The sequence below is a fragment of the Aulonocara stuartgranti genome (genome assembly GCF_965226115.1).
Source record: "Aulonocara stuartgranti genome assembly, chromosome: 17".
NCBI lineage: Eukaryota > Metazoa > Chordata > Actinopteri > Cichliformes > Cichlidae > Aulonocara > Aulonocara stuartgranti.
The window spans coordinates 10,961,933-11,034,021 of record NC_138953.1 but is presented as its reverse complement, the minus strand read 5'-3'; the positions used below and the strand labels follow the sequence as shown (position 1 = coordinate 11,034,021).

The following is a 72,089-nucleotide window of genomic DNA, read 5'->3' as shown; positions in this document are numbered from 1 at the left end:
TACTGGCCAAAAAAGCCCATCTCCCACATATGTCAGGACTACAAAGGAGGAAAGTGAATTTGTAAAATGTTGGTTTTGAAGAAAATGACAGGCATTAAATTTGGCTTTGGGTTGCCATATGAAAAAGAGCCAGTACACAGTTTGTTTCTGCCTGATTGCCTGCATTTGAATTTTGCGCTTCTCATTGAAATGCTTGTTTGGCTAAATCAAAGTGGGGGAGAAAAAAAAGGCGTTTGCTCACACAATGCTAATTACATTGCTCTTGTTTAATGTGGGATAACTCCAGATTTGTAAAGCCTGTCATGGAGCACAAAAAATGGTAATAATTAAGAGCAGAGCATCAGTCTTGCACTTTGACTCTTTGGTAATTAAGAAAAACATTTGCCTCGTCTCCGTCTCTGTTATCTCTTTTCACTCTCTTTCTCTTCTTTTCACTGCCACAGTGACTTTGATCAGGACATCTTGCTCCAGTTGTTGAAAAGTAACATCTATTGGGGAAGGGAAGCAGCTGCTGCTGGTGGGTAGGGAGTGCTCCTGCTCCCTGGTAATAGCTTTGGACACAGCTGTGCGCATGGCTGACTCCTCAGCACTGTTGGCCTTATCTCTAGAAAGGAGATTAGGTTTCTGGGGGGTTCCTGCCGTACATCTATAGACGACGAGAGGCTTGTGAGCTGGTCCACTGTGCAGTAGCCTCAGATAAAATGTTCAAGGCATTATTCCAATTCCCTATTTTTTTTTTTTGTTTGTTTTTGTTTACTTTGGCTGTGTTGATTTCTGCCAGCCCAGAAAGTGTTCGTTTTAGCTGATAAGAGTTTTCAGACTTCACTCTGTTCCACTCTCCTTATTAGCCTCATTCTGTTCTCTCTGCACTGCTGCTGCTTTCATTTTCTTTTTCTTTTGGTGAGACAAGCATCTGAAGCAATGAAGCATCTGAAACAACTCCAAATGGTGGGTTGTCTACTTAACACAGCTCAGAGTGGTGTAAATATAGAATTGAATGGCTTGTTTCACGTTTACTCTAAACTCAATGCCCCCCCCCCCTCTACTCCGAGCACATCCTTCCACCACATCACTGGGGTCTTCGTGCTTTTTGAATCTGTGAGAACAAAAGCAGCACAAGGCAGGCTCTTGACAGCCTGACGGAAATGATGGAGTAAATGGCTGCAACAACTTGGAACTTAAGAAGCTGAAACTCTCCTCTCTCTCCCGTATTCCTCTCCCTGCGCTTTCTGAGGTTTTCAGTTTCTGGATCAAGAGGAATATTTCCGCTTCCTCAAGAATTCTAAATTGAGCTCGGTCTCTTAAGAGGATGATTTCTTTCTTTTTGACCCACTTCCAATCTCCATCATCTCTCCAGGACTGGCAGCCCCTGGATCCAAAGGATGCTGCCAGTTGTCTGTTACCTCCCTCAGTCAGATGTGAGCCAAGTCTTTTTCTCCTTTTTTGTTTTTCGTTCCCCGCACCATGCATTTCACTTGATGCCGTGTTTCTTCCAAATGTAACTCTAAATAAATAAGAAACACAGGGCTGTAAGTGCGCATTAGGAGCTCATCTTTCTTGGCAGTGTGTGATTGCTTTCATGACGCTTTCATGCTGTGTCCTCATAACATTCATTCAAAGCCCTTGACGAATTGGATAAACAAGCAATTTAGTTACCGGTACACTTTTAGGCTTGTTGTCACAACACAGATGCTTGAGGAAAAGTTTTGAAACCAAAGAAGGGAAAAAAAAGTGAAAGGTGACTAAATATTGTTTACATACTGCCTTGATGAAGCTGAACCGACTCAGTCACAGTGTTTGTTGTTGCTGTGTGACAGTGATGCCTGCAACTAGGCACTCGGGGAGTATTTGTGTGCAGAGGATAAACGAAAGCAAAAGGAGAGTGTTGGTAGAAACGTCGCACTGGACCTGAATCATATGAACACTTTATGACCGCTAAACCACTGTGGACTTTAACTTCCCACAATAATTAGTTAACACAATAAAACACACCTTTGAGTTATCTTCTCTTTTGAAATTGGGTTTTTTAGACACCTGGAATGTAAATTTGCCTGTCTCTACAGCACTATAGGTCAGATTCTGTTGTCAACACAAAAAGATTAGTCTATTCCAGGGGTGTCCAACTCCAATTCTCGAGAGCTACTGTCCTGCAGCTTTTAGATGCATCCTTGTTCCGACACACCTGAATCAAATGAATGGCTTGTTACCAGGCCTTTGCCAGACTCGATGGCATTCTGAAGAGGTAATCCAATCATTTCATTCAGCTGTGTTGGAGTAGGGATGCATCTAAAAGCTGCAGGACAGTAGCTCTCGGCAACTGGACTTGGGCAGCTCTGGTCTATTCAGACATAATACATAGTTCATGTTTGAGGTATATTTTGTCATTTTGATGAAAATTATGTATTTAACACAATTCTGTGTGCTAAATATATTATTTGAATATCTGAATAGTTCAGTAATCAATTTGCTAAAATAAAAAATATGATAACCCATAAAACAGCTGATGCTGATGCTGAAGATCCAACATCACCCATGGATCATTACTCTCACTATACTTTCATACTAAAGTCAACCCCTGCCCATTGGTGGATTTTTCTTTGGAAAGTAATGTAGCTCTGGATTTGTCTTTTTTGTCTTAGGATAATAGTTTAATGTATATTTGATGTTTTAACTATTAAAATAGGAAGTTATAAGTTAGCCTTTTCTGCAGCTATAGGGCATATATGGTATCACTCTTGGCTGGAAGCAGTGCTTAATCAATGGAAAAAACACCAATTTTGTCTAAAAACCTCTCATAATAGCTGTTTCCCACTTTTTCTTTGCTCATTTTAGCCTTTTTGGCCAGGGTGAAGGGAGTATCTGCCATCAAACAAGAAAACAGCCGCATGAAACTACGACGGTGTTTGCTAGTTCACCTTACGTGCATTAATGTAATAACGTGGTTAGCCTACTCAACGTAAATTACATACGAACAACATTAAGCTACTCACGCAGAGAAGAACGGCTGCTGCTGCCATCATCATCCGTCATCATTCTGCTACACTGGCAGGACTAGGGGCCAGGACTCTCCTCTTTGGGTTTTTGGGGGATGTTGCTAACTCCGGGTCCGATAACAGGCAACCCACCCGCAATAGATGCGCTCGGTGTGAGGTCTCGCAGCAAGCTATCAAATACGGTGCATTTCTCGGCTTTTAACAAAATTCCATAAGTCGCCAGGTGTTTCATCAGATTCGAGGTGTTACCTCCTTTGCACAGTGTCACCTTAAAGCGCTTGCTGCCGGCTGCTGAGTTTGCATCTTTTGCTGTGAAGTACAGCCAGACTTTTGACCGCTTCGCCTTGGGCATTTTTAATCTGTCGCTCTGCTCTAAAAGAACGTACGTACCTGGGCCCGCCTACTATCCTTGGAAAGGTAAAATGATTGGCTAGAATTCAAAGTGTATGACATCTCAGGGAAAAAAAGCACCGAAATAAAGCACTGAAATGTGCGCTGCTTTTCGGTCTGGTTACTACCATTTATGTCAGAACCGGTGCCATTACCAGTACCCATCCCTACCCACGAGTACCCTGGGTCGACTGTATATGAGCTGCCTGGATTCTTTACTGCTCTGAAAAGACTGTGACAATTGTTCCAGTCTTTGTGTTGAGGGGTCTGGGTCAGTCTGAGAGATTCACTTCATCCTGTCTTCATTTCTTTTGCTGCTTCTTCGATGACGGTCTTTTTCTTTCACCATCATATAAGTTGATGTTGTTTCCACAGTAGAAAACATCCTTCCAGAACAGATCACTGTTTGCAGTGTTTTCATTTACAACGGTAAAGTACTTCTATAACTTCTGTGGGATGCTATGCACTCACTCACCGCAGGAAACTAAACACAACGCAACACAGAGAAGAGGCTTACACAGACATGTCTCCTTTGAATACAACGTGCTGAAAAGAAACAATCCAGTACCAGTATTCATATTAATACTACGATGAATATTTGACTTGACCTGCCCACCGCTACTGAATTATGTTTGTTATTTATAATGAACAGAAAAGTAGTTAGTAGCTGTCACACACGGTGGTGGAGGGGTGATGATTTGGGTTTAGTTTGTGACAGTCATTGAATCGACTAGAGATGGCACGATACCACTTTTTTATGTCCGATACCGATATCATAAATTTGGATATCTGCCGATACCGATATGAATCCGATATAATGTTTTTTAATCAACAAAACAGTTTTTTTAAATATCTTGCTGCATTTTGTATAAGTTCATACTCAAGTTTAAAACAACAACTACACTAAAGCTATTCTGTTATACCTGTATGCAAAAAAAAAATTTCATAGTTCAGCAATACTGATCAATCTAATAAACTTAAACCTACACCATCCTCCCTATTCTGGTATTTTAAAGAGTACTTAGCGTAAATATTAAGCAACCTAACTAATAGGGTTCCAACTCCCAGCAACAACAAAAATAAATAAATAAAAAATAGGGAACCACCCCTCACGCTCCACCTCATGATGCTTAATCGACGTAACCAACCTTAATTTGATGCAGTGTGAAAAAAAATGCACAGAAATCAATTATTTTTCAAGAAATATTAAATAGATTCAACATCTTTCTTCAACAAAATTGCAGACTGCACAGATGGTACCTTCCCAAAGGAAAAAGTACTATAGCTTACTAGGGTATATTAGACTTAATAGTTACTATATACAGTAATTGACTTCTATTCATTTTACATCAAATTAAAACTTTGGGTGTAAGATTCGGATAATTATTTATTAAAAGCTAGACATTTTAAATGAGAATAAGAAAGAAAAGTATGTCTTTGTGCCCCCTTTTCCCTGTTAATGCCCTATCGGCCCCCCTGGCTAAACTTTGCTAGATCCCCCCCTGCACAGTTACCAGCCGTCAGCTACGTAGAAAAAGATCCTTGAGTAGAAAGTAATAATAAATAAATTCTAACAACAGCTGATCAAGCTTAAACGTGCTGCTGTTGTTCAGCCGATGGTTTCCTCTTTCTGGTGCAAAATGGGCCAAAAACAAACCAGAGAGATGGACTCGCGACAGAAAAGCCGATCAGCTGATCATTAAGCAGTTTCATGATTGAAGTAGCAGCCAGAAGAGGCAGTCGCTCCATATATCGTTTGGTAAGCTTAACGCAGGAATGCTTTACAAACATTCAGAGATGGACTCGGGGATAACTTTGTCGGAGATGAAATGCCGGGTTGCTAGCGAAGCTCCACATGCTATCCAGACCACCGACAGGTCCCGCATGCCACAGCCGCTCTATCACGTGATGCATACTGCTCCGACGTGCTAACGTTCTGAGGTGAGTTACGGCGTGTTGTAAGTTTTGTGAGGTGCTTTCGTGATATTTAATGGATCGGATTACATTTTTTATTTTTCTCCGATATCCGATCCAGTAATTTAGGTCAGTATTGGACCGATACCGATACGTAATATCGGATCGGTCCATCTCTAGAATCGACCATAAACTCCTCCATATACCGAATTTCTATATTCTCAAATCAAATGTGAGGCCATCTGCCCAGTAGGTAAAGCTTGGCCAAAACGTGGTTCATGCAGCAGGACAGTGATACCAAGCGCAGCAGCAAATCTACAGCAGAATGGCTGAAAAAGAGAAGATTCAAGGTTTTGCAATCACCCAGGCAAAGTCCAGAACTCAAACTGGTCCTGTGGAGGGACCTTAAGGTAGTTGTGCATAAATGAGTGATTGCAAACTTCAGTGAAATGAAGCAATGTTGCAAAGAAGAGTCGGCCAAAATTCTCCACGAAGGTGATGAAGTCGTACGAAAAAAAAGTCATCTGAAGTTACCGATCCTAAATAGTTTGGAGAGTTTCTTCAAACTGTTGAGTCATGGGGTGTATGTAGTTTTTCCACAAACAGCATGGTTTTGGTTTAACTTCTTTAATGCTTCCTTTTCTGTCAGCAAAGATCAGGTGGAATTCATGATGCAGAAATGTTTGTGTAGCAAACTTTGATACTCTCTCCACTCAAGTTAATCCAGAGGTGACTAATTTGTTTGAAGCTTCCACCTCTCTATATACATACTTTTGAAGACCTGAAAGCGCTCAAAAGACTGCAGGAACAGCCCAGTCACCGTGAAGACACCTCTCATCAAAATATCTCACCTCTTATAGAATCCAACCTGGGCGAGAGGAAAAAGAGAGCAGCAGGGTGATGCCAGTGAGAGCAAACCAGAGAAGCAGCTTAGGTTAAACACAGAGATGGTTCTGAAAGGCAAACTGAACTCTCGCTCCACTGGGAGATCACGGGAAGATGAAATGTTCATAGTTGTCAGCGAGCGGCAGCTGTCTTATGTTCAGAGTTGCACCAAGGAAGAAAAGAAGACCCAAAGAAAGACAAAACAAAAGCAGTCATGTAGTTTTTTGGCAAGCATGCGGTTGACTTTAGCATATTTTTGACAGTTTTTGCTCTGAAAGAAGGAAGTTTTTCTGCAGCCGGATTTATTTTATGTATTTTTTTTAAGTGATTTCAAACTGCTGTCGTCTCATATGGAAGCACGATCATTAGTGAGAGTGCATCGGGGGCATGGTCAGGACAGCATAAAGTTATGTTTATTATGAACCAGATATTTTTAGAAGTTTCTCCTCTCTGACTGTTTGGGGAACAGATTTACATTTTGCATCTGTTTCATCTCATTTCTCCGCCTTGAGACGTGACAAGAAAGCAGCCAGGAAGCACAGTTTACCTCCAAACTTTATGCATATTCATTTAACAGAGTGCATACAGATAATAGCAGGAGTTACCATTAAGTGGAGCTGATTTTTTTTTTCTACTTGGATTTACTAGATTCTTCTGCAGGGGTCATCTCTCCAATGCTAAAAAGCAGGTGTAGATTTGCATAGGTATGTTGAAAACAGGCTGTGGTGAGTGATGTCATTTAATACATATATATGAATTTTGGAAGCACTTTTTTGTTTAGTTTTTTTGGCTGATTTTCTTTTTAACTAAATTATTGCTCACTAATCCCACCACTGATCTGTACCTTATGAGGGCAGCCCCAGTCAGCATAATTAGCTGCAGCATTAGTAAATCAGATGCTCATTTAAACAAATTCCAGGAGTAAATTGAATGAAAAGAGCAATGTAAATTTGCCAGGTGCCTACCTATGTGTTAATTTGTGCAATCTTCAGCCTTGTGTTAGTTCTAGCTTAGGATATATTTAGATTCTCGATCACTGCAGCAGCCAACTGTCCTGGCACTATTTCCTGCTGATAATGGTTTTGGTTTTTGTGATTTTAAAGGGAAAGTTTCATATTTTAGGAGATGTATCTTCATGTTTCTGCTGACATCTAGATCAGATAAAGAATTTTTTTGAATTTAATTAAAGTTTTATTAGACATCATAGATTTTTAGATGTTGTGTTAGGATTAGGACTGGGTGGTGTTTTATTGAGGGATGAAACGCGTCTGTTTTTTTCTTACTGTAAAGTTACATTAAACACATTATATACTGTATGTAACTGGGCTTGAGTTCTTCAGCCACTTAGTGTTTGTGATGTCATAGCAGAAAGTCCTGCTGCCTATGTGGGAATATTTAAAAAAGAAAAAAAGCCTGTGCTGTCTCACACAACCTAAACTACAACTTAAGACCATAAAGACAGTTACACTTACCAGTTAGTTAACGTTAATAAGTATGCCCTAGGCCAGTGAGTGAAACTTAAATGCACAGTAAGATTAAGCATAGAGATGGAAATGTTCTAATAAGTGAAGGGAGTGTGTTGAGAAGATTGGAATGAGTACTTTGAGGAAGTGATGAATGTAGAAAATGGGAGCACATGAAGGTAGGATGAAGGGCAGATAGTAAGTCAGGAAGTGCAGAGAATTAGGGAAGAGGAAGTGAGGGCAGTTATGAAGAGGATACAGAGTTGAAAGGCAGTTGGTCCAGATGGCATATGTGGGAAGGGATGGAGACATCTTTGAGAGAGGGCAGTGGATTTAACTGTTTAACAAGAGTGAAAGGAAGCCTGAGGAATGGAGAAAATGTGTACTGGTAACAATTTTCAAGAACAAGGGTGACGTACAGAGCTGTAGTTACTACAGAGGGACATATTTGATGAGTTGTAAAGCTATTGGAAAGAGTTTTTGAAGGTAGGTTAAGAAGAGAGGTGACAATCAATGAGCACCAGCATGTTGAGACAGAGCATTACAGATGTGACGTTTGCTTTGAGAGTGTTGATGGAGATATCTTGGGAAGGTTACAAGTTGCATTGTGTCTTGATAGGGTGCCAAGAAAAAAACTGAGGTGCTGCATGGGGAAGTCAGAAGTATCTAAGAACTATGTGAGACAGTTGCAGGGCATTAATCAGGACAACAAGACAGTAGTGAGGTGTGTGGTAGGAGTCACAGATGGTTTCAAGGCGGGAGTGGAATTACCTCAGGGATCAGTCTGAAGACGGTGGCATTGACAAAACGACAGGAGACTGATCTAGGGGTGGCAGAGCAAACGATTTTTAAAATTGTCATTTGGAGTGACCCAGAAGGAAAAGATTAGAAGTGAGAGGGAACTCTAAAGATGACAGGTTTGGGGACAAAGTTACAGAGGCAAGGCAGAGATGTTTGGACATGTGTAAAAGAGGAAAATAGGATATATTGGACAAAGGATTTTGAGGATGGAACTGCCAAGCAGGCTTAGAAGAGGAAGACCTCAGTGAAGCTTTATGGGTGTAGCGAAAAAGGACATGCAGAGGATTGGTGTGATGGAGGATGCTAGAGACAGGGTGATATAGAAGCAGAAGATCGGCAACCCCAAAACCCCACAGATTGCCTGATCCCCCTGCTGTGGGAGCAGGCAAAGAAGAAGCAGCATCTTACATAAGAGAGCTAGCCAGTTTACTACATGCTAAAACAAACATTTGGCCAAAATGTGAAAATCAGGAATCAGAAATACAGAGATTCAGCTTCTTATAATAAGCTGAATTTTTTTTTGTACTTATAAGAAATGCAGTATATCTGTTTTTAGTTAGCGTCTTCATGTTAAACTAAGCTAACTATATTGCTGACTTACATTTAGATTGCAAAATCTCCAACTTCTGGGGGTTTCTATTCAAATCAAATGTATCGTAAAATGTTCTTTAGGTCACCATCAATGTGTGAAGTCATATTGATGATGTAGCTTTTATCCTACTAAAGTTAAACATAAACTTTGTTTTAAACAGTGTTCCTAGCATAACAAACACAAGGCCATTGCTGTGTGAAATGACAGTAAACTTTGCAAATTACATGTAGTAACTCAGACTTTCACTTTTCACTTCCCCTGTGCACTTGTCTCATAGCTGGTTATACAGAGATACCACTGCTATTTGTCCAGCTTGGATGGTTTTAATGAATAATTTAAAGACTTAAGTGTATGGCTCAAATTCATTTTCATGTGTCTTTAAAGTCTGTGTGTTTGCAGTAACAAACAAGAGTTTCCAAAGAGAAGGAGCAAAATGGGAGGCTAAGAGATTTGGAACAAAATAGTTTTGACCACACATTACATGAAAATACACCAGCAAGGTGTCAGTCTTATAAAGCAGGCACGTAAATAAACACATTTGAAAAAAGTCAAACTGTTTCTTCAAAGCTAGCTTAAAAATGCTACACAGCAAACTTGCAACTGATCTTTGTCACCACAAATTCTGTCATTATTACATTATTTCTTTGCTTGTCGACTGCACCGCATTTCCCTTTCTCTCTTTTTTCTCTAGAAGATGTGTAATGCATACAGCACAAAGTATTAGCCACACAGGAATATCAATTTTTGGAGCAAAATAGAAAGAGGAAAAGCACAGCTAATCATGCTAATAGTTGGGATAAAGTTGTCATGAAAAGAATGAAACGGTAATGAGTCTGTTTGAATTTTATCTTTTGGCTGCAGGTTTGCTTTGCATTCATCTGCAGTTATTGCATCTGTTTCATTTGAGCCGAGCGTGTCTCAAATATATCCTGCTTAAAGCCAACAAGACAGAGGATCTTTCCTGTGTAGTCGGCTGCTGTCAGCTGTCACCAGTTAAAGTCCTCTCCCGAGCAAGTGAATGTGTTCATTTGTGCTTCAGCCATAATCTGCTTGTAGCGTGCTTGAAAGAAAGACAGCCTCAAAGGGTGATGGTGGCCTGCTTCCAGTCAGAACACCAGTGTCAGAGTCGGGCTTTGAATCGGCAAGGGGTCCATCATTAGGAGTAGTGAGCGAGGATGATTCCCAGGCAGGAAGCAGTATGTAATGGAATTGAGTGGTGACTGCGGCCCTGTGGGAGACTATGCCACAGTCTGTCTGTAATGAGCAGCGTAATGGCACGATTACGGCAGCACTTAATGACTCAGAAATGGCCACCACTACAGTGTGTGGACACCCTGCACTGTATATTCCTTCTTTCACCTCATTAGACTGAACCTTGCGCAATTACTGCACAATTTATAGGCAGTCCCATTCACACAAACCAATAGCTATTTTATAATGCTACTTTAGTTTTTTTGTCTGCGTAAAAGAACAGACACACCAGGACTTTAGATAATTTTGGAGTGACATCAGACGATGGCGGCATGGTTGATGAGACTAAATAAATAAAAATGCTTGGCTTTTGCAAAAAGTCCATTTTTAGACTTTTTTTACACATAATTCTTGCCATTTACAAACAGCATGACATTAGAAGAACCTACCTTTTAAGAAAAAATACAAAAAAAAGAACTGTGTCACAGCTTTTATGTTCTTCCATGGCCACTCTGCAGGAACAAACTAAAATACACAGCAGAGACAAGGTAAGGCGTGCAATTATCTTTGCACTCCAGATGAATTACTGTCAAGTTAGTGACTACGCTTTTCTTTGCAAGGAGGTCCAGAGAGCAAGACTCTTCCTTTTTGGAGGAACTTCTAGTAGTAATTTAATTATATTTATTATAACTAGATATTAGTAGTAATTATTATTTATAGGCTTCAGCCTCCACAACCCTAAATTGGATAAGTGGAAGAAAATGAATGGATAATAATGGATTGCATTTATATAGCGCTTTTCTAGGCACCCAAAGTGCTTTACAATTCCACTATTCATTCACTCTCACATTCACACACTGGTGGAGGCAAGCTACAGTGGATGGATTATTGTTGTATTATGAAAACAATACAAGAAAATTGACAGATTTCAGTCAGAAAAGGCAACACAGATTCACTGCATGTCGTTACCCCCTAAAGGCATAATCTGGTCCAGGAAAAACCCTGAGAATGATGATGGGGTATCACCCTTCATGATGATCAGGACTTGGGCTTTCCTGTCTTTACTCCCTGAAAGATATAGGCTATGCTACAGATTAAGTGAACAGGAAATGCTAAAACTGAAAATGAAAGAAAAAATGTTGCCAATATCCAATTTTACAGCAATAAAAAAAGCACAAACTATATTTACAACTTCAATAAAAAACAGTTTTGGCCTGTATAGATAGTCACCCTCTAATAACTTAAAAATCTGGAAAAAATAATGGTGTTACTAGAGTGCTTTAAATCTTAGTGCCTTTTGGACCATTTTCAGGGGAATTATCCGAGTCCTGTTTTTATTCTTTGTGTGGTACAGAAAGTCCTCAAAGGTTTTGTTTCATCTTTGGTGTAAAATTCTTGTGTTTTATTTGTATAGCCAATAGCTTATTGCTGTGCCTGTGCATTGTAAAGATGCAGTTTATGGATGGAGCATGTGAGCAAAATTTGCTAGCTGATAACTCAAGACTCCACCTTTTTATCACAATATTGTAACTACTGGTTCCGAAAAACTACCATTGTGGTGGCCCAAATGCTAATGGTGAGGTTTGAAAAGTTCCACTATTTGCTACGTCAAATTGTCCCATAATTTAGGCCATTTTTAATTTGTGGGCGTAATAAATGTCACCAGACATCTGGACGGTACTAAGAAATGAGATGCCCACTGAATGCTGAATTATGCAGAGAATAATTTTGTTTATTTGATGTCAACATGTATATTGACAAGGACAGAAAGGGGCATAAAATAGGGGCTGCGGCCCAACACCACTGGCAGATAAACACAGTCGCTGGCAGGGTTGTCTGAATATTCTAATTTTAGCTAACAGGCCAATGTAGCAGCATCAACACGATTTAGAAGCATCAGGAGAATGTTTCATGTGGGATATATTTCTTTTGAAAATAACACAATATGTTAATTGCAATGTCTTTTTCATCATGCAAGTAGGTGTTATGCTACTGAAAACCCACTAATCATCATCATTATTATAGGTATACGGGGAGGGTTTGGTCAAGTCCACTTTAGCTTTTGTTGGAGTACACCGCTTTGTTTAATTTTTTGTTTTTCAGTAAATAATCTTCAGTTTTGATTATTAGCTCCACTTAAATTTCGATCATTACTGGAGATCATAGGTGTTGCTTTTGTAGTAGTGCAAATACAGGTGCAGTTATGACAAGTAAGATTAGGTGCACTTGCCGTGTAAATGTGGCAGCAACTCTCCGGGGAAATCCACTTGACACTGCCTAAGGATTGTGCTCGGCGCAGCTAACACGATCGGATGTTATGTCGAGCAAAGGTACAATTTTCATTAACCTCCACAGGAGTCGTGATTTGAATGTGCCAGCCCAGCAATTAGTTGACTGTGGCTGATTGACAAAGCCGGTGCTTCTCGGCTCTGATGAAAGATTGGATTCAGAGAGGGAAATGCACTGTTGACAACTGTGTTCAAACATTCGCACACGTCCCTTGAACCTCCTGTGGTCTGATCTCCTGTGCTGTAGAGTTCACTGTTCACTTAAGCTTTCTGGAAGCTGTAGAAAGTAAAGACAGCATTACTATGAGCCAACTGCATAAAAGTCTTGAATTTCAGGGGTAAAACAGTCTAAAAACAACAGTGGCAAAATAGAACTTTGACGCAGGAAGACACACTGCCCTTGGTGTAAATAGCAACTTAGCTATTTGTAAGAAGGTAGTGCCTCTCTATTCAGTAGTATGGATAATCCTAATTATTGTTTTTTAAATTTGTTGTAGTCAATATAGCTATTCAAAAAACTAGGAAGACTCACTGGTTCTGTCAGGCTTTTTCCCCTACTTAATGAGTATATCACATTTTAGAAACAATAATTGACATTATTTATCCTACTGAACAGAGAAATGCTACATTCCTACAAATGAGGTCATGGAGTGAAGTGCTGTCAGTATCATGTTATAATAAAGAAGCTATGAGTTGATATTTTGCTCCACCAGTTAATAATTTCAGTTATTTCTAGTTCTGTCAGTGTTGTGTTTGCGATATTAATATTATGTGTCAGTTTCAGTGAGAATTGAATCCATTATTAAAGCTATATAACTGCATCAGCTGAGTTGCATAACATAAAACTTACATGCAGGACTACGTGCAATAAATATTAGCTACCTCCATTTCCTTTATAACAGTTTTTGAACAATTTTCAGGTGGTTGTTGTCTGAAAAAAACAAAGAAACCAGCAAAAGAGAAAAAAACAATATAGCTGTTATTATAATCTATATTTGTGAAGTCTATCAATCATATGAACCAATGTAGGCGCAATGGTTTCTTCACAAAGGTTGGAAATGGAAATTGGAGCTTCTTGACATATTTGCTGTTGTAATTAATTATGTTTTAAATTTTTAACTCAAAATCAGCTGCTTTTGCTGTCTTCTTACAATTACTGTTGTCACTTGAGCTTAGTACTCTGAGGTCTAATAACTAAGCCAAAGCTACCCTAACTTTAACCCTAGCCCAGAGGTCAGTAACTTGCCGCTCGCACTATGGGTTAAAACTAGGGTTAACTGTAACCCTACTAATGAATATACTATATGCATTCATTTATCCTGTCCTAATTACTATAATTAATGTCCTGTCACCTGTGTTTGTTGCTCTTTGTCTCACATTGTTTTAATGTTGAAGGCTCCCAACACCTGTCCTAACCAATCAGATAGGAAAGCTTTTTCTTTGAATCACATTGTTTTTCCAAGTCTAGTCGTTTGAACTACATAGCACTGGATATGGCATATTGTCAAGGGCATTCTGGACAGCTCATTTGTAGTATCTGGACCTAGCATGGCAATTTTTAAGGCAAGAATACTTCACTACTTTCATCAGACACTTTCACACAATCCATCTATTCAAGTAAGCTAAGTTTCTATCAAAACAATGGCTAATGGTGACATGCTGTCAAGTCAGTTATTGAGACCCTTAGAAAACCAATCAACTTCTTCCAACAGCTGACGTATTTGGACTGAGGGCTTGTTCACATCCCTGGTCCAGCTGAAGCCATAAGACATATAGCCTCTGCTATACTGTCTAAAGCTTTATGTTCTGATGAATTTATGATTAGACCAGGGACCAAAGTTTTTCAGGAAAAATGATTGAATACAATACATTGTATAGATACAATAAGTTTACAATGCATTTGTAACTTTTTGTTACAAATGCATCAATACTGCAATATTATATTGCAATATTAATGTGTGGTTGTCACAAAAATCCCATTTCACATCTTGTCATCCAAAAGTATTTTGGAGCACACTGGAATATAAAATAAGGCTCTGGTGACATGGCGAAAATAACCCGTTCTCCAATTTCACAAATATTGGGGAGGAAAAGGGCTAATGACTGGTCTGAAAGTGCCTACAAGAAGATATTTATCATGCTGATAAAATTCATCAATGGACTGAAATGTGGCGTGAAGTAGCTCATCAGATGAACCTGTTTGAGCTCTCCCTGGGCGGTCACTCTCCTCTCACTAAACTCAGCAGTCTGAGGGAATTGAGTGTTTGCATCACATGCAGCTTCAAGAGATGCAGGGATTTGCATACACAGTTGCACAAGACATTTTCTTTTTCTTTTTTATAGTTAGAGTCTGTTTTGAAATAGAGCAAGTATCTTCCATATTGAAATTAAAGGAGCTGCTCTAAATCTCCGGTCCATTTTGATTGTCAGTAATACTCGCAGAGCTGTTCGGCGATGCAAAAGGTTGTAAAAGCATCCAGGTTGACATTTGAATACATCGCCTGTTTCTCAATTCTGTAGCCTCCTTTTCTATGGCATTTCAGCAGACTTTATATTGAGCTCATGCACCTTGCACCTGATCGATATGTTATTGCAGCATTGTCAGGGACATATCTGCCATTTAGATTCCAGCCAGGCAGCTTGGCATTCATCCCTCCTCACCACAACTGGGGTCAGGGATTTTGTTTTGTTTTCTTGTTTTTTTTCCCCCAAATTGGAAATCTTTGAAGGTGACATCACAGTTGTATTAATAAAGCTGAAGCATCATGTGTTTAAAGGTTATCGCCAAAATCACCTAGATGCCGACTTGCTGGAGAGGCAGAAAGGTGCAATGGCGTCTGCCCTCCCTGGGAATGAGAGTGAACGCAGCATTAAAAATCCTTTAATTTGTTAATTGCAGCAAACGATTTCCCCAGCCAATTATCCAAATGCCACGCTGAAACATTGCAAGACTTTGCTGAAAGTGCTTAATATCGTGCCTTATGCATTGGTAATAGCAAAGTAGGGAGTGCAAATTGCCCCCCCCCCCCCCCCCCCACCCTTCTTCCCTCTCAGTATATTTAAATTGTTCAAGCTGATTTCCCATTTATCTTTTATGCCCACTGATCTCTTATTGTGTGAAAAATATCACTCTTCAACAACCATAGATCTATCTGTGTGAGCATAACACAATGACATGCTGTGACAAATTGCACAATGATGTAAAATTCAGTTATGCTGTTATTGCGAGATGCCGTAACAGTAAACATGCCACATTTCTTATTCTTCACTGAGACTTTTTCATGTAATACACTGCATGTGCTTTGCAGCTGACCACATTAATACGATAACACCGGTCCTTTCTTTGCACAGGGTTTAATTTGAAAATCTGGGGGAAACGATTGTGTTACTAAAGTGCTATAAATGTTCAAAAATCTCTTTTTACATAGCCAAGAAAGGCATTTTGATCTGTTTCCTTGTTTTGAGAGAAATTGTTTGAGGCTTTCCAGGTTGGAAAAGAAAATGCTTCTAAATCTGCAATAAGACGATGTGCACTGTTGCCACATGCAGGCAGCTTTGCACGGTAAGATTGACAGTTCTTAGATTGGGGAAAGCATGTCTCATTTTGATTGGCATCATGACAAAACATTTAAAAGCTTGTTTCCTCCTGCTTCTTCCTCTGAAAGCTCTTTATATACACTGTGAGGGCTCCCCCCCTCTCTGCTGCAGGTCAAACTAATTCTGCATTTGTTATATTTGAGGAAATTGCTGGCAGATTGGAAGTAAAGTGCTTGTAGCAGGAGATCAGGAAGGTGATCCTAGGGGTTGAGGATTGAATGTGAATACAAAGGAGATCGCAGCGTGGGCTTGCCTCAGATTTGAGGTTTTACTGTTGGTCACATTAATCCCTGACACTGATAACCTGTGATCTGAGCCAACTTCAGTCTCCTTATCAATTTATGTGTAGATATAAATCTTTACAGTGCCTGTTGGTGTTATTGTCATACCTGGGAGAGTGACAGGATATGTTAAAGTAAACCCTTTGAAAGGTTGAAAAATAGTTTCCTTTGTTAAAATGTTTGCCTACACTGCATTTTACAATGCCATATACGTTTCAAGGTGTTGTCTCAGTTAGAGGAACAGTTACTACTGAAGGGTGGTTTGATTATCCATCAGGTGTTTTCTTTTTGTGTCATTTATTTTCATTCTTGAAAATGGAGCTGAAGCTGGAGCTTGTTCACCAGTTAGGGGAAAGAGGAGTGGGGTTGGTGCAGCGTACTGTACTGGTCTGTTGTGGTGAGAAGAGAGATACATTTAAAAGCAAAGCTGACAATTTACTGGTCAATCTTCATCCCTTTCCTCAAATGTGGTCATGAACTTTGGAGAAAAGCCATTTGTCATTTGCCACTTCACTCTTTAGGCTATTACCCAAAGGGTGGCTGCACTCAGCATTTTAAGCATAGGATAAAACGTTTAGTCATTCAGGAGGGACTTAGAGTACAGTCACTACTCCTCCACATTGAAAGAAGACAGTTAAAGTCACCTGGGTATCTAATTAGGATTCCTCCTGGGAGAAGTTTTCTGGGCATGTTCTACCAGGAGGAGACACTGAGAAAGATCCATAACATGCTGGAGAGATGATATCTCTTGGCTGGTACAGGAACAACTGTGTATTTGAGCTGGCTGGGGAGAAGGACGTGTGGGCTTCTCTGCATATGCTGCCACCCCCATGACCCAAAAAGCAGTAGAAAGAATGGATGGATGAGTGACATCCCATCACTAGGGTGGAGACAGGATGAAGAGCTCAGTCATTTGGGTATTGGAGTATAGTTGCTACACCTGCACATCAAATGGAGGCGATTCAGTTGGTTCAGGCATCTGACTAAGACACATCCTATTCAAGGTGTTTTGGGAATAGCCTAACAGGAGAAGGCCCTTGGGCAGACCAGGACACACTGGAGAGATTACACTTCGCTGGATTGGAAATCCTGAGTGTCCCCCCAGAAGAGCAGATTTGCCCACGTGTGCCTGGATAAACTAAATTTACTTTTATTCTTGTAAAACAGGAAGTTCAACGAGTTTCACTCCTGTGTTTCAGCTTGAATCAAAACTTTTTTAGCTTAGCTTTTCAGTCCGTGAATACAGGAAGCAGTTAGGACATTTCTATTTAAACTTCAAAAATATGCCAACAAAGTAAATGGCTCATTGAATGTGCAAGTGCTGTGTCATAAAGACCATCTGGACAGATAAAGGGGAGCCTAGTATAGATTAGTTTTTCAGTCTCAAAGCTAAATAGGTTGAACACTAAAATTAGTCAGTGTGCTTCATAATAACCAACAGGCATTCTTACTTGTTATAGAAATAGTGTTTTACAAGCAGATTATTAAGCCAGCAAGCTACCAGTGGTTGTTGAGCCCTCCTATTGGTAAGCTGCAATTAACAGAAAGAAATGTAGGTAAAACTAATTTCTGCAAAAACTGCTTATTTGAATGTTTGAATATATTCCTGGAAGAGCTTTTTTGGTTGCTTTTAACTGTTTGCGACAAACTTTGCTTTGTGCATGGCATTAATGCAATAAACGTTATCATTAGAAGATGAAAAAGACTCAATTGTGGCCATAACTACCTGAACCAGCACCATTATTAGGAACACTTTCAACATAGGTTTCTACATAATACAAGTTAGTTGAGGACCACCTTTATCATCATTTAATATGATGTTGACTCTCTGATGTCAGCAAAAGACAGAAGCAACAATATGCCATTCATTAACACTATATTTGATTTTATTTCATAGATTATATCGATTTTTTGCTGTAGAAATATGCACGGAACATGCTTTGGCATTATATTGCTCAAATAAAAAGAATTCCTTTCAAATGCAAACAAGAAATTCAAATAAGAAAATCAAACATTAACATTTTGCTCCATATCTGTACATAGGATACACCATTAACACTTTGAAGTTGTGCATGTTATCCATGGTAGGGGCACTAATGCAACCCCATGTCATGGAAGATGGCAAGCTGGATTGTCCCTTTCTTTTTTAGCCCAGATGACACGGGGTCCATAATTTCCAAAAAATAACAGGACACTTTTCCACTTCAACTTAGAGCTTTTTTTATTTTGAAAAATGGGAAGAACATTAATACATTTCTGCTGTAAGTGTGTATATTTTATCTTATAGTAGATTATTCACTTGTAATAACGGATTACAAGGATGGAGAAACATTTCTGAATTTAGTTTCATTTAATATGAAAAAAATGCCTTAACATTTGTGATTTTTACATTGCAGAAGCAACTTATTGCCCATCTCAACCAGAATTGGGAATCTGTCCTCTCTGGGATGTTCTTTTTATACACAGTCATGTTAATAATTAACCACAGGAGTTTGTAAGTTATGAGATTTTTTCTCTTCCGCCAAATCTTTTGTTGTCATGTTCTTTGTTTGCTTTGTTTTTAACACTGTCAGTGAAAATTGTTGGAAAAGAGGCTGTAGGAAACTTTGAGGTCCGAGGGTGTAAAGTACTTGAAATGCTACATGCAGCCTGCCTTCCCTCTCCCTTTCTCTTTGCTCTCTGCTTCTGTTTCCCCCTCTCTTTCTGCTCTACCATCTGTAATGAGCTAAGCAGTGGAGTGTAAGCAGCTTCTTAGATAATGAGGCACAACTCCCAGGGGAGTCAAGCTGGGCCCACAGCTTTAATATTCCATTGCTCCATCCTGAAAATGAAAGCAATCAGAATGGAGAGACCGAGGAGAGAAACACATTCAACCTGAGCATCAAGAGGAGAGACTCCTATCTTTGGTTGCATCTGTAGCTGTGCAGAATTTAGGAAAACAACTTGATTAGGCAAATATTAACTGGTATTGCCTAAGCGAGGGATACAAATGGCTCTGAGTCAGTCTGATTGAGCCTGTTTAAAACCAAACTGCTCCGATAGCCACCACAGAGCATCAATTTTTCATTACATCTTCTTTGAAATAATGATAGTCACATTTTGCATCTAACACTTAACAAATCCAGCCAAATCCATTAAAAAAAGTCCCTAGTTGCAGTGGAATCTTGATATATAAATGCATTATTGTATGGTAGGCGATAGCGGCTTGGCGGTCTACTTCAGCTCTGAGAGCAGAGACCTCTCTAGCATTTCTTGGAGGATATCTCCATAATAGCCTCATTATTCAACTGCGAGCCCGCAAACACTCTGGCTGAAGTAATGAGGCCCTGACTAGTTGCTGAGTATCACCTTTTTGCAAGAGGTTGCATGGAGAATGCATCCTGATTGGAAGTGTGGTTTAGCTGTTTTGTTGGAGAAATGCCATGAAACTCACAATCTTCAGTTTTGATTTTTGCTTTTAATTAAAATCAACAACAGTCCATCAAAAGAAGGAAAAACAGCCAACATCAAGAGTTTTTTGTGACACAGACCAAAGTATTTTTTTTAATTCTAGCAATAATTTATTTATGTGTGAAGGTAGAAAGCCTCGACACTTGTCCAAGTCCAATAAATAGTTTCACAAAAAAGCAATAACAAAAACAAAGGAAAGGAAAACAGGCCCTGATTATGTGCATTTTGGCAAAGCTGTAGAACATTACAGTTAAAATATTTTTATTAAGAACTGTCATCTCATTTCCACTGCATTACTTTTTGAGTAATGACCCCAACCTGGTGAAGAGACATTCTTAGATTGCAGATAATGATAAGTATTAATGACAAGTAGCATCTTGCTAGTTGTGAATCAGGCACAGTTATGTCCACCATCAGCCTTGGTTTTTTTTTTTTTTTTTTGGATCCAGAGGTGACCATATTTACATATTTGGACAAAACGATAGATCTGATCGGCTAATGCCAGATAGCATCTAATCAGCTAACTCACTGCATTTAGGTAATGATTTCCGGCACATATATATATAAAAACAACCTTCAAACCAAACATCAAAATGGAAAACTTGACTTTGAAACTGGTTTTTGGTTGGTCTAAGTATTTCAGATGCTGGTGACTTATTTTGATTTTCGTTTATAACCATTTTTACAGTATACAGAGGACGGTCCAAAAAACAGAAAATATCCAGTCAGCATAAACTCTTTATTTATGCCAGAGGTCAGAGGAGAATGTCCGTACTGCTCTGAGCTGATAGGAAGGCAATGCTAACTAAAAAAACTGCATCCCTGAAGCACAACACAATGAACATAGAAGCATAGTTAGTTTAGCTTTAACCTCCAAAATTGAAATCCTAAACCAAAAACCCAACTGGCAAAGATAAAAGAGTGCTTATTCACTTCAAGAAATGAAGAGAGCCAGTATCAGTGAGTTTGCAGACAGTGGATTTGAATCCACAGCATCTGGGCTTAGACCAAGATGGCACCAGCAAGCCTTCTAATGTGATGCACAGCTATAACAGCATCACAGCTTAATTAATGATCATGGTTCTGTCTTTCGGCTTTGTCTAATCCTCAAGAGAATGTCACACTCTGTTACACTTCCCACATGACAAGAGATGCTCAAGTCATCTCACATTACATTTTTCCCCCATTTTTATGACTAGAAGTGCCAGTAATTTGCATAATCTGCCCTCGCGTAAGCATCCATTAGCGCACTTTCCTCTGTGTGTGTCATTTTGTAAATGCCTAGCTCTGGCTGTCTTGGAGCTGTGGAAATGTAGAATCCAGTCCCTGCTTGCCACCTGTGTCCCAGCATAGCAGTAACATAACGGATAGTACCATTGTTAAGGCCACAGGCCCACCCTATCCATGATAGATACCCGAACACAGACTTCAGCTTGTCGTGCCCAGGGTTAGTAGCATAAAACTGAGGGGATCCTAATTAGGCTGTAGTCACTCTGTTTACAAGTGCAACACAACAGCATCCCAACGGCACTCAAGCACGCACATATACTGCTATCATCTACTGCATACATACTGTCGGGCACATACTTTCAGCTAATCACAGCTTCTAAAACTTTAGGGAATTTCACTATATGAACACAGCCCTCTCTCCACATGTCTTTTACTCTACGAAAAAAAAAAAACCTAATCAAAGGAGGTTCCCTGGGTATAGGTACATGTCTGGGTATATACTGATTTAATTGTTTACATATTTTGTTTAGATCAGTGGTTTATCCCTTCAGATAATTTCAGAGTGCTCTGTGCGCTTCGACTTGAGCCTCCACTGCCAACCTCTTTTGCTCAAAAAAGGGATGCAAGCAGTTTTCTGCTTTCAATGTTCCTCAAGATGTATGTATGTGTAAACTATATTTTACTTCCTTTGATCGTCAGGAAAACTCAAGAAAAAAATCACAGATTCTCAGTGAAGCGCTATGATAACTTGTAAAGTAGGTCACAGGAGAAGGAAAATAGTCTAAGGTTCACAGAGAAAAACATTTTACACACACACACCTATCCATATATATATAGAGAGAGAGGTGTGCAAAGCAGCCGGTATTTGTATCTGTATTTATATTTTTGAGAAGGGAAAGTATTTGAATTTGTATTTGTATTCGAGTAAAATTCAAAATAGGCGTAAAAATCCAGTTTTTTTGCATTACACTTATGTTATAGTGTAAGTATTCTTTAATTATATGCATTATAATAATTATAGATATGCAATATTTGTTGATGTTTTTCCATAAATCCAGCAATAAACATGTAACAAGGAACATCATTGAAAAGAAAACAGCCATTGGCTGTTGTTATGTATGTTAGATGGCTCAGCAGCAGCAACACTCTTCTATTCCCCAATTCCATGTTGGGAGTTTCAGCTAAGTTAATAAGTGAGAACTACACAAGCATTGTTTTAACCTTTTTAACCGAACGTTAACGTTACTCTGTCAACAGCCTATTGTCTAAATTACCGAGCTAACAGAGCTACGTAAACAGAGTGAACATGAGAGCTTCTGACTGCAGACGTTATTAATGCAGCGCAATGGAATAATCTCCCGATCTTCGCGGAAGTTATAAACTGCCTCCGGAAACCAGTTAAGGTACAAAAATATCTATTCAACAAAAATGCAGTTCAGTCTTTTTTCGCTCAGCCGAGCCGTCTCTGTTGCTGTGTGGAGCAGCCCGTGTCAGTCACCTCTTTCACACGTCACTCACTCATCCAGTCATGCACTGCGGTCTCATAAGGAAACTCAGCTTTTTGATATAAAGTTTTTCCTTGTTCCCGAATACAAATGTTTTTAAAAGTATTTTTTCAAAACAATTATTCGTAATTGTCCATCTCATCCTAAACTAGCATGGGTGTAAGTTGGGTGACTGTGGAGGCCAGGCCATCTAGTCCAGCACTCTATCACTCTCCTTATTGGTCAAATACCCCTTACACAGCCTGGAGGTGTGTTTGGGGTAATTGTCAAGTTGAAAAATAAATGATGGTCCAACTAAACGTAAACTGGATAAGATGGCATGACTCAGCAGGATGCTGTGGTAGCCGTGATGGTTCATTGTGCCTTCAAATTTGAATAAATCCCCATTAGTGTTACAAGTAAAGCACCCCCACACCATCACACCTCTTCCTCCATGCTTCACAGTGGTAACCAGGCATGTAGAGACCATCTGTTCACCTCTTCTGCGTCGCACAACGACACGGCGGGCAGAACAAAAAAATCTCAAATTTGGACTCATCAGACCAAAGCACAGATTTCCACTGGTCTAATGTCCATTCCTTGTATTTCTTGGCCCAATAAAATCTCTTCTCCTTGTTGGTTTTCCTTGGTAGTGGTTTCTTAGCAAGTATATGACTGATGGTCTTCCTTTCCCAGCATGGTCCTCATGTCAGCCAGTTTCATTGTAGCGCTTGTTGTAGCTGTATTGTAGCTGTATCGTTTTTGCGTCTGCACTTTGGGACAAGTTTAAAGTTTTAGCAATTTTCCAGACTGAGTGACTTTCAGTTCTTAAAGTAATGATGGACTGTTATTTCTCTTTATATGAATTCTAACAGTTGTCAAATAGGGCTGTCAGCTGTGTACCAACATGACTACAACATAACTGATAGTCCCAACCCATTAAGAATGCAAGAAATTCGACAAATGAACCCTGACAAGGCACACCTGTGAAGTGAAAACCATTTCAGGTGACTACATCATGAAGCTCCTTGAGAGAAAGCCAAGGGTTTGAAGCGCTGTCAACAAAGCAAAGGGTGGCTACTTTGAGGAATCTAAAATATAAGACATACTTAGAGTTTTTAATATTTTTTTTTCCTTGCTGCATAATTCCACATATCTTGCTTCATATATGTGATGTCTTGAGTGAGAATCTACAATGTAGGATGCAGTAAAAATGAAGAAAAGCCATTAACCCTTTAAGACCTACCATAGAACCAAGTCCGCCAGAGCTTATATTATATTTTTACATGCTGTAGTGCCATTTTTGGGAGCATTTCAAGTTGCTATACATCAATACAACCATTATAGCCCAAATTTTAATAATATGTCTGCATTAAGTGCATAGTAATTACATAAATTGTAAAAAAGTGCAATAAACTACAAAAAAATTGAAAATCGTTTTTGTTTTTTTTAACATATATTTCTAGTTAGAGAAATTTAAGAGGCTTATCCCTCAAAACTGTAAATACAAAAAAGTTGCACAAAATAGTTTCCCACCACAGGAAATTTATTTTAAGTGTCTTCATAGTTTTATTTTTTAAATACACCAATTTTTATATACTGCAGGGAAAAATAAATATTATAATGCAAATTTGCAAAAAACCAGCATGTGCATCAAAATAAACTATTTCCAGCAGTGCAATTTGACTTCTAAGCATCCCAGAAACCACACAGAAAGTCATAAAGTCAAACATAACCTTTAAAAACACAAGTATATGCTTGTATAGGCCCTGAAGGTAAAAAAAAAAACTACATTTCCACGAAAATGACGCCACTTCCGGTTTCAGGCAGGTAATGGCGGACATGCGATAGTTCGTGCTGGTATCTATTCCAACGTAGGAAGTGTTACGAACAGCTGATCGGATTGGCAAAGTGTGTTTCTGGAATATTATGTTTTTGTTGCTGCAAGTGCTTTTTATGCAATTTTTGCAAAGCTATATGTGGAAGGAAACCGTGACCTTGGACAAGCTGATGGCATAACATGTAAGTAAAACTCCTCCGGTTTCATATGCAAAAAAAAAATATTGCGCTAGCTCATGTGGTTGCAGTGCTACCGGGATTTAAAAATAGTTACGCAAACATTAAGGCTTTAAAGGGTTAAATGAGAAGGCTGGTAGTATGCAAGTAAATAACTGTAATGTATTAACGCATTTAAAGCATTAAAGATATCAATTTGATCAAAGGGTTTGTGCATACTAATGGATTAACAAATGCAGAAACACAGAAATGATTTTGGTAATTACCAATGCTGATAAATTAGCTCAGCTGTGGCAAAAACCTTATATTGGATGGCGATGTCATAGCTTTGTCAAGCAAGAGTCTTATCATAGTTCTTTTTGTCTAAAATCTGAACTTAATTTGCATTTATTGGTTGCAAAAACAATCACGTTTTCGTTTTCTTTGCCCTGTTTCATCCCACTGTTCTCCTTCCAAATGCTGTCTCAGTGACACTGCTGTGGGCAGTGCAATCATGATGCATGATACACACACCTGAGGCATCGTAATGTTTTGACACACTTTGTTCTTCTCCTTATTATGCATCTCCTCCTTCATTTTTGCCCTTAACTTTCACCACATCAGGCCTTTGAGAAAAGCAAGTGGAAAAGCACCCTACTGTACACCATCACTACTACCAGATTTCATGCTTTTTGTAACTATTACCATAGTCTTTATGCACAGCTTGCTAAATTAGCATCTTCGAAAGTTCTTGCAAACCGGGTAAAAAAACCCCATTAAATCTACATAACAGCGCAAATTGTGCTCTGTTTAAATCCATATAAATAGGAGTATTTATATCCTCCCGCAGGCCCACCACCCGCAGGAGGCGCCATAGGGGTTGGGTGCATTGTGTGCCGGGTGGCGGCCAGGAGCGGAGGCCCTGGCGGACTGACCCCCGGCTGCCAAGACTGGCAATAGGGACATGGAATGTCACCTCTCTGGTGGGGAAGGAGCCTGAGTTAGTGCGTGAGGTTGAGAGGTACCGGCTAGATATAGTCGGGCTCACCTCTACACATGGCTTGGGCTCTGGAACCAGTCTCCTGGAGAGAGGCTGGACTCTGTCTCAGTCTGGAGTTGCCCCTGGTGAGAGGCGGCGGGCTGGGGTGGGTATTCTAATATCCCCTCGGCTTGCTGCCGGTACGTTGGGGTTTTTCCCGGTGGACGAGAGGGTTTGTTCCCTGCCCCATAGGGTCAGGGAACGGGTCCTGACTGTCATCTGCGCTTATGATGCGCCGAGTGGCAGTTCGGAGTACCCAGCCTTCTTAGAGTCCCTGGGGGGGGGGGGGGGTGCTGGAAGGTGCTCCACCTGGAGACTCTGTTGTCCTGCTGGGAGACTTCAATGCTCACGTGGGTAACGATAGCGAGACCTGGAGGGGCGTGATTGGGAAGAACGGCCTCCCTGATCTGAACCCGAGCGGTGCTTTGTTATTGGACTTCTGTGCTAATCACAGTTTGGCCATGACGAACACCCTGTTCGAACATAAGAGTGTCCATAAGTGCACGTGGCACCAGGACGCTCTAGGCCGTAGGTCGATGATCGATTTTGTAATCGTATCACCAGACCTGCGACCATATGTTCTGGACACTCGGGTAAAGAGAGGGGCTGAGCTGTCAACTGATCACCACCTGGTGGTGAGTTGGATCAGGTGGCGGGGGAGGACGCTGGACAGACCTGGTGCACCTAAACACGTAGTGAGGGTGTGCTGGGAACGTCTAGCAGAGGCCCCAGTCCGCGAGATCTTCAACGCACACCTCCGGCAGAGCTTCAACAGCATTCCGAGGGAGACACGCCTCTGCAATGTTGCGTGGAGATCAGGGGCAGTACCTGTGGACTGGCAGACCGAGGTGGTGGTCCCCATCTTTAAGAAGGGGGACCGGAAGGTGTGTTCCAACTACAGGGGGATCACACTCCTCAGCCTCCCTGGGAAAGTCTATGCCAGGGTGCTGGAAAGGAGAGTTCGTCCGCTAGTCGAACCTCGGATACAGGAGGAACAATGCAGTTATCGTCCTGGTCGCGGAACACTGGACCAGCTCTTTATCCTCTCGAGGATACTTGAGGGTGCATGGGAGTTTGCCCAACCAGTCTACATGTGTTTTGTGGACTTGGAGAAGGCATTCGACCGTGTCCCTCGGGGTGTCCTGTGGGAGGTGTTGCGGGAGTATGGGGTGTCTGGCCCATTGCTACGGGCCATTCGATCCCTATACAAACGTTGTAAGAGCTTGGTTCGCATTGCCGGCAATAAGTCTGACTCGTTCCCGGTGGGCGATGGGCTCCGCCAGGGCTGCCCTTTGTCTCAGGATTTCTAGGTGCAGCCAAGTGGCGGAGGGCTTTCGCTTTGGTGGCCTCAGAATCTCATCTCTGATTTTTGCGGATGATGTGCTTCTGTTGGCCTCATCGGGTGAGGGCCTCCAGCTCGCACTGGAACGGTTCGCAGCTGAGTGTGAAGCAGCGGGAATGAGGATCAGCACCTCCAAATCTGAGGCCATGGTTCTCAGCCGGTAAAGGGTGGAGTGCCCACTCCGGGTCGGGGATGAGTTCCTGCCCCAAGTGGAGGAGTTCAAGTATCTCAGGGTCTTGTTCGCGAGTGATGGGAGAAGGGAGCCGGAGATCGACAGACGGATTGGGGCTGCAGCTGCAGTAATGCGGACGCTGCACCGGTCCGTCGTGGTGAAGAGGGAGCTGAGTGTAAAAGCGAAGCTCTCAATTTACCGGTCGATCTACGTCCCTACCCTCACCTATGGCCACGAGCTGTGGGTAGTGACCGAAAGAACGAGATCGTGGATACAAGCAGCAGAAATGAGCTTCCTCCGAAGGGTGGCTGGCCTCTCCCTTAGAGATAGGGTGAGAAGTTCGGCCATCCGGGAGGGGCTCAGAGTAGAGCAGCTGCTGCTCCACATCGAAAGGAGCCAGCTGAGGTGGTTCGGGCATCTGACAAGGATGCCCCCTGGGCGCCTCCTGGGTGAGGTGTTCCAGGCATGTCCAACCGGGAGGAGGCCCCGGGGCAGACCCAGGACACGCTGGAGAGATTATATCTCTCGGCTGGCCTGGGAACGCCTTGGTATTCCCCTGGATAAGCTGGAGGAGGTGGCTGAGGAGAGGGAGGTCTGGGCCTCTTTGCTTAGGCTGCTGCCCCCGCGACCCGGCCTCGGATAAAGCGGATGAAGATGGATGGATGGATGGATAAATAGGAGTAGTGGTAGAATGTAGCTTTGTGTTTACTCGAGTATTGAAGTACCCTTCAAGGACTGTGATGTCATGCTGCTCTACATGTCTACTTTTCCCTACTGTACTGTTCATTTTAAACCATTAGTTGTGGATTTCCAGAATAATAACCTACTAATGTATAACGCTGTGTTATAATAGTTAAAGAACTATACACAGTAATGAATCAACACAACTATCAACATAACAAAATGTGTATGATTCATCAGAGTAGCCACTTTTACTTTAGGTACCTCGATGCTATGACTTTTGTCCTATGACTTATGTAGGATGAAGACTTTTACTTAAGACTCTAAATATGTGCTTTGCTACTTTACAAAACAATTATTCAGTACAAGATAATCTTGGCAGTTTTCAATGTTATACAACCCGTGTTGGAGCACAGGGCTGCACATAAGGCTGAACATCATACTCAGTATTTACAGCAGCACTGTTTACACTGTGTTTATGTCAAATATCTGGATTTCCCATGCCTTCCCTTTTCATCTTGTTAGTGTACCTTGTATGATCGCATTAACCTTCGTCGTTGATGACGATCAAACCCTAACCCAAACCCAAGGCAACAAGAAAATGTCAGTTTTATTTTCATGAAATTGTTCTCCCAAGTCTTGATTAATCAGTTAAAGAAGAAAATAATCTGTACTTTTTATTTTAGTTTATTTCTTTAAAAAGAGATGAACAGGGTTATCATGAAAAATGAATTAAACCTCAGAGAAAACAAACAAACAAAACAACATGGAAATATCACTCAATCTGTGCACTAGAAAGACCCACTGGGAAAATTGTATAGCTGCTTTTACTGGTGTTTAAAAACAAAAAAGATATGCAGGTTATCAGAAGTTTAATTGATATCCTCAGGCATCGTAGTTCAGAAGGCTCTCCACAGCAATACATCAACAACATGTTTCCCCAGAAAATATTACATTATGGAAGTAAATATACCAGTTTACAAGGTCTTTAAACAGCAGTGTGAGCAGGCATTGGAGACAACAGCCTGGGCGCGCACACACATATACCCACAATTTCACTAAACGTATGCTCAATCATGCTTCTCTGTGCTGTCACATGTAGTTAACAAAGCGGCCCGTCATTTATTGTAGATTAATCCTCGTTCCACACAGTGTCGGGACCTGCACTTTACCTTGTTTTATCGTCATTAAGGGAAAGACATTGAAGAGCTGAGGAGCATGCGGGACGAGGACAAAAAAAATGAGCAGTGAGGCGAAGATATATCCAGTAAAGGGCGATATTGCATGGGGAGGCAGGGAAAACGGGGCCCGGTGAAGAAAAAGAGAAGGAACCTTTGACAGATGAAAGCTACAGTGGATTTGACTGGAATACAGGAGGTGAAGACAGACAAAGAGAACAAGATGTTCCAGGTTACATTTTAATACCTGGCTATTTCTAGTAGCTCTAGCAATGTGTGATGTTACTGTAGGTCATGGAAACAAAAGAGAAAAAAAAGAAAGAAAGAAAAAACACAGGATGTGAAAGACAAAGAAACAGTTGTACTGGAATACAAACAGAGAAGTGCTGAGAGATTGAAGCTTCCTGCTTTAATGAACCCTCCAGCATCAGCTCTGGCCTCCGCGCTGTAGCCAGGAGCGCCTGCCCTTGCTGTCAAGACCATGTCCGAGCTGTGCAGAGCACCAGTGACAGCTGTACCAAGCTTCACTTTGAAGTCCAGAGTGCAGCAACAGGGTAGATAATGACCCCGCCAATCTCCTCCCAACGCCCTGTCTGCTTCCCCTGGCCTCTGTGCAGGGTAAAAAGGAAGGCCTAATGAGCATACTTTTCTGAACAACTTTCACTGAAGGCAAATGCATTAATTCTTGATCCACTGCCACACTTTATAGTGCTCAGTCTTGCGAGGGAACGGGGATGAGTCAGGGTGAGAGGGAGAGTCGCTAATGCATGTTTCAAAAAAATAAAAAAATAACACAGAGTGGAAAAGACAGGACGCAGAAATGCGAGGATGGTAAGCGAGGGATCTGCATCTTTGTTGAACAGCGTGACACTGAGCAAGAGAGACAAGGCTGAGATGCACAAGTGACTGCTGGACTTAATGACGTGGAGGTAAATAAGCTTCCATCTCCTTCCCAAACAGTTAAAGGGGGTAGCTGTCCGATATCTGGCGTGATTAATTAGTGTTTACCTGCTTAAGATCCCAACCCAGGTTGCCGCCCGAGGATAGAAGTTGAATGCTTCTTCATTTGGCCTGTCAGGGTTACAAAGCAGAGAGGTAACCCAAATCAGCTCTGCCAAGGACAGCTGCTTCATCACAATTATAACAAGGTGTCTGCCTGCTGCATCCATACCTGAGGCACTTCAAAAGGGTCGGGGCTAATCAATCTGTAGCACTTCCTGCCAGCGGCGGTGGCTTCACTTTTCACCAGAAGATGTTTGATGAGAACTAAAGTTCCAAACAATGTTCGATTAGCGAGATCAGGTTCAATGTGGCAAAATTGAACCATCACAGTGAAACAATTCCTCATAACAAAAAGCCTCAGGGAGATGTGAGAGAAGAGAGAAACCAAGTTTCCGCTGTCACAATTGCGTTTAAATGGTGACAGATAATAGCAATTTTTGTAGGTTTAGAGTGAACTCATTTTTACTCTCATTTCCTCTGGGTGAGGACAAATACAATTACTTTCTTTGCAGCAGAGGCAGCAATCATTCCATGCTTTTTCTTTGGCAGCTTAAACTGCCTGGCATGTTAGCATATCTTCAGACAACAGGTTATCTACCTTACTGGACCGTTTCCTCCCTATTTGAGTCAGTTGTTATCTGAGTCCCCCCCCCCTCCCCCATTCATCTGATGATGAATGATCTGCTAATGCCCTGAGAGATCTTTACCTGCAAGACTGCAAGACACTGTATATCACATGAAAAGCAAACAAAACACAAACACGCTATCGACTCCAGCAGGAATTGCACCGTAGGGTCCATAGATCACACTATTTTAAGGCACACACACTTCAGACAGAACAAATAAAACCGTGCCCCGAGGGAGGAACCAGTATGAAATGTCTCAAAACAGCTGCTGTTTTTATACTCATTGTTTATCGGCTGGCCAGCATAAATTAACTGTGCCCATTGTACGGTATACATTTTAGGACATCGTCAGGTCTCAAGAAAAAAGTTGTCAGGTCTCAGTTCTCAAGAAAAAAGTTGTCAGGTATCAGACAAAAAAATGTCAGGTCTCAAGAAAAAAGTTGTCAGGTATCAGACAAAAAAATGTCAGGTCTCAGTTGTCAGGAAAAAAGTTGTCAGGTATCAGACAAAAAATTGTCAGGTCTCAGTTCTCAAGAAAAAAGTTGTCAGGTATCAGACAAAAAATTGTCAGGTCTCAGTTCTCAAGAAAAAAGTTGTCAGGTATCAGAACACAAGGTATCAGAGAGAAAATCTTCCTCCTGCAGCGACTTTGTCGCTATATTTAGCGAGTTTTCAGACGACCTTAGGGACTTTTTTTCTGAAACGCGACTAGCGACAAATCTGGTGACTTTTTCTGCCGTTATTAGAGACTTATTTATGACGACTTTTGACGTGAAAGCGCGTATCGCTCTTACTCTCAATAAGCAGCGGGTGCTGCGGTGGGCACCTTGCCCGTGCCAAAGCGCTCACAGATGGAGGATAGTCCTCCTCCAGCGGCTATCAGGGCAGGGCTTCCGCACTGACTGTAATGCAGTCAGTTCTTCTTTTACTGTTATGTTGTTTTGTGGACCACAAAGTTTAAAACTACACACACACACACACACACACACACAATAACTCCACCAGAGTGCCTGTTTCAGGTCACTTTTGCCGGGCCAAGCCCGGATAAAGGAGCAGGGTTGGAATTGTGACATAAAAAAAAAAAACAATAATTGCTAAAAGAAATTTAATTTGTAGTTCTAAATAAATTCTAAATGAATTTAAGACATTTTTTACTGACTTTATGTCTCTTCCACGATGTTATTTCTCTCTCCAACAGTGTAGGTTACAATTACATTAGCATGACCAATTATGCAAATTAGGCGATGACATCATTTAGCGACTTCTAGCGACTTTTAGGACAACCAATAGCGATTTTCCTTACTGAGGAGTTGGCAACACTGGTCCCACCCGAATTGATTTCCAAATACGTCATCAACGTGTGACAGTGGGAGAGCGTAATGTCATTGCGGTTCAGGCTCCTAACGACACAAGGGCTGTATCCCAATTCAGGGTCTGCAGCCTTAAAGTGCGCAGCCTTAACGGTCCACAAGGGCTGCGTACTTATAGGCCGGAAGTGAGAGGCTTGTGAAATGGGACGGTCTAGCCTCCGTCGCGCTGCCCCGGATGCCTAGCAACCATGACACTAACAGCTGGAAACGTTTCATACAGCTTTGTTTGACAGAAATGAAGGAGAAAATCTTTTGTTCATTTGTTTGTTTGTACATGAGCTTTGATTTGATAAGTATCTGAGGCTGACTGTGAAATCATGATTATTGGGCTTCACTTCTGTACTGAACAGTCATTTAAGATTACCTAGTAAATAACAATTAGCTAATGTTGTTCATGAGACTAAAGTCATCTCACTTTGGTAATGTAAATATAATATGGCCAATATTAAAGTTATAATTTCAATCATTATTAGTTATTACAGCAGTGAATGATCTCTGTTTCAAATACTGAGCTTCAGTAAAGATTCAAGCTGCATTTATTTATATTATTTATATTTCCTGTCACCTTAAATCTTCACTCAAAGACAGGTTTCTTTGACACAGTATATATAACTGTGTTATATATATGAGAGACAAATATTGTTCTTTTAATATGTTGGCATTACTAAATTTGTCTCAGTGCTTAATTTAAAATCATCACATTCTCTGTAAGATTAAGGTCAACTATTGAACGGCGTATATTTTAAAGTAAAGGCTTTAAAACCAAGTTAGTACAAACATTGCTAATGTCACATAACTTTGCCTACATTTGGCCAACAGTAATGTTTTAATGTTCTTCGTTATTAAACATTCGCACATAAATAAGTAACACAATAGTACTTACTTTTAAAAGTTTACTCTTCGGCCACCCCTCTTCGGCCGTTTTTTTTTCTGGCAAAATTATCCACACCCACCGCCGCGCTATGCATGCTGGGATATGTTGGGCCACGAAGTCTACACCGCCACATCCTTAAAATTCAATGAAATGAAGGACGCATTTCAGGACCGCATTTCGAGCAGCCTTTGAATTGGGACAGCCTTCGTCGTGTCGCTGTGACGTAATTGGCCTTAAAATGCGGCCTTTAAGGCTGCAGATGCTGAATTGGGATACAGCCAAGGTAAGTTTAACTTTGGTCGTGTCCAAATTCATGGGCTGCATCCTCCTGAGGCCGCATTTGTAGACCGATTGCGTCACAGCGACGCGCCGAAGGCTGTCCAAATTCGTAGACTCCTCCGAATGCAGCGGACAAATGCGTCCTCCTTTTCCCCGAATTTGAAGGATGGGTCGGGTGTGTCCCTCGTGGCCTACCATATCCCAGAATTCATAGCGCGGCCCAGCCAAACTCCAGTTTCCAACAATGGCGGCTGCTACTAAGTTTTAAAATTACTCTTACTCAACAGCATGAAAGAAATGAAGTTTCAAACTTTCCTTAGGAGGACCCCAGCACGCCTGCTTAAAGAATAGTAAGTGTGCCGATGTGGATGCTTGCAGCGACTGCTGTATAGAGGCCATCCTGCTACACATGAAACACATCAGAGTCATAATTGTTATTTTAGTCACGTGTTTGTTTATTATCCTTATTGTTTTATCTGGGACTGTTTGCAGACATCTCAGAGAGAGGAGACACCAGCATCTGAACAGAGACTCAAACCAGCAACCTGCAGCTCCCTGCTTGGCTGCTCCAGTTTTCTCCTCACTCATGTTGCCCACCAGTGATTTCTAGCTGCCCACCCACACAGCAAGGTTAGAATATGCGCTGAGCCTCAGCACCCAATACTTGGACATGTTTTCTTTATTAAATAATGAACCAGACCCCAAAAAGTAAACAGCTGTTATTGCTAGGCAATGGGAGCAGGATTTGGCAATGCAGCACCTGACATTCCTTACCATGTGGGCGGAGCATGCATGAAATGGAATGTTTTGTAGAACTATGCAACACAAGCACTTAGTTACAGCATTTTTCATTGTATCCAGACACAGCTAGAGACACATCTACAGCAGCATCTCTGTGCAGGACAAACGACAGTTGACGAAGAAAACATCGAAAACTTCACTTCACTCCTCTACAATACTGTGATGGCCAAACCCGTGGCCACACTCTAAAGTTGGTAACTATAGTATTTTCATTCTTCATTTGAACATAGTAATACATTTTAGTTTCCGATAACTTTATTGATTGGTTTGGATACATTTGTTCTATTTGTAAGCGCGCACATTTAGTTCACTTATGTATTCATACTACTTCATTTCTTTGCTTTCTGACTAACCTTTGTCTTTTTATTTCTTACCTGCCATCATCCCTGGGAGTTGCTGGACAAAAGATGGTAGCCAGGGTTTGAAACCATTAAATACAAAGGAAGATAATTGGACTACACCACCACTTCCTGCTGAAGGGGGGAATGTGTGTTTTCTTTACTTTAAAAACAAAGTATTTGTATTTAATTAAATATTTGAGTTTAGGGTTTAATGGGGTTTTTGATTTTCTTCTTTAGTGTTTAGTTTATTAACAAACTAGATTGTACTGCATCGTTTGTGGTTTATGATTGTGTTTTGTTTGTTACCCCTCATGTGTCACAATGGTCTGATCAGCCATTATATATACCCTTGTATGTCATTTCATGTTTTGGGTCAATTATGTATGTTTGGGCAGTCTGTCATGGTCCGGGTGTGTGCCAGTGTGTCTCCCTCCGAGCCGGCGTCTCCACCCCTGGGAGGGGCCTCAGTGTTTTTGCTGATCGCTTACATCTGTGGGTAATTAGCCGGGGACTCATAAGGCCAGCGTTCTCAATCTCTCTTCGCCAGATTCTCTGCTAAACATCAGTCAGTGCAGGCCACCACCATAAATTCCCTACGTGTTTTTTTGAATCACCTTGCCTCACTGTATGTTTGTTTTTTGTGCGCCTCCCTTTTCAGCTACACCTAACTGTCAACCCCTGGCGAAGAGCTTCTACTTGGATGCTGGACCTTCTGGCAGTCCCTCAGGCTATTACCAAAATTACCTACCTGCCTCTCTGCCTCCACGCCAGGAGTTTTTGGATTTACACACCCGGACTACTCACCCCTCTATGTCATCTCCGACCTCCGTTGGCAAGTACGCAGTACGAAGGAGGATTCTGAGCCAAACAACATATTCATATGCCTCCTTATCTATGTTTGAACATCTGCATTCTGTTACAGTGACCCCGACCTTTTCCTGGACCCTTTGTGACTTGCTTTCCAGTCCAATCCCCGGAATAGCTGTCCTCTCTGACCCGGACCAGATCGTTATTTAGTTTAACGTCTACGCTCACCTTTTGTTTATGAATATTTTGTGTAAACATTAAACATTATTCTTAAAATATACTTACGAGCTGTTCGGCGTCTTGCGTTTGAGTCCTGTCACTCGTCTGAAACGGTCTCGGCCGTAACAGTAGAATCTGGCCAGCAGTTATGGACTCAGCAGACGCGGAACGGTCAGCCATTCAGAGGCAGGGGGCGATATTAGAAAGTCATGAACAATCTATTCAGTTCCTGTTAGCCCAGCAGCAGACTCTTAGAGATGGTCAAAGTAAAATACTGGAGTCCCTCCAGGCTCTACAAGCGGATATTTCTACTGCTGCTGGTTCCGCCTCGGGCCCCGCGGGCCAAGACTCCGGTACACCAGCTCCTCTGCCTCAACCTGTTGCCGTTGCATCTCCACCTACATCAGCTTTCCGTGATGCTACGTCCCCAGAGCCCGAACCATTTTCAGGGGATCCAGGGAGTTGTAGCGGGTTTTTGCTTCAGGTCGACCTTGTTTTCGGTCGTTCTCCACGCACATTTGTTGCGGATTCTAATAAGATATCTTATTTGGTGGGTAAACTGCGTAATCATGCACTTAAGTGGGCGGAGGCGTATCTATCGAAGAATCCTTTGTTAACCTGTTCTTATGAGGTGTTTTTGGGGGAATTCCAGAAAACGTTTGCGCACCCCATTTCTGAGGGTAGTTCTGCGCAGAGGCTGCTGGATCTTCGCCAGGGCCATCAGAGGGTTGCCGATTTTTTGATTGATTTTCGTACTGCCGCCGCCGAAACCGGTTGGCCTGACGACGCTCTGCGTGGGGTGTTTTTCCGGGCATTGAACGAGGGTATGAAAGACCAGCTTGCCTCCCGTGATGAGCCAAAATCTTTTGAGGAACTGGCGTCCCTCTCCCTTCGCATTGACAACAGGTTGCGTGACAGGGAGAGGGACAGGAACTACAAATCCCAGCGCCGTTTACCGCGCTCGTTTCCGGGTACGTCACCATCGCCGCCTCCGACTGTGGACTCGCATGAGTTTGTCGCCTCGGCTTACGTCACTAATCCCGAGCCGGAGCCTATGCAGATTGGCCGGTCACGGTTGACACCGGAGGAGAGGGAGCGGCGGCGTCGGGCTCATGCCTGTTTTTACTGTGGCTCGCTGGAACACTTGATTGCTGCATGCCCGAAGGAGGGAAAAGGTGTCGCCCGCCGGTAGAATCGGGGATACGGGTGGGCGGTTCGAATTCTGGTCAGAAACCCCGTTTACAACTCCCTGTCACCTTGGAGATGCTACAGATTACTCATTCATGCACAGCCTTATTAGATTCTGGTTCTGAACAGAATTTAATCAGTCTCGATCTCGCTGAACGATTAGGCGTTCCGCTCGTGCGCCTTGAGCCACCCATTCCAGTTAGAGCGATTAATAACCAGGTTTTCACTAAAATTTCTTTTCACACTGGTCCAGTGTCACTGTGCACTTCGGGGAATCATAGGGAGAAACTCACCTTTTTTGTCCTCGATTCACCTGATACTCCGCTCACTTTGGGTTATCCCTGGCTGTGCTTACACAATCCGCACTTGGATTGGGAGGGGCAAAGGGTTGTCAGCTGGAGCCCTTTTTGCCACTCCAATTGTCTGACTTCCGCCCGTTTTCCCGGCCCGGGGGAGGCTACGGGGACTGACGAATATGTCCCCGATCTCTCAGGGGTGCCGCCTGAGTATCATGATTTGCGGGAAGTATTCAGTAAGATCAAAGCGCAGTCCCTACCGCCCCATCGCCCTTATGACTGTGCGATTGATTTGCTCCCCGGAGCGTCCCTGCCCAAGAGCCGGTTATATAGTATCTCTAGGCCTGAACGTGCTGCGATGGAGGAGTATATTAGGGATTCACTAGCGGCTGGGTTAATCCGTCCGTCTTCATCCCCCGTGGCGGCTGGGTTTTTTTTTTGTAGACAAGAAGGATGGGTCTCTTCGGCCGTGTATTGATTTCAGGGGCTTGAATGACGTCACTATTAAAAATAAGTATCCCTTGCCACTCATTAGCTCCGCTGTTGAATCGCTACAGGGTGCCACGGTGTTCACTAAGTTAGATCTTCGCAATGCTTATCATTTGGTGCGAATCCGTCAGGGAGACGAGTGGAAGACCGCGTTTAACACCCCCCTGGGTCATTTCGAGTATCTCGTTATGCCTTTCGGTTTAACGAACGCTCCAGTGGTGTTTCAGGCCCTAATAAATGATGTCCTACGGGATTTCCTCGACCGTTTTGTGTTCGTCTATTTAGATGACATTCTTATTTTTTCTAAAACTTTGGCTGAGCATCATTCACATGTCCGAGCTGTCCTTCAACGCCTCTTGGAAAACAGACTGTATGCCAAGGCTGAGAAATGTGAGTTTCATTTGACATCGGTCTCTTTCCTGGGATACATTTTGGCAGGGGGGCAGGTGAAGACGGATCCGGCTAAGGTGAAGGCGGTCACAGACTGGCCTGTGCCTTCTACTCGCAAGCAACTCCAGGGGTTTTTGGGATTTGCAAATTTCTATCGTCGGTTCATAAGGAACTACAGTCTGGTGGCAGCTCCGCTTACACGCCTTACCTCTACGAAGCTTCCGTTCGGCTGGTCCGCCGAAGCAGACAGCGCGTTCACGAAGCTGAAACATCTGTTTTCTACTGCGCCCATCCTCGCTCAACCCGATCCGTCTAAGGCTTTTATTGTGGAGGTGGATGCTTCTGATGTGGGGGTGGGGGCTGTGCTTTCACAACGTGCCGGCCCCTCCTCTAAGCTACGGCCGTGCGCCTTTTTCTCTCGGCGGCTTTCACCAGCGGAACGGAACTATGATGTGGGGGACCGGGAACTGCTTGCCGTTAAGTTGGCGTTGGAGGAGTGGCGTCATCATCTGGAAGGCGCGGCGCTACCGTTCCTGGTGTGGACGGATCATAAGAACTTGACGTACCTACGCGGTGCGAAGAGGTTGAATGCACGTCAAGCTCGTTGGTCGCTGTTTTTCGCACGTTTTAACTTTTCCATTTCCTATCGCCCGGGTTCCAGAAACACCAAACCGGATGCCCTCTCTCGGCAGTTTGACTCTGACACGGGTCCGGCGGAGTTTTCCACCGTTCTTCCGGCCGGCTGTACGGTGGGAGCTATTACCTGGGAGGTGGAGGACGCCATCAACCGGGGCCTCCGGACGGAACCGGATCCGGGCACGGGACCGACTAACCGGCGTTTTGTTCCCGCGGCTGCTCGCTCCAAGGTACTGGAATGGGTGCACGCTTCGAGGTTTGCGTGTCACCCGGGCAGGGGCAGGACGACTTCTATGGTTAAGAGACATTTTTGGTGGGCCACTCTGGACAAAGATGTTCGGGAATATGTGGCTGCGTGCCCTGTGTGTGCCAGGTGTAAGTCGCGTACTCACCGTCCTGCTGGGCTGTTGCAGCCGTTATCTACGCCTCATCGCCCTTGGTCCCACATCGCCCTGGATTTTGTTACGGGACTCCCGGTTTCGGCTGGGAAGACCACTATTCTCTCGGTCGTGGATCGGTTTTCTAAGGCTGCTCATTTCGTCGCTTTGGAGAAGTTGCCCACTGCGGCTGAGACGTCTACGTTGTTGTTGGACCATGTTTTTCGGCTTCATGGCATTCCTGTGGAAATAGTTTCGGACAGGGGTCCGCAGTTCTCGTCCCAAGTTTGGGGTTCTTTTTGCGCTGCTTTGGGGGCCAGGCCTTGTCTGAGCTCTGGTTACCATCCTCAGACGAACGGCCAGACGGAACGTTTAAATCAGGAGCTTGAGGCCGCACTCCGCTGTGTGACCTGTCATAACCCTGCGACTTGGGCCTCGTATCTGCCGTGGGTGGAATATGCCCACAACTCCTTGGTTTCGTCTGCTACTGGGTTGTCACCGTTCGAGGCCTCTTTGGGTTATCAGCCGCCCCTGTTTCCGGAGGAGGAGGCTGATCTTGCTGTCCCCTCGGTCCAGCATCATCTACAGCGCTGCTGTCGGGTCTGGTCTCGTACGCGGGAGGCGCTGTTGCGAGCTGTGACTCGCCAACGTAGCTGTGCCGACCGTCGCCGGTCTCCTGCGCCTGTTTACTCACCGGGACAGAAGGTGTGGCTCGCCGCGAAAGACATCCCTCTCAGGGCATCCTCCCGCAAGTTGTCTCCTCGTTACATCGGCCCCTATTCTGTGGACAGGGTCCTCAGCCCTATGGCTGTCAAGCTCCGTTTGCCTGCTGCCTTGCAGGTTCACCCGGTCTTTCACGTTTCTCAGGTGAAGCCGGTGGTGTCTAGTTGCCTGTGCCCGCCTCCGGTGCCCCCGCCTCCCGCCCGGCTCATTGACGGGCACCCTGCGTTTTCTGTCCGGCGCATTCTGGATGTGCGGCGGCGGGGTAGGGGGCTGCAGTTTTTGGTGGACTGGGAGGGTTATGGGCCGGAGGAGCGTTCTTGGGTTCCTCGTTCTTTGATGCTTGACTCTGTGATGGTTTCTGATTTTCTTAGGTCACGTCGTGGGGCGGGTGCTGGTCGGCCGCCGGGTGGCGTCCCTTGAGGGGGGGTACTGTCATGGTCCGGGTGTGTGCCAGTGTGTCTCCCTCCGAGCCGGCGTCTCCACCCCTGGGAGGGGCCTCAGTGTTTTTGCTGATCGCTTACATCTGTGGGTAATTAGCCGGGGACTCATAAGGCCAGCGTTCTCAATCTCTCTTCGCCAGATTCTCTGCTAAACATCAGTCAGTGCAGGCCACCACCATAAATTCCCTACGTGTTTTTTTGAATCACCTTGCCTCACTGTATGTTTGTTTTTTGTGCGCCTCCCTTTTCAGCTACACCTAACTGTCAACCCCTGGCGAAGAGCTTCTACTTGGATGCTGGACCTTCTGGCAGTCCCTCAGGCTATTACCAAAATTACCTACCTGCCTCTCTGCCTCCACGCCAGGAGTTTTTGGATTTACACACCCGGACTACTCACCCCTCTATGTCATCTCCGACCTCCGTTGGCAAGTACGCAGTACGAAGGAGGATTCTGAGCCAAACAACATATTCATATGCCTCCTTATCTATGTTTGAACATCTGCATTCTGTTACAGTGACCCCGACCTTTTCCTGGACCCTTTGTGACTTGCTTTCCAGTCCAATCCCCGGAATAGCTGTCCTCTCTGACCCGGACCAGATCGTTATTTAGTTTAACGTCTACGCTCACCTTTTGTTTATGAATATTTTGTGTAAACATTAAACATTATTCTTAAAATATACTTACGAGCTGTTCGGCGTCTTGCGTTTGAGTCCTGTCACTCGTCTGAAACGGTCTCGGCCGTAACACAGTCATTTGGTTTGTTAAGTTTGCAGTCTTTGCCTGAGTTCAGTTTTGTTTCTTTGACCTCTTTTATGAGCTCAACATTTATTAGTCTGGTAAATATAATTTTTGGGGGTTAAATAAATGGAAACTATATTTTTCTAATAATTCCTGGGCTCCTCCTGTTTTTCAACTCGGTCCATCACAAATACGTTGGTTCCTCCCTTAAGGACCCACAGTGACACTGGTGATCATGCCCCTTTACACTTAGAGAAAAACTATTTATAATGGTTTAACTTTGACTTTTAACTAATAAAGTCCCTAAGTGACGTCTACTGCACAAACTAGTTCAGTCATGTGACAAGTGAGGCACTCTGGGTGTTCAAGACACCATTTTCAAAGTCTTGGTCCACCTGGTTAGCTAATGAGACCACTATGCTAATTTTAAAAACTTTCTTTTCTTTTTGCAAAGGTAAGCTTTTACTCATTCAGAAATTCTAAACTTTAGATAAGATGTCATAGGTCACTTGTAACCTAGTTTGGTAATATTTCTGAAACAATTTGATCTAGAATCAGTTTGTTAAATATCGCTGTGACAAATATGTCATTAAACATTAAACTGATGTGACATATTTGTCACAAAAAGACAAAAACTGATCACTTGCTTAGTCAGTTTAGCTCATTCAGTTATTTTAAGTAAATGTATTCTTTGTTGTTAATACTCAGTCATATTTAACTAAATCCAAGCATAACTAATTTATTAAATTACCTAAATTTGTGATGGAACTTTACTTTAGCTTTGTCGAGGTGTTTTTCAGTTACCCCCCCCCCCCCCTTTTTTTTTTTATCATTTTCACTCTTTTGTAGAATGGATAAAAAGAAAAAATATAGTGTTCAAGATGCGCTGGAGTTTATCACTGCAGAGGACAGTGAGTATGAGGGATGTGAAAGTACCTCAGGTGAAGATTCTGACGACCCTAATTACATCCCCCACAAAGACGTGGAGAGTGATGAAACAAGTGAATCCAGTGATTCAGACAGTTGTGATTCAAGTGATTTAGAGACAGAGCCACATTCAAGCCATATGGACACTGGGCAGCCCAAGGCATCTATCAAAGCACAAAAATTCTCCTGGAGAAAGAAAACGTTCGAAACCCCTGAGACCGCATTCAAGGGACCCTGTGCCAAACCTCCAGATGAGATCCACACTCCACTGGAGTACTTCAAAAACGTCATCACAGATGATATGCTGCTGTTGTTAATGAACAAACAAATTTATACAGTGTACAAAAATCCAACCATCTGAGAAATGTAAATACCACTGTTAAAGAACTAGAAATACTCACTGGTCTCTATCTGAGGATGGGTCTATGCCAAATGCCTGGAAATCGAGCATACTGGGAAAATGACACCAGGTGTCCTATGGTAGCAGATAACATGTCCCGCAACCGATTTCAAACCCTGTTGGGATCGCTACATTTCACTGACAATACAGATTTATTACACAGAGATGCAGAAGACAAGTGCTGGAAGATCCGTCTATGGCTTGAAATGTTTCGCAAACAATGCCTGGATATCGTCCCAGAGGAGTACAACTCTGTTGATGAGCAAATGGTACCCTTCAAGGGGACACACAGCCCAATAAGGCAGTATGTGAAGGGAAAGCCCCACCCCTGGGGATTGAAAATCTGGGCCCAGTGCTCATCCTCTGGTATGCTCCATGATTGTGTTGTTTATCAAGGTGGTACTGGGAAGAAGACTTTACTTGGGATTGGAGATGTTGTGGTGAAGTTGTGTGAAACTCTGCCAGCTGAGCAAAACTACAAAGTTTTTGCTGATAACTTCTCCTCAGCCCCACTTGTGCTCACACTTCTTCAGCAACAGATCTACTTTGTAGGAACGCTTCGTGGTAATCGCTTAGGAGGTTGTCAGCTTGAAGATGAAAAAAGTCTTGCCCAGAGAGGCAGAGGATCTATTGATGCCAGGGTGAATAAGGAGGAGAGCATGGTTATTGTGAAGTGGTGTGACAACAAATCTGTTACCCTCATCTCATCCTATTGTGCAACTGAGCCTCAAGATACAGTTCGTCGCTGGAGCAAATTGGGCAAGGCATTTGTTGAGGTCAAAAGGCCACACATTGTGAAGGAGTACAACACATTCATGGGGGGTATTGACCTGCTTGACGCCTGCATTGCAAGGTACAAGTACCACATGAAGTCACGGAGGAGGTATCTCTACCTGTTCTGGCAAACCACCATGCTCTGTGTTGTCAACGCATGATTGATTGGGGCTGATTTTTTTTTTTTTTTTTCGAAGAAGCTTGTTGAAGTAAACCAAGAAGTGTTACCATCATTACCCATGTTAAGAATTTAAAAATAAAAAGGAAATTCTGTTTTTAAAAGCAAGAAAGTGTTTACAGAATTACTTTCTAAATATGGAACAAATGTACCTTGTATGCCCAATGTGACGCATATGTGACATTTCAGATCTGGGGCAGTGGGTGGAGCTATTACAAAAAAACCCTTCAGAAATGTGTTTTATATGATTCATTTGATATAACTTACAACCCCCGTAATTTTCATGAAAGTAAAAATAGGTCTGGGTTCTTAAGGGTTAAAAGGCCAAAATGAATCGAGGGAGAATGAGAAGAGTATCGGCGAGTGCTTCACCATACAATTCAGTACAGCTGATTAACCTGCAAGAAGAATTTTAAATGATACAGGCTGAAAATGTCAAATTAAAAGAACAGGCAGAAAAATCAAGAGGAGAAGCTAAAAATTCAAAGTTTGAAACTGAAGTAGTATTGCAGGAATTACTGCATGTGGGTCTCAAACTTAAAGGAGAGAAAATGGGAAAACAACAGGCAGAAAACGAGAATGAAAACATGAAGAAAGAACTGTTGGAAGCTCAAAAAGCATTGGAGGAAGAGAAAAGCACAGCACAAGAAGCCAAAAATAAATATCAAACTGCAAAGAAGGAGGCAGGAAATGTGATTCAGGAATTACAGGAGGTGCAGGAAGCTTTTGAAGAGGAAAAAAGGAAAATGCAGTTGGCAACACAAGAAGCTGCAAATGTAATGGCTGAAGCTGAAACACTAAGGAAGGAATTACTGTATGTAAAGCAACAACTTGAAGAGGAGAAAAAACGTAAACATGAGGCAGAAAATGAGATTGAAAATTTGATGAAATAGTTGTTGGAAGCTCAAAAAGTGTTGGAGGAAGAGAAAATTAAAATACAGGAAGCAAAGAAAGAAATGGAAGATACAAAGAGTTACACTAAAAACATGAAGAAGGAACTGATGAAAGTGCAAGAAGAACTTGCAGAAGAGAAAATTGAGGTGAAGGTATTCAAGGAAGAAATGACCGGCTCTGCGGTGACCAAGAAAGACTGCAAAGACGCACTTAAAGAAATACGAAAGCACAGAAAGGAAGCTAAAGAGCTCCTCAAACAGAAAGTGAAACTCGCCAAACAGCAGCTGAAAGAAAAATTTAAAGATGCCGAGGAGCAGCTCAACAAAACCTTAAAAGAACTGAAGGCAAAAGAAAAAGAAAAGAAAGCCGAGGACAGGAGGGGATTCTGGAGCAGACTGCTGAGACAGAACTGACCCAGCAGCATCGAGTTTGAGGAGATCAATAGTTTCTTCCTCCTTCCTCTTCTCTCCACCTTTCTTTCACCTCATCCTTCTTCTTGGGACGTTTGTTTGTTTTTTAAAAACTCTAATCTAAATACATGTACTGAAATACAAAAATAAAATTGCCATAACTTGACCTCATGTTGCCTGCTTCTTTTGTTGTGTGTCTGTGGATGTAAAACAGTAACACACTTTCTGCTCTGTGTCTTTAATTGTAAATAAATGCAAGATGTTTTCATTTTAAAATGCAGTGCAAAAAAACTTCTGCTCTAAATCTTTTTTTTAGCAAAAAGCTTTCTTTTTGCCTGATGTGGACAATTTCCATTTAAATAAAGCCTGCAGACCAGCGGTGAGCGGAAGCTAACATTCTTTAATCAAAACACACAAAGAACAGACAACCAAGCTTGATGAAGTCCCTGCATGACCGCTTGACAGACGGTCAGCAGAGTCTCCCTGAGCCTAGTATGGCTCTCAGTTAAATACCTTCTCCAGGAACAAAAGGCAGTACACAGCTGTTTCACACCTTAAGGTTCACACTCCCTTGCTACCTCCCAGAGTCCTCAAAGAGACAAAAGATTCTTCCTGTGGAGTTGTCTGCTTCCCCCAACTTCCTTACTAAACCCCCACCAATTGTCTTACTGTATGAGTGTGAGACATGTTAAAATCCAGTGGCCCAAGGTATCATACAATAAAATAATGTGATTAATACATAAGTAAAAGAAATTCCTATACAATCCCACCCTTTGATTCTTAAATCAATGAATCACATTAATACCAGAATTTCTCTCTTGACATTCTGTATATCACATCAACATTATTGTACACTTAAAGGAGTTTCACACTGTGTATCCTCACTTCACTGTTCTCCCATCACCCTTTGTTCATCTTTAATATTCCATACAATCTAAGCTCTCACATGCAAATGGGCCTTCTCCAGAGTGTCAAAGTACTTTGCATGGCAAAGTGAAACAGCATTAGTTTGACATTCCCAGTCACGGTAATGGCTCCTGGTGTCTGTGCCATTTACAGAGTCATAATTCCAATGCTGGTCTCCCTCTGCGCTGTCACCTTTGGAGCTTGGTACGCTCTCTTCATTCCTCAGTTTCTGTTCCAACGCCGCCGACGATTTAAGGCAGAGCATGTCGTACACCTTAGTTGTCTTCCTCAACGTCAACGCCGAATCTCTCACTTTATTTTAAGATTTTGCTGTTCAAAATCTCCTGGAAGCCCAGTGGTGCAGTCCACTGTTGTTTGTCAGTTGTCCTGGAGATGGTCCCTGCTTCTCACTGGTCCTCTTGAAGCCTTCTCTCCTGGTCATGGTCTGCATCTGCGCCTCAGTCAATCCTTCCATATCCCTCATGTCACGGTCTCTGCAATCTAAAAATGAAAGCTTCCCCGGAAAACCCTCTTTTGCCCTATGTCAGCTTATGTCAATTAGACACGCACAATAAAGTTGTGTATTGTCTCTTAAAAATTCCCAGGGCCTCTCCCCTGCAGTGTTGCCAACTCCTCAGTAAGGAAAATCGCTATTGGTTGTCCTAAAAGTCGCTAGAAGTTGCTAAATGATGTCATCGCCTAATTTGCATAATTGATCATGCTAATCTAATTGTAACCTATGTTGTTGGAGAGAGAAATAACATATTTACCATTTTGCCCAAGGGCCCTGGCCGATGGTCGGTATCGTTGGCGGCACGACCAGGTGCTCAGAGTAGTTGCTGAAAAGATTGCCTCAGCAATCAGCATCAGCAAGCATCATCATGCTCCGAGGAAGGCAATCTCTTTTATTAAGGCTGGAGAGAAACCCCAGGGGCGCCCACATTTGACAACTGGCCTTCTCAACACAGCCTCTGATTGGCAGCTACAGGCTGACCTGGGTAAACAACTAAAGTTTCCTCAGAACATTGCAGAAACATCACTCCGGCCAGACTTGATAATTATTTCTGAGGCCTCAAAACAGCTGATCATGCTGGAACTCACAGTGCCCTGGGAAGAGCGGATTGAGGAGGCTAATGAAAGGAAACGAGGAAAGTACCAGGAACTAGTGCAAGAGTGCAGGGGAAGGGGCTGGAAGACTTTCTATGAGCCCATAGAAGTGGGTTGTAGGGGCTTTGCAGGACGATCACTCTGCAAAGTTCTAGGCCGGCTGGGCGTGGCTGGGGCAGCCAAGAAGAGGGCCATCCAGGCTGTGAGTGAAGCGGCAGAGAAAGCCACAAGGTGGCTGTGGATTAAGAGGGCTGATCCGTGGGTAGCTACTGGTACGCAAGTCGGGGCCTGATCACCCCCGGCTGGGTCGCCTGGGCGAGGGTGTATGATGTTGTGAGACCCGAAACACCTGATGACCCTAGGATACATCACTGAAGATGCGTACCAGTGCATCCAGGAGATGTGTCTTTATAGTATAGTGGAAGAGACATAAAGTGAGTAAAAAACGTCCTAAATGCATTTAGAGTTTATTTAGAACTACAAATTAAATTTCTTTTAGCAATTATTGTTTTTTTTAATGTCACAATTCCAACCCTGCTCCTTTACCCGGGCTTGGACCGGCAAGTGACCCGAAATAGGCACTCTGGTGGAGTTACTTTGTGTGTGTGTGTGTGTGTTTATAAGTAGTTTTAAACCTTGTGGTCCACAAAACAGCATAAGAGTACAAGAGTAAAAGAAGAACTGACTGCGTTACGGCACCCGCTGCTTGTTGAGAGTAAAAGTGATACGCGCTTTCACGTCTTTTTTTAGTGAAAAAAAGTCACTAAGGGGTCTGAAAACTCACTAAATATAGCGACAAAGTCGCTAAGTTGGCAACACTGCTCCCCTGGAGTAGCTTCACTCCAGGCCCTGTAACCCTGCCATAAGAAAAAAACATTAGCCAGCGGTGTGTCCTGCTGTAAATCATGTGATTAGATCCCACGATTAACCCTTTGCTGTGGAAAAAGTGATGTAGATGTTAGCGCAGCGCATCTGTATGCACACTTTCTCACAGTGACATTTGCATTGTAAACAATACAAGGTCATGAATAACACACTTCTGGTAAATTCACAAAGACACAGAAAGTGGCAATTAAAAGGTTAAGTCAGCACGGCCCAAAAGCCCATGCAACATGTTGCTGTCATCTTTCTGCTCCTGTAAAAGGAAACATACATACATACATCCACCCTTTTGTCACTGTGTAGGTGGAGGTGCAATCTTGCATACTGGTGTCAAGTCAGTCAAGCTTTTGTCAGTCCAGTCAGTCCCCATTTTTTATTTGCTGGACCTTTTCTTCACTGCTCAGGATGCTGCTGTGAGCTCTTGAGATCCATCTCGTTGTTCTGGAACTCCATTTCTTGTCTTCAGGGAGAGATTCTTGGAGCTTGTGTTCTCAGGGTGACAAACACATGTAAGTTAAGCTGTAAAATAATTCAGCCAAAACCTGGCTTGAGTGTTTCTAATGGTGTTAACCTATAATTTTCTTCCGACTGCTGCACGTGGAAAATTGATCCAGGTCTGCTCTTCACCTGCAAGTGACACACTGAGACATTTTGATCATTCTTCTCATTGCTTAAACAACACATCTCCCCTCTCTGGTTCTGATCTCCCCTTTCTTAAAACCCAGAGAGATTGTAGTTGCCCTACGTTGAAAAACACCAAACCCTCTTCCTATTTTATTGCTTATTTTTATCAACAATTCTGCTAATTTTGTGTGTGTGTGTCCACCCTAGGGGAGCTGTTGTACCACCTTCTCCCGCTAGTTGGAAACAACTAGTTGGAAACAACAGCAGAGTCTTCCTGAGCCTAGCATGGCTCGCAGTTAAATACCTTCTCCAGAAACAAAAGGCAGTACACAGCTGTTTCACACCTTAACACTAGAATTACTGAGCCTTTTTTTCCCTGGTGCGAATCCCTACTACTAGATTTACTAGCCCTGCGCAAATTTGCGTAAACTCCACTGGCACTGCGTTGTCTTTACAGTCCCTGGCACAGCAGCTGCAGCAGCTTCAACAGCCTGCGTCTGTGCTAATATTTCCTTGTGCTACATGAATCAGCAACGAAGTTCCTGAGCTAGAAGACTCAGAAACAATCTTCTTTTGCCTGTCCACCCTGTACATGCCTTGTACAAAATGTAGGCATTCACCGCCGCCAGGTCCAGCATATTGTTGAAAACTGCTACTGACCACCTGCGTGTTGCTGCTCTTATTGTAGTGGAGATATCAAAGATAGGCACGGCTGTGGCACTGATTCAGTCTTTGAGCACTACGGTCACCCCGGTGTGTCGGCCAGAACACCACTTAAGGCCAAATTGCCCAGAGCATGAAAGAAGGAGAGAGCTTGAGGTTCCGTTTGAGGCACTTTATTGTCACCGCTTAATTTCTGGGGCTGTAACACAGCGGGTGTACATAAGTGTGTGTCTGGGTGTGTGTGTGTGTGTGTGGTTTCCTACAAAGGAAATAAACAAGGGAAATAACAATAAATAAAGAGAATGGAAAAGTCAAATACTCAAATATAAACATAATACAACATAGTTAACATAATCAAATATAAAGATCAGAAAAATATAATACACTTCAAACTGCTCACACTATGCAACTAAATAGCATTAGTGCGAGGTTAAGCAACCGTCAGTACATGTGAACTACTTCCGGTAGTTATACAAAATAAAAGCGCCCCCCATTATATTCCGCTATAATGCTCTTATTGTGAAGGGCAAGCGGGACGCCATACTTCCGGTTATACTACGTTCGCTATTTTATTAATCCACGTACCTAATTGTTCGCTACAAACTCCGCTACTTCAAAGTAAACAATCACAAGCGTCACATACAACATATAGAGAAGGTCTGATAACACAGGAATGACATTATGGACATACGAGCGACCGTACATGCGTCAACAAGCTAAACCGGGGCCAAGCTAACAACATAAGTTAGCATATGAAATGAGGGTGAACTCACGCGTTGCATGCGTGGCCTACCGCTCCAACTATGCACTACATTAGCTCCTAAATGGTAACATACTACAGTACTGACACAACAAAGGCAAAATACGACACAGGTCACTACTTACTTGTCATTTACGCACACCTAACATGCCCCAGGAATCAGTGCACCCCCTCCGGACCAACACTGCTCAGCCGCCATTAAACTGCCCACCTTACTAACCGGATGATGTCACTAGAAGGTGGGCTGGCCCAAACTGACAGAAGATGGAACATTACATGAACTTATATAAACTTATAAACACCAGTAAAACTATTATATGAACTTTGGGGCCTTTTATACACTTATGGAATACATCCACACAAGTTGAGTAAGTTCACGCCAGACTTTATTCACCGTGCCCCATAACGGCGTTTTGCGCTGCAGCAGTCTGTGCGACAGTGACAGTGAAGTAAAGAAATTGTCTGTTGTGACGTTTCTCCCATCATCCAAAAACGGCTCCATCAGTTTCATGACCACGTTCTCTGCCAGCCTCTCTCCCTTCTGATGACTGGGGTCTTTTCCCAAGTAAGGAGATGCACTGCAGACATATTTGGTGTCCAAGTCCGTGGCCATCCAGAACTTGATCCCAAATTTGTCTGGCTTGGTTGCGATATACTGTGTGAATGGACAATGAACCTTGGTAGGGAACAGCTGTTCATCTATGGTCATGTGTTCTCCTGGAGTGAAACTCTTAGCACAGTTCTTGTTGAAGCGTGTCCAGATGTCGGAGATCACCGCAAATTTATCTGTTTTCACCCGTTCTGCCTGCGTGTCCTTGGCATCAAATCGAAGGTGTTGCATAATTGAAATGAATCTATCTTGGGGCATTGTCTCTTTGATTACTGGCACCAGAAATCTTTCTGACCAGCAATCCACAATGGCACCAACAGGACACATGATTGCTCTTACAAACAGGATTGAAATGAATGCCATCAATTCATGAACTGACAAATTCCAGTCCGGCTCTATTCTGTGGGCTTGATGGACCGTACACTCCATGATGGTCTGCAGCATTCCCACGTCTAACAGGCAAATGAAGCTTTGGAGCACACTTGTGTAGCTGAGTGGTAAATTAATAATAATATTTTCCATTTCAGTTAACCAAATATCCATTTAAGGTTCAAAGAGGGGTCTTAAAATGTTGTTTCTTTGTTTCCATGTATGGTAAGACAAGAATGTTATTGGGTAATTTAATGTTATTGCTTGTGCTATTTCTTTGGTTATCTGCATGTTGTGTGCACTTGAAGCTGTTAATTTTATAGGTTTGTGCAGTTGCATATTGTGGTCACGGGGTGGGGGGGGGGGGGGGGGGTGCTTAAGGGTTAACTGCAGTTTTCCAAAAAGAACTTAACAAGAAATGCATCTTGAGACTTCCTGATTACTTTTCTTTTTGTTGTGGATGTGGAACGGGAATGTTGTGAAGGAGTTAAATTGTTGGTAAGGAATTGTTAAATATGCACATAACTCATTGAAACATATTGTTATAATTGTAGTGCAGTGGCAAAACGTCAGTATTTTAACAAGATGATGTATTTCTTAAATGTATGATGCAAAGGACCTGTATGTGCAGCGTGGAGCGGCCATTTTCTCCATGCAAGGGATAAGTTGCGAGATCGTCTGTGTGCTCCAGTATTGCAAGTGAGCAGAGATTTCTGTGGAATGTAAGTGTTTATAAAAATGTATGTAACACTTCCACATTTTTTTAAAGGAGCCTTGTGTGATTTAGTTCTTTGTATTTTGTTCTGCACAGACAGAGGCCACTGCCGTATTTTTGTGTTTTGTATTTCATTTCATTTATTTTATTCCTCGTATTGTATTGGCGCATCTTTGTTTAATCGGTTATTCTGTTACTTTGCCACGTTACCCCTCGTGCTGTCGATGTTCAGTACAAGTCCATATGGCCGCTGTTTGACAAAAGTAAAGGTCAAAGGACATTTTTTTGGTTTATTCAGTCGTCATTGACAATAAAACTGCACATTAAGAACCCCAGTAATTGTGTCCTGTGTGGCTAACCATTTCCCAGGCTACACTTGTAATCTTACGCTGTCAGAAGATAAACAAATAGAGAGTGGTAAATTTACATGGACCTCACTCTAAATGGGTTTATATAAATATCATATGTAATATGGCAGTGACAAACCTTAGCAGACTCTGTGGGTCCAGCTTGTGCAGTGAAGCACGAGCGATTTGCTACTGCACTGGGCATTCCAATGTCCAATGTTTTTTCTTGAGAACTGAGACCTGACAATTTTTTGTCTGATACCTGACAACTTTTTTCTTGAGAACTGAGACCTGACAATTTTTTGTCTGATACCTGACAACTTTTTTCTTGAGAACTGAGACCTGACAATTTTTTGTCTGATACCTGACAACTTTTTTCTTGAGAACTGAGACCTGACATTTTTTTGTCTGATAACTGAAATTTTTTTTCTTGAGACCTGACGATGTCCTAAAATGTACACCATACCATTGCCTCGTAGGAATTTTAAGGTTGCGGTCTTTTGTACTCAAGCATGCTATCAGGACAAATAACAATAGCAAATACTTCATGGCAGATGAGTGTGGTTATTCACCTGTTTTGACCAGCTGTGTTGATATTTTCTTTTACATAAATTGTAACCATTTTAAAGCAGCATAATGTACATTATAATAACAGCTTCAGAATTCTTTTGATGCCAAGCTGGCTTTTAATGAGAAAATTGCTGGCTGTCCTTACCCTTATCTGAACATTCATCCTCTGTATATATATTTAAATTTGGCCAATCTCACGTTTGAGCAATCTTATGAGTGGTTGCTATTTTTAGATTTCTCAGTGGAGCTCCCATTATTTCTCATTGTACTTGGACCCCTGTTATGACTGTTGGATCTTCTTCAGATCCTTCGACTTGATTTTTATTTCCGGGAGCTGGAAGTAGTAGGGAGCCAAATCTGGTGGGTGGTCCAGGTGGCAAGATTGTCTTGTGTGTAATGTTGCCTCGTCATGTTGAGAACATTTTACTCTGCATCCCCATCCTTTACTTGATGCACTACCTTGGAAACTGTGAAGTTTTTACGTGCAAACTGCTGGAATGTCTTCGGTCATACTGAGAGATCCTCTCACACCATTGAAGAGCCTTCATATAAAATTCAAGTCAGTTTTAAAGAGAATTTGACATTTGCCCTCAGTGCATGTGATGAAACTGCCAAGTACACAGTGTATACTCTGAGTGCACTCAGCACTATATACACTGATAGCCAAAACATTCAAACCCATTGTGTTGTTCCGCAGAACTGGTGTTGCACTTTGGCACAATACATTATTTCTCCATCTATCCACCCCTCCGTTTTCTTCCACTTATCCAACACAGAGTTTCTACCCTGGAGTGAATACTGAACCACAAATAGACAGAGGTCGACTGTGACATTCACACTCAGATTTACACCTACAGTTAATTTAGAGCCAGGAGTTAACCTGTTCATTACTTGTTATCATAATAAACATATACTTTACTAGTACAGAGATCCCTTCCCAGGCACCTCAACCCACAATCACATCTTGCAATAGGTCACATGATGGAGTGGCGCACCCATGCTTTCATCCAAAACCTGTGCTGATAATGACCCCCATGTTTTTTGACACCTTGGCTCATGTGACGAGACACATGATCAGTAGTCTGTCAACAACGACCTTAAGGGACAACTCCCACTGGGGCTTAAAATCTCAGATTCTCCACCATTTGGTCTTAGAACTGATGAGCTTCTCGGATGAGAGGTGAAACGTCTTCAAGAAACATTAAGAAGTCCAGTTGCTAACGTGAATATGAATTGATGAGCCAAAGATGTCCAGGTTAGGTTGTGCATATGTAGTTGATGTCTTGTGAAACCTTAAGACCGAACAGTGTTATGGCAATCAGTGAATCAGTGAAAATAATAATTCTCAATGAGAAGATTGAAAAAATAGCCACATTTTTTAAAGTCATTTTGTCATGCTGTAAAATAGCATAGCATATGGTTAAGATTACCACTTATGAAGATTTTCATCTTAGAAGGTTAAACCAATAGGAACATGTTTTGGAGCTGGACATTAGTACAGGGAGATTTTGGGGGGAATGACCCACTTTTGAAGTCAGCTTTAAGAGTGAAAAGATTGAACACTGAAAATGTCCTTTTTTAAAAGAAATTTCAGCCTCTCCAAAATAAACACTCCAAACAAACTCAGACACATCTGAAGCAAACCAGACACTTCATTTGCACACCACAGTAGCTGTAAGGTGAAAGTAGCTCAGCGTTCTCAGTACACAGAGCTAAAGAGACAGTTCAGAATATTGATAGAAAATAGAAGCGAAAGTATAGACAACAGTAGATTACAGACAGGATTTTACATGCAGGAGCTTTTCAAAATAGAAGGTTTCAAATTATTTCATTGATAGCAAAAAACCTTTTGACTCACCCAGAAAATTAACCATTAATGTCAAGCTTATGGTGGTACTGGTGCAAAGATCAGTCAGCAACACCCTCACCAGCCTAACAAGGCCTCCAAGTAAATGATCACGGTGCAGATTGTTTGTTTCTCAAATCCCCTATGTAACCTTCTACACAATATATAGGAGAGTTTCTACTTTCAAACACCCCAAAGCCTGTTTTAACACTGTGCAGCCATCCATTCAGCATTATTCTCACATGTTTTCTAGCTAAGAGTTGGACAGAAAATCTACGGCAAGAGGCCCTACATTAAAACCAAAGTATATGTCGTAAAAACTGCTTCCATAGGCGGAAAACAACACAAGCTTGGTATTTTTCACCAGGAGGACAGTTTCCACGAGCGCTTGATAATCCTGCACCCCCCCCCCCCCCCCCCCACATTCTGTATATAGTGAAAACAGAATTTCCCAAAGGGGATCAGCAAAGTATCACATTATAATTATCACTATCAGACACCCTGAGAAACCCAATGAAACTACAGTATAGCCTGAAGAAGTCAGGAAAGTACATATATTTTTTGTCAACTGCACAACCACCTCCATTATCAGACTTACTTCCTTATCAGTCTTTTAATTTGTTGATGTGCATTTGGACAGACGCTCTCCTGCACAGTGACTGAAGCTGAAACAGGCCCTCTGGAAAGCCTCCTGCTCCCAGGTCTCCAAACTGCTCAGCATATGTGGCAATAGATCAAGCACCTGTTTCAGCCCATCACATCTGCGCTCAAACCTCTGTGGCTCTTATCTGGCCGACAGTTACAGATGACCGTGCATCCAAAGGCTGATACAGATGATGAATGAATGAGTCAACTCTTCGTTGCATTCCCTCTCTTTCTGTCTTCAGATGAGCAGAGCAGGGAGTTATTATTACACTACAGTATCTCTACAGTCTGTCCAGCAGTCGAGAACACTCTGCTCTGATTAAATAAACTGAGGAGCATCGGACACACTTCCCACTCTCGCTTCATTTCCTACTCTTTCTTCTTCTTGTGCTCGTCTTTGTCCCAGTCTTCATGTTCTCTTTTCATTATGCACCGCCATCCAGGCTTGGGATCTTCAGAGCGGGTGCAGCAAACACTTTGCCGTCTTGACAAGTGGAGTAAAAGAAGGAACATTTACTCATTCTGTTTGCAGCAAAGGGGATGGGCTCCCTGCTCTGCTCTCCCTTTGATTGTAATCCTATCTAGGCCAGCACAAGACACGGGAGACTTCATTCCCTGAATCTTCGTTTGCATGGATAAACAGGAGATGGGTTCCAACGCTGTACAATGTTTTTGTCTTTCAGCAAATTTTCTAAGTGCTACTCTGCATCCTACAGTAGCTTCACACAGATAAAAGTTGTACATTGTTATTTTATTGCTGCTGTAGGCTATAATCTTGCTCTAAACCAGGATTCTTCTTCTGCTACTGCCCAAAATGCTATTTTTAGATAAATGATATTCTTGCTGTGCTGGTGCTACTGGTACTAATATGCATAAAGAAATGTAAATATAGATTTTAGATGTGCCATAAACTATCAAAGCTGAGGTAAGAATGCAGAAATGCAGTAAGAAAGCTTTGAAAATCATTTTGAGCAGGAAATTCTCAATATCTCACAGAGATTAATTTATGTTTGAAGTAAAAATCAAATTCAAAGCATTGCAACATGAAAGTATAAATTATTCATAAATACACACTTAATGACCATAAAAGGCTTCTGTGGCTGGTGGTGCTGTGCAGCAAATGTTCTCATTATTTCTCTCACCATCATCATTACAGCCTGGACACCACCCTGACTCACTGATCTGCAGTGGTTTGCTTTCAAGTCGGGTTTTTCTCAAAAAGCCGTCACAGCAGTCTGCACGGTGTGTTTGCTTTATTGGTGTCTGATCTGTTTACGCACGGCATCTACTGTAGCAGCGTCTTCCTCCACCTCACAGTAAAGTTATTTAAAAAGTAATGAAGGGAAGATACAGGTCAATCTCGTGCATATAGCAGGCAAGCACGAACACTGCAAAGGGGTTCCATCACGGATGTCCGGTATATCCTTCATGCAGTTGCATGCGTCAGCATCCGCCTCCTGTTTGGGAAGGGTCTTCATGAGTGTCACTGTGTTGGTAACGGTGTGCTGTCACATGCCTCATCATCACACTTGCCCTACTTAGTGACAGTAAAAGCCTGAGTTATATAAGATCGTAAAGAGCTCACGGTGACACCATCTAATCCAGTGTCATATTAAAACACCTCACAGTAACAGATACAGTCGGCATGTCCTTTAATGATGTCAGTGTGTTTGATGTAGTTCTAAATGTAAACATGGAATAAGTTTAACTTTTGGAACCACATTGTGTTTAAATCAGGAAAGATGGCACTCAAAACTATTATTTTTTTGTTTTGTTTTTTAGCTCAGGATATGTGGATTTAAATTGAGAAGCCTAATTAAAATTATTTTCAGTGAATATGTTTCTTTGAGTGATGTAAACATTTGTATGTATTGTATATGTATCTATTTTTGCTTTTTCTAAAGTTTTTTTTTTGCATGTGTGCATTGTGTAGCCAGGATATCTTTATGTCCTCTGTGTGTTTTACATCGTGGAGTAAAATTGTGGCGTTATTCAATAAAACATCAACCAGTGCCTTAGTATTTGACTGCCTCGCACCCTTTAATTGGCGTATATACTTTTAGTATATTCAAGGACAACACTTCACATGTCTGATGTCTATGACATTAGATATTTGATTTGTTTTCTCATAATTCACTTAAGGAAACTTCACAAAGAGCATTTTGGGACGATTTATCAGAATATTTTAAAGATTTAATTTCAGGGGATATAAGTCTCATAACACCATGTGACCAGTTATAGCACAGGAAAAGTTTTCCTTTTGTGTGGGAATTGTGAAAAGGAGACATATAAAACGCCGGAGCATCAATATAATAGCATTGACATATCACATTGATCAAAAAACCTTAGGTCCTGAATACATTTTTTCAGTCCTTACAGTGTGGACATATAAAGAACTTGGGTCTCAGTGGGTCACAGGATCAGTGGGTACCATCTAAGTTTTTGAGGCAACAAAACATTTAATAAGAAGGTAAACAATATTACAATATACTGTAATTACCCTGCTTGATTCCTTCATGCTCTCCACTTTCAACACACAAACTAAGTAAAGGTGTTATTGGCTTGTAAAGCTAAGAAACCATCACACTGTGTGAGGGGTAGAGGAATGGAAGCTGAAAGAAAATCTTACCATTTTTAATTTTACACATTTTAAAAAAGCACAAAACACTGCCAGAGTGTGTTTTCACAGTATGGGACCCCTAATATGCAACTTTCTTGAGGTCAGCTAATATTTCTTTCATTGTAATATCTAAAACATGCACTCAAATCTCCTGTGTGAGTGACATCAGGCTGGAATAAAGGCACACAGAATAAAACCTGGGGAGTATTTTAAATTTAGGCAGCAGATGAAAGTTGCGAGTTGTGAGTGGTGTCATGATTGCTGGAATAAAGAGATGAGGAAAACAGCTCAATAATATATCGACGCGATCCTTTAAAGTCTTTCAGAGTATAAACAAGTACTGCAGCCCTGGGGGCACGCTCCCTGCTGCGGCTCATGCTAAATGGAATGCCTTGACATTTTCTGTTTGTTTGAATTTCAAATGCAAGTCACAAAATGCAAAACAAAAACATGTAGACTTTCTCTTTTATTAACAACAAGATGAGCTTTTAATATCCCCTCTTAAACCTTATACATTTACAAATGAAATACAGTGCATCAATCTTCACTGGCTTCAATCAAAGAATCTCATGTAAAGACTGTTAGTTGAAGACCCAGCAAAAAAGATGTTACTAATTTATGCATTCATAAATTTAAGTTGTCATGGTCCCAGTTTTTTTTTCTGGGTTGTTTTGTTGTTGTTTTCCTTCACTCCTCACCGTCAGGGCCGAGTCTGGCTCTGGTCCCCACCTCCATACTCATCTGTGCAGATCTACTCACCTGCCATCCATCGCTGATGATTATTCCGGCGCTACTTAGTGATTCTTTGCCGGATCCTTGTACTAACCTCTGTCAGTGTAATCCAGCTTGCCCTGTTATTTCCTTGTGTTTTCCCAGTGCTCTTTGCTAACGTCAACTTCTCTTCGTGTGCACAGACTTCCCTGGACCCTTCCCTGTTTGCCTTCTTCATGGACCTCGAGTGGATGAGCATGAGTCTGAGTGGATTGTTGTGAATCACTGGCTGTGTGAAGAGAAGTTTGGACCTTCCCCTGTTTCCCACCCTGCACTGTATATATGTATATATATTCCACATTTGGTCACGTTTGTAAATAAACCACCTTTTGACTTTTACCCAGCGTGAGTCCTGCACTTGCAACCTTGACAAAAGTGCACAAAAAAAAAAAAAAAAAAAAAAATAGTGTGCATACAGTACACTTTAACCTTACAATTGATTTTCAGCTGCACATTTGGAAGAACTACCCTCCTCACCATAGAATTACCCAAAAAGACGACACATTTCCCACCCCAAGGACTTTATATTGGAGAATTAGGCTATGTAGCTGTACAGCTGATAACAACTACAGCTACAAACACAGAGGCAATAATTACAGCTTGTAAAAATACACGACACACACGGTGATTGTGCTCACTATTATTACTTTTTATTGACAGTTGTGCACTCAAGGAAAACAGTCCGTTCCAGTCCAGCTCTCTCTCTTCCCCGCTCGACTCTGCCTTCACTATATAGAGAAACATAAAAAAGAGACACAGTCATCAGTCAAACGCCACCACCTGTGGCTCACCTGCCTCTTGGTACCGCCCCCTTGAGCTCACTGCACCACTCCTCCCCTGCAGCTGAGCCAGGGACCACACCTCCGCCACACAGCTCTATGTATATAGTAGAGCATATACACCGCACAGACTATTTTTCTTTTACCTTTGAGGTGACACTTATATACCACTACAAATAGCCACTGATCAAGTCTGTGTCACCTCAATCTTACAATTAACCTTGGACTGTTGTCACCACAGCACTTAGAATTAATCATGTGCATTTCTAAAAGCCCAAAGAATGTGTTAATTTTGACCTGTGAGGAAAACTTTAGGTATCCTAATTGCTGCTGTGGCTTTGAAAACCACCCCATTAGTTACAAGCTTACGTATATCCACACAGTGCTATTCATGTTCATTCATTAGTTCAAGGACAGTAAACACAGTTGATTGCAAGAAAGGTAAATCCATTTAAAGCCAAAATGAAATACAATTCAAAATTAGGTTGGAAACAATTAAACTGCTGCAATCAAGAGCAGTTAATCAGCAGCAGAAGTGATGCTCAGCCTCTCCCATTCTCTTTCAGATCTCAAGTGTTTTTCTCCGTCTCAATTTGTTTTGTCACTGTGTGAGTTTTTCTGCTGTGAGACAAAGAAATAGCTCTGCTATAATGTCATAGCTTTACAAAGAAGTAAATGAGGAAAGTAAAACCGCTCCTTAAGATATCAATTACCTAACTACAGAACTGCATATTTACATCATTAACGCCATAGACATTCAAGTGTTAAATGTGTCCAATTTAAGTTACAAAAATTCACTGATCAGAAGAATAAATCAAAAGCTCATTATACACAGAGCAATGAACACCGCACCGAGCTGGGAAATGAATTGTGCTGTTTGCTCAGTTGCTGCATGTGTAGCGTAACAATTAGCTGAGAAACCCATCTGCACTTGGCACACTAAATGGCTCTTTCCTCAACAAAACATGGTCTTCTTTATTCTACCTTGGAGGTGACTTGTCATCAGTGTCAACATTAACATCAGGCCTAATAGCCACATCTTCCAGCTATAATGTACATTTCAGAAAAGCGCCTTCTGATGAAGGTAATAACATTGCTTGAGGATTCCTCGTCGTTTCGACTCTATCATAGGTGTTAAAACTCGCTCTGTATTTAAACCTGATTTCTAAGATATCTCAGTAAATATCTTCTGTATACTAAATACTCAAAGTCAGATTCAACCTTTGGAACATACTACTACCACTAATAATAAAAATTAATAATAATAATTATGCAAACACTATTTTTTTAGTCATATCTACTGATACATCAATATATTATAGACAGACTCATTAGGTTATAAGTTGTATTAGCGTCACAGTTTTTTTCTTTAAATTAAATTTAATACTTTTTTGAACCTTTGAAGGACTCACTGGAACTCAAGGTCAACCACATAATGAATGATGACCTTCTCTAAACCTAAATGAAGCACAAAAATCTAAAACTTTTCCCATTTGTAGTTAATACACATTGTTTAATTTCACCAATTCAAAGCCATCTACGGCTTCACCTGCACAGCATTATACAAATTATTAAACCTGAGACTTATAATGGCTTAAGGCATCTATACATACTGTATTCCTTTTGTTATGCAGTTTTCAGTGCCACAATGACACGAAACTTTAATTTAACCTAAAAGAAGAGAAGAGCCTTATGGTAAGTGATCTTACTGTTTGAATGAGGATGCCTGATTGTTGCTGAAGACAGAAAATGTGGCTATCATCTCTAGAGGATGTAAGAGCACCTGGCTCTCCACTAGTTCCGAGACGCAAGTAAATGACCCTTTTTTCACATAATATGGAGGAGCCAGCTCATTGTAAGCAATTTCATTGAAAATGCTGCACAGTATTATTATGAGACAATTGGGTCTGAGCTGAATCCAGGGAAGGTTATCAGCTGAGCCGAAACTCAGCAGTTCCATTTCGAGCATTAATCATTCTGATTATTTCTCAACAAAGAGTTAGGGTTGACGATGAGGCGGTGTGAAGCTTTTGCCTCTCATTAGCCAAGGAGAAATGATGTCTGCTGTGCTGGAAAAAAACAAAAAAAAAGCTTTCTCTCTTGGTGAACCTGTGTGAATGTCTGGACCGTGAAAACTGAGCAACAATGATGCTCCTGCCAAAAGCCCACATTTGTTCGGCTGCACAACATTGAGCTGGTGATTTCTGTCCATCTGTTCCCCGGCACAACCCGATATTCAAGCTAATCACCATGACTGCTATCATCAGTGCTGGCCATTCAGGAGGGGTGATTTGCTGAGCTACACAAAAAGGCAAAAACAAAAGCTATGTGTTTTATAGATAGTTAAAATGAACCAGGTGTGGCTGGGTTGGAAAGGCTAAAGATAAAGCTGTGGGTCAAAAAAAAAATTAAACAGCAACAGCATTTGTTTCTCTACAGTCTAATTATGTCTTGTTTCTCTCTATTTTTTGGACAAAAAACACAAGTAGATTAGAAACTGTTGCAATTGTATAAAGGTAAACAAATATATTCACATTTCAGTGTTCATTTTTTGTGTAAGAGTGAATGTATTGCTGACAAGCTGGCAATATCTTGGCCACAGATATTTAGCAGGCAGACTGGAGCAGCCAGGGATCGAGCCACCAACCTTCCAACCTATTTTAACTCTTAAGCTACACCCAGTGCAATTGTAGAAGATGGCCCCAAAACAGCCACAGTGTAAACAGTATCACAAACTTCATTGTGCTTTTCAATAGGTCTTTTCTTCAACACAGTCTTTAACATTGTAATGGAATGCATATGTAACAAGGAGCAAAACAGAGGGAGGACTGGAGGACTTGCTTTTAGTTTGGGATAAAGAAAAAGACAGAGAGAAGCACAGTGGAGGAAAATATACCAAAAATGATCACAGGTGCTATCAGCCACATGCGAAACACAAATGCAACTGCAATTACAAATGTACTTAAAAACACACATGGTTTTTGTTCCTTCGATTTCTTTTGTCTCTTTTCAGTGTTAATATGCTGGATATGCAATGATTATATAAAAGAACTAGATGTTAAACTAAGACCAAATCACCAATTCCCTTAAACATATTTATGTTGTATTTGTTAAGAGGGTTAATTTGTGTTGAAATATTAATATATTTATAAATAGTTATTACATAATTATATATATTAAAAAAATTAAACAAAAAGTGTCCAGACCAGTTTTCAAGTTTACACATTTTTAGCAATTCTTGTTAAAACTAGAATCAATCTAGAGAACAATTAGACCACTGAAATGTTTGTAAAGTCTGATGACTTGTTTTATTGGGTCTTCACCTTACAATATAAAGCATCATGAGGCTTTGATGTTATTTGGCGCTATATAAATAAAAGGCTAAACTGGTAGCAGGGCGTGACTATACACCAAAATTTCCAGTGTTAAATTAACACCGGAGAGTGTCTATATGAGTGTCTATTTTCTAACACTGGAAAATAACTCAAAATGTTAGAAATATTCCAGTGTTAGAAAATCAGCACTGCTCAGTGTTAGTCTTTGTTAATCTTCAAAACTGACTAGGTTACTTTTAAACATATAACACTGTCAAAAGTGTTAATTTAACACTCAACAGTGTTGTATTTAACACTCAGAGGTGTGGACCCATATAGACACTCTCCAGTGTTAATTTAACACTGGAGATTTTGCTGTGTATTCTGTGATCCGGTCTTTAAGTTATGACGTATGAACCCTGCGTCCGGGTCCAGCGTTTTCAGTGTGGATGAAAACGATTGAAAATGATACTGGGGACGCAGAGCATTTTCAGATGAAAACATCATTTTCAAATTTATCCGGATTCGTGTAGACGTAGCCTAAAGCACTGGCATAACTGAGAGTAAAACACAGAGGATAAGACAGACAACATAGAGGACAGGAAAAGACTCTTGTGGAGTATACCAGGCCCAAGCACACACACACGCAGATCCGTATTGCCAAGGACCACATTTATTGATATTAACACAGCAGACAATATGACGCACAGACTGACAGCTCTCGATCCCAGCTGATGTGTGTCTCTTTTCCCTTAGCGCTCCTCCACTCCTCTCTGCCTCACTATATAAAGGGAAGGAAAACCACCATCAGTCCAAAATCGCCATCAGCTGTTCTTACCAGCACCGCCCCGTCGAGCTCACTGCACCACTCCTCCCCTGCAGCCGCGCCCCGGACCACACCTCCGCCACACACCCCCACCGCCCGACTGAGGCCGGGAAGTCCACCGGCCGAACCTACTCCCCCCCCCCGCGAGCGAGAGAGGAAATCGGCCACCGCCATCTGCGCCCCCGGCCTATGGACCACCTTGAACTTAAAAGGCTGCAAAGCCAGATACCACCGGGTGATCTGGGCGTTGGCATCCTTCATGCGGTGGAGCCACTGCAGCGGGGCATGGTCCGAGCAGAGGGTGAATGAGCGCCCCAGGAGGTAATAGCGAAGGGAGTCGACCGCCCACCGGATAGCCAAGCACTCCTTCTCCACCATGCTGTACCGCCTTTCGCGCTCCGCCAGCTACCGGCTGATGTAAAGAACGGGACGGTCGGCCCCCCTCACCTGCTGGGACAAAACAGCCCCCAGCCCTCTGTTCGAGGCGTCAGTCTGCAGAACAAAAGGGAGGGAAAAGTCAGGAGTGTGAAGCAGCGGCTCCCCACAGAGAGCCTTTTTCACCTGCACAAACGCCGTCTGGCACGGCCCCGTCCACTGGACCAGATCTGGAGCACCCTTCCGGGTAAGATCGGTTAAGGGGCTGGTCAGCTGCGCGAACCCTGGCACGAACCGGCGATAGTAACCCGCCAGCCCCAGAAACCGTCTCACCTCCTTTTTAGTCTTGGGGCGCGGGCAGGATGCGATCGCTGCCGTCTTTTCCACCTGTGGACGCACCTGCCCGCCCCCCAAGTGGTACCCCAGATACTGCACCTCCCTCCGTCCAACCGCACACTTCTTCGGGTTGGCCGTGAGCCCCGCCTGCCTCAGGGACCCCAGGACCACGGCCACCCGCTGCACGTGCTCCGCCCAGGTGTCGCTGTGGATGATCACGTCATCCAAGCAGGCAGCAGCATACGCAGCGTGCGGGCGCAGCACCCGGTCCATGAGGCGCTGGAAGGTGGCAGGGGCCCCGAACAAGCCGAACGGAAGCGTAACGAATTGGTACAACCCGTACGGAGTGGAGAAGGCCGTTTTCTCCCTGGACTCGGCAGACAAGGGAATCTGCCAATAGCCCTTGGTCAAATCCAGCGTCGTGAAAAAGCGGGCCGTGCCCAGCCGGTCCAGGAGCTCATCGACCCGGGGCATGGGATAGGCATCAAAGCGTGATACTTCGTTCACCCTGCGATAGTCGACACAGAACCGGATCGACCCATCCTTCTTCACTATGAGAACGATGGGGCTACACCAGGCACTGTGCGACTCTTCTATTACTCCCATTTTCAGCATTTCCGCCAACTCTCTCTGAACGATCTGCCGTTTATGCTCAGGGAGCCTGTAGGGCCGTGAACGCACCGTCACGCCAGGCTGCGTTACAAAATGATGCTCAATGAGAGACGTCCGGCTGGGCAGGGGGGAGAGCACGTCCGCAAAACGCTGTTGTAACGCGACAACGTCCGCTCTCTGGGCCTGTGTGAGATGGTCATCACAAGGGAGGGAGGCGGGGATGATGGAATTTGGCACCTCCGGCCCCAACTCATCTCTCTCCTTAACCAGGCTTGCCAGAGAAGCGGTTTCAACCTCTCTCCACACTTTAAGGAGATTGAGGTGATAAATCTGCGTGGCCCCTCCCCTGTCCGACCGAGCGACCTCATAGTCAACGTCCCCGACTCGCCGTGTGACCACAAAGGGTCCTTGCCACTTGGCGAGCAACTTCGAGCTGGAAGAAGGGAGTAATACAAGCACTCTGTCTCCCGGTGAAAATTGCCTAAGTCTAGCCCCTCTGTCATACAGGCGTTGCTGACGCTGCTGAGCCTGGAGCAAATTCTCCCGTGACAACCTCCCCAAAGTGTGGAGTTTTGCTCTCAGGTCTAACACGTACTGAATCTCATTCTTGGCGGGGCTCGGACCGTCCTCCCAGCTTTCTTTAATCAGGTCGAACACCCCACGTGGCCTCCTGCCGAACAGCAGTTCAAAGGGAGAAAATCCCGTAGAGGCCTGGGGCACCTCCCGCACTGCGAATAACAGAGGGTCTAGCCAGTGATCCCAATTGCGTTCATCCTCGTTAATGAACTTACGAATCATGGACTTTAAGGTCTTATTCAGCCGCTCCACCAGCCCGTCCGTCTGAGGGTGGTAGACGCTGGTCCGAATAGATTTAATGCCCAGTAATTCGTACAGTTCCCGCAGTGTACGAGACATAAACGACGTGCCCTGGTCAGTCAGTATCTCTTTCGGGATTCCGACTCGGGAGATGACCTGAAACAGTGCCTGCGCCACACTCTTTGCAGAGATGGTGCGCAGCGGAACTGCTTTCGGGTACCGCGTTGCATAATCCACCAGGACTAACACAAAGCGGTAGCCGCGTGCACTCCGGTGAAACGGCCCGATGAGGTCCATGCCAATGCGCTCGAACGGGACCTCTATGAGTGGAAGCGGACGCAAAGGCGCTTTTGGTATGGCCGGCAGATTAACAAGTTGGCAGGACGCGCACCAGCGGCGCACATCCGCTCGGATGCCCGGCCAATAAAATCGGGCTGTTATTCGCTCCAGAGTTTTTTCGTATCCCATATGCCCTGCCATGGGGTTATAATGAGCCGCCTGGAAAATCGTTTCCCGTCGGCCCTGCGGCACCAACAGCTGGGTGTGCATCACCTCCGTGCGAGCGTCACGACTCACTCGGTATAACCTATCTTTCGACAAAATGAAGCGTGGGTAGGTCCGCACGGCTTCAGGGCGCACCACGTGACCATCAATCTCAATCACTTGGTCAAAGGCTGAGCGTAGGGTATCGTCACGAGACTGCTCCAGTGGGAAATCACCCGTGGGGGGAACTTCCGGAGCCGGCGGGACTACCTGTGAAGGACCCACCGTCTCCCCCTCCCCTGAGTCAGTGTCGGACGACCCCGCGTCACCACTGAGCACCGCGCAGACACTACATGCTACTAGCAGTCGTGACCGCACCCCCGCATACTGTCCCAACAGATGATGAAACCCCGGCCAATTCGTACCCAGAATTAGGGGATGCGACAGGCGCGGGCTAACCGCAGCCGTTATTCTGTGCGTTTTACCCTTATACTTCAATAACAGCGGCACTATGGGATACCTGTGAACATCACCATGCACACACCTCACCTCCACCCATTCTGCCTCCAGCAATGCCCCGGGGCGAACCAAACTTTGGTGCACGAGGGTCTGCGTGCAGCCCGTGTCCACCAAAGCGTGGCGTATACCCCCTCGAGTCCTTACCGGAATGCTGTATTTCCCTCCCGGACCGGGAGAGGGCGCTGGAGCACCGGCAACGCGGAACACCTGCCCCACCTCCATCAGAGGACAGTCCCTCCTCAGGTGTCCCGGCTGTCCGCACTTCCAGCACTCCTGCCCCGGCGTCTGTGCTCCTCTCCGTGGCTCAGGGGCAGCGCTGCTTAGGTCCGGTCCCTGGGAAGGCACAAACGCAGCAAAAGGATTAGTGGGGCTCAACGCCAGCGTCCGCTCTGCCTGCCCTGGCACAGGCATCCGGCGCCTCGGTGCCGGCACCGGGGCTTGTCTGTTCGGCCTCCGGCCGCTGTCCCCGGGCTCCCCCGCTCTAGCGGCAAGGTGGTCCTCCGCCAACGTCACCGCCACCTCCAGACTCGCGGGACGGTGGCACCTGACCCATCTCGCCATCTCTGCAGGCAGCCCCTCCACGAACTGCTCCAGCACCACTTTGCCCACCAGCAGCTTCTCGCCTTCTGACGATCCCGGCTGCAGCCAGCGTACGGCCGCGTCATGCAGCTTCCGGGCCCAAGCAAACGGCCGATCCGCCACGGCCAGCCGACAGGCCCGGAATCGTCGGCGATGATCTTCAGCGGTGAGCCCCAACCTGTCCACCACCGCCTGGCTCACGTCCTGGAAGCTGCCCCTCGAAGCCGGCGGCAGACCCAGGGCCGCCGTCCGAGCCTCCCCTGACAACAGAGGAAGCAAACGCGGAGCCCACTCCGCCTGCGGCCACTGGCAGGCCTCCGCCGTGGCACGAAAAGTCTCCAGAAAAACCTGGGGGTCGTCCCCGTCCCCCATCCGGGGCACCGCCACCGACAGGGTGGGGGCTTCGGCGGGGCAGCGGCGCCAACCAGTCGCTCCAGAACCAGAGTCTGCCGGTCCGTCTGCTCCTGCAGCGCAGCCAGGTGAGCCCGCTGGGCCGCTGCCTGGTCGTGGCTCATCTTTGCCATCTCCACCAGCATCTGCGCCAAATACTGCAAAGGCTGGGCGGGTGGCGCAGCCTGCGGGTCGGACATCCCCACACCGGCAGGCTCCTGGGTTTCGGCACCACTTGTGGAGTATACCAGGCCCAAGCACACACACGCAGATCCGTATTGCCAAGGACCACATTTATTGATATTAACACAGCAGACAATATGACGCACAGACTGACAGCTCTCGATCCCAGCTGATGTGTGTCTCTTTTCCCTTAGCGCTCCTCCACTCCTCTCTGCCTCACTATATAAAGGGAAGGAAAACCACCATCAGTCCAAAATCGCCATCAGTTGTTCTTACCAGCACCGCCCCGTCGAGCTCACTGCACCACTCCTCCCCTGCAGCCGCGCCCCGGACCACACCTCCGCCACAACTCGTAAATCAGGAAACATAGAAGAAATAAAGTAGACTAAAACTCAACTAAGACAAACTAATAATACTAGAACTTTACATATTTCAATACAACATAAGAAATTCTGGGTTTCAGACCCAGCCTACTTACAGCTGGTCTCATTTCTCTTCTGACATTTTGTTCCAGGTTTGTTTTAACTTTCTTTTTTGTTTTTCTTCCACCAGAATGAGCATGCAGCTGCAGTGATGTAACTGTGATGTCAACTCCAACTGGTCCAGAGGGATGAACTGAAGTGTACCTTTACCTTGATGGTAAAGTCTGGTGATTTATCTTAGTACATAAAAAGAATAAGTAGGTAAGTTAACTGCACACAATACACGGTACCTGTGTCTAGTGTAGTAACACTGTATAGGTGTGGATGGCAAGGGAAGTATGCCCGGGCTGTACCTATTCATTTTGTCATCCGGGCTAATATCTTGTCACATGTGATCCTTGTCTGCTGGGACAGATTTCATAATTATGACTATAGTTTAATATTTAATATATTCCCACCATTCTTTAATTTGTCTTTAAGTATAAATATTATATACAAATTGCATTTTTAAGTCTCTCGCCTACAACTGCCTGTTTGGAGGTCAGCTTATTCAAGTTTTGATGAATTAGTTAATTAACAGAAAAATAACAAAAAACTTCTTTATTTTGTTTTCTTGTTTTGTAAAGTGTGTTTGTGTACTGATACTTTTTATTGCCACAAAAAAGACAAAAGACAAGCTATTGTGTCTTGAACTGAAAAAAAGAACACAGACAGTATACCTAAGATTTCAAAAAGGATCCAACCATTCAGATGTCTGGAGAAAAAAACGGCTTTCAAAGAGAAAGGAAAACCTTTCTTGACAGCCAGGGTCTGATTCCCTTTCAAATTTCCTCTGCTTGACAGCACACATTACGCTATTGTTCCTCTCCTTATCTGTTATTCGAATCAGTTCTTCTGTCAAATTTTAATCCCCCTATCTGTCGCAGGATGGCTAAATGGCTGCCTCCCCGTGGGTTTGATGTCATTGCTGCCCTTTAGAAACAGGACAAAACTTCCAGAACGTGGCTGAAATGGAGAGCGCCATAAACTATGATTGTGAGTGCTGCTGAAATGTCGGCGCATATCACCTTTCATTTTCATTCATCTCCATCACAGAGTGCAGGGTTTTGGGTTTTATAAAGACCTCTGTCTGAATGTACACTGCTCATGTTGCACCATTACATGATCCTAGTTTTTGTTGGGACATCCGTGTTTAACTCTGCTATCTATATAAAAAGTAGACAGAATAGAACATATATTTGGCCACCATAATGTCCCCATTAAGCCTAAAGTGTCCACTGAGTTTATGGGACTTTTGTGTTGGCTTCATTGTCGGGCCCTTGGGGTTGCTATGGAAAAAACTACCCATTGGCTGCTGGAAGACATTTACAGAAGTCGAGGGGCTCTTTCTTTCAGAATAGATCAATTTCCTGTATCAGCCTATGCAGGTTTTTGCATTGTTGTCAAGACAAATCTTTAGATCTGATTACCAGTATCAATCATAATGAATAACATTAATCCAAGGCACACAATTTAACATATAAAAATGTTTATATAAAGAAATAGACGTTCTGATTTATTTATTTATTTATTTACGCATATCTGGAGTTTATCTTTTTAATAACTACTATAGGGAAAAGGAAAAGAGAGGAGAGATAAGATGAAACAACTAGTAAGGTGAGTCAAAGAAGGTAATGTAATATATATTTGTATATTTGTTGACCATAAATTGTGAGTTTTAACAAACAAGAATTGTGTAGCTCACTGTGGTTTTAATTATCAAAAAAGGTGGTGGGGCAAACCTTACAGTTGCTGCGCCTGAAGAAAATACCCAGGGTGGGGTGTCTACTGCTCCATCTTTTCCTAATGTTGCAGTTGCACCATTACAAGAACCTGATTGTTTTATTCTTCTTCAACATTGTTCCTTGTATAGCTCTTTTCACAAGTCCACAATTACAGTAATTATTATGCTGCATGCTTATTTGATTAATATCATTCTCTTTGTATTTTTCTTTGTACGTTTAGTGTTTTTGGGCTTAACGACATATGCCATTGAGGTTGTGACGATTTATATTTAACAGTGGGCTACTGCATCTGATGTATGTTTTCTTTCTCTGAGTCTGCAGCATTTTATACATGATCCCTCAGATAAATACAGAATAGCCATCCATTCTCTTCTGCTTATCTTTATAAGGGTCGCAATGGAGCTGGAACCTATCCCAGCAGTTATAGGGAGAGAGGCAGGGTACACAGGCCTAATACAGAGAGACAGAACTATTCACACTCACATTCACACCTATGGGCAATTTAGAATCATCACTTAACCTATACCCACTAACTGCATGTCTTTGGACTGTGGGAGGAAGCCAGACTACCCGAGAGAACCCACACAAAAATTAGGAGAACATGCAAACTCCACAAAGAAAGGCCCCGGCCAGGTAGTGGAGTTGAACTAGGGACCTTCTTGCTGTGAGGTAACAGTGCACCACTATGCCTCTTAAATCTCTCGGTGTCCCGCCAGAAGAGCTGAAGGAGGTCATGTGGAAAGGAAGGTGAATGCATCTCTACTTAGACTGCTTCACTGTAACTTATACCAAGTAAAGAAAGATGGATAGATGGATGGATAGATATTAAAAAAGGGGGTTTGGTTGTGGCTTAATGCAATCCTTGAAACACGAATAAAGAAGAGATCCCACCAGGTTAATGAAAGTGACAGCTTCTTTAATTTGCGTCTTATTGATAAAACACAGCAGACTGCAGTAATTATAAACAAATTTAGCAGATTATTTGATCTGATTTTGTTATTATTTCACAGTCATCTTTTGTGCTCATATCCAGTAAGTCTAGTTCAGTAAGTGATAATTATTATGTTATTGCTAACAAATGGACTTATATTATTATACTATTGCACGTGGTGCAGTAGTGTGACAATGCCTCTTTACTTCCTTCCTGTATCGCTCTCCTGCAAATAGTTTAATAAGATGATCCACCAGTGCCTCTATATCCATATCTTTGTGGTATCTGTGAAATCCTCTCATATTTGTACAGATTTCATCAATTTCAACTTATAAATTAAAACAAAAACTTTTTGAATTACAAAGCATCTATGAAAACATCACAGTGCTTGTGTTTTTGTTTAGCCATTTTCATTTTATTTCAACCTTAAGGCTTAATGAACACTTCACCATATGGAGAGACTCGTTTCTGCTGTCAGGGAACTTTGAAATTTTTATTGCCATTGACAGTTACCTTTAAAAAAAGTTTCACAGACCCTGAATTGGAATTTTACCCAAGTTTAATGTACTTATTTATAGTGAATGTTCAACCATGGGTACAAATGAAGGAGCAGTTAGTCAGCGGATCACTGGACTCCAGTTCAGACAGTTCCACAGAATGTCTCTCCATGACAAAGTGAAACTATCAAAACATCTCTTTTCCCCAAACCTACCACCCAAACCTTTAAATTACTAAAAGAAAGAGCAGTCAATTTCCATATTCAAGGCTGGAATGATTAGACTTTGTCACAGAAATTCAATATTGAAACTGAGCAGAAGTTTTTGCAAAATTAATGAAGTATTCCAGTGTTAGGTACAGTCAGTGATGCATATATTAGGTTATACAGCACAAACTGTCTACATTTTGATTTGTGTTACTTTATGTGTGAAAGAATCTTTTTTCTTTCTACACTTGCAAACCCTTAAAACATATTTAATGCCTCTATAAATATATTGGTAAATATGACATATTAAAGATTGCTTCAATAAATATAAAAGTTTTAGATTGCAATGAACTCACAGTTAGTTTTGTATTATTGCTGTGACATGACCCCGGTCTTACATAATATAAAATTTAAAACAACCAGTGAAAGAATGTTACTACTGTTAATTTTGTTTTTAGGTTAGTGGACGTGTCTTTAGTCAGAACCTGCTAGTAGTGTAATAACCAACCACCCCTATGGCTCATCTACTATATTTATTTATTTATTTATTTCATGTTTAGTGTAGTGGTGCAATGACCTGCCAGGGCCTTTCTATGTCGAGCTTACATGTCCTCCCTTGCGCCTGCGTCGGTCTCCTCAACATGTCCTCATTTGTGTTAGGATTACTGGGGATTATACATTAGCGAAAGATGTCAATTTGAGAGTGTGTGGCTTTTTCTCTTTGTTCTCCCTTCTTTCTTTCTTTCTTTCTTTCTTTCTTTCTTTCTTTCTTTCTTTCTTTCTTTCTTTCTTTCTTTCTTTCTGTTTATCTGTGTCAGTTTACTCTTTATCCATCTTTCAGTTTACTTCATACTTTATTGTGAAGATTTGTTCCTCCTGAGGCTCTGTTATTTTACTCCTGTCCTACATCCAGTTTCCCAGATAGTTATTTTCCTTATTGAGTTGACCAGTGCCTTGCTACCTTTCTCCTGGGGTCTGTATTTACTCAGTTTCATCTTTGCTTTCAAATGTCCCTGAATCTACCTTGTTGTCTTTCTGTATTTGGTATTTCTTTGCTTTGGGATGTTGTCAGAGTTTTGGACTCTCCTGCCCTTTCTGTTATGTTACAGCAAGCAATTAAAATTCCTTGTTTTTTCCACCCACCTGCCAGCTCCTGTTGTTTGCATATCAGGTCTTTTAAGAACATTTTTTCAAACAAACATGACAACAGTTTCTTCTATGTTGATGTAAACCTTGTCAAATTAAAGCTGTGGCTTTAGCCTTGTTTCCTATGCATTTTACGGAATATGCTAAAGCACAGAACTTCAAGGATAAAACACAGCTTGCATAACAGCCCAAACGCACTCTGAATCACAGATGATTATATCTGTGTCTGTGCCTCGTAATAGAACAGACATGTCACAGAAGCAGTCTGATCTTTTTATCTTATAGAAAGGCTAGTGAATGAAAATCATTC

At 42.7% G+C, this 72,089-nt stretch overlaps 3 long non-coding RNA genes across 4 annotated transcripts; 2 read left to right on the top strand and 1 right to left on the bottom strand.

The window, feature by feature from the left end:
* Positions 1 to 28,707: 28,707 nt before the first annotated feature.
* LOC309692872 lies at positions 28,708 to 34,308 on the bottom strand. Of its 2 annotated transcripts, XR_014272507.1 has the most exons (4): positions 34,293 to 34,308; positions 30,138 to 30,232; positions 29,975 to 30,037; positions 28,708 to 29,575 (listed from the first exon to the last, which is right to left on the bottom strand). It is a non-coding gene; the product is annotated as an uncharacterized lncRNA (long non-coding RNA). The 2 variants fall into 2 exon arrangements; XR_014272506.1 differs by having other exon boundaries at positions 29,975 to 30,232.
* LOC309692868 lies at positions 33,332 to 35,346 on the top strand. Its single transcript, XR_014272500.1, has 5 exons — positions 33,332 to 33,467; positions 33,610 to 33,747; positions 33,979 to 34,824; positions 34,918 to 35,095; positions 35,182 to 35,346. It is a non-coding gene; the product is annotated as an uncharacterized lncRNA (long non-coding RNA).
* Positions 35,347 to 39,670: 4,324 nt separating this feature from the next.
* On the top strand, positions 39,671 to 40,504 carry LOC309692871. The gene is made up of 3 exons (XR_014272505.1): positions 39,671 to 39,982; positions 40,076 to 40,253; positions 40,340 to 40,504. It is a non-coding gene; the product is annotated as an uncharacterized lncRNA (long non-coding RNA).
* The last annotated feature ends 31,585 nt before the right edge of the window (positions 40,505 to 72,089 follow it).